Here is a 72,089-nt window from a genome sequence, read left to right as displayed (position 1 = left end):
GGATGGTTGCAGAAGAAGGCGGCATCCCTGTAGATGAGGTGTGGTGGAATTGCACTAGGGCCCAGTCACTGGATGACAGAATGCTATCTGAGCCAGCTGTCTAGGCTGTTGAGGCTAATTTCTGGTTCCCAGGTGACTCCAGTGTGACTCATGAGTTTCTGTTTGATTAGTAGTCCCTGGTGTCTGTGATGGCTGGGCCTTGACTTCTGCCTGCATTTATGCAGAATAATCAGAAAAGGACACCACTTTGTCTTCAAAGAAGGTGATGATCGTTATGATCATAGTATTTCTTTCAGTAATGCTTCCTAAATTCTGGGCACCATTTTATGAACTTAATATTCAAAGCTGGTTCAATCCATAACCATTTTGTGAAGTTGATATTACAATCGCCCTCATTTTACCAGTAAACAAAGAAGAGGCACTAAGAGGTTAGGTGACTTGCACAAGGTCACACAGCTGTTAAGTGGCTAAGCCAGGATTTCAAAGCAGACAGTTTGTCTTTAAGGTCCTAAGCCACTGTTGTATGTTTTCACTCCTGAGAATATAAACCAGGATACTGAAGGGACACTACCTGAAATATGAGGAGCTACTGGGGTGACTGAGGATGTGTAACATGAGAGAAGAGATTTGCGGGAGAGTGGTATGGCTATGCTCTTTTTTATTTTTAAAGAGATTGGATTCACTGTGACTCTAAGGGCTGCACTCCTAACAGGGACCCCCATGAAAGGACGGGTAGAGTTGATGGTGGTGAACTTTGTGGCATAATGGGAAGGGCTTAGAATAGGGTTCGGTTAGTGATTCAGTCCCTTTCTAGTTTTCTGATTTTGGACAAAGTAAGTAATTGGTCCTCTATTTCTTTTTCTCATTTTTTCTTTTATTTTTGTATCATTAATATAAAATCACATGGGCAACATTGTGGTTACTAGATTCCCCCCATTATCAAGTCCCTACCACATATCCCTTTACAGTCACTGTCCATCAGTGTAGTAAGATGCTAGAGAGTCACTACTTGTCTTCTGTGCCTTCCCCATGCCCCTCCCCGACATTATGTGTGCTAATCATAATGCCCCTTATTCCCTTCTCCCTCCTTTGGTCTTCTATTTCTTGATTGTAAAATGGAAATTTTATACTTTCCTGATGACCACATGGGACTTTTGCAAATTAAAAAAATATTTTTAACCTTTTTATTAAGGTATGACACCCATACAATAAAGTGTACGTATCTTAAGGTTATAGTTTGCTGAATTTTTACATGTGCATCCATCCACCTAGCTACCATGATTACTTGTCATCCAAGAAGATGGTGGTGATTATGAACATAATGATCCCAACAATAGCTAACCCTCAGTAGTGCTCACTAAGTGCTGGGAACCATTTTATAAACTTCATGTTCATAGCCACCTTATGGCTCTTTCCATCGCCCTGGGGACCCCTTCCTGCGCCTGCCCAATCAATCCCTCTGACCTCCATCACCATTTTTATGAAGATCTCAGGTGGGGAAAAAAGTGTATCTCACTTTGTAACCTCAAAGTGCTCTATGACATGATATGACAACATTTTTTTTGGCTATTCTATTATTTAGAAGTTCCTTCAGTGGAGGTCAATTGAGAAAGATCTAGAGAAAATAGGAAAGTCGTGAGAGTCTTGGGAAGAAATAGCAGGAATGAAAGATCTAAAGGGGGAAGTGTGAGGGAGGTAGTTCACTGCCAGAAATTCGACAGGTGTGACGTAAGTTTGTTCAGGGACAGGGATCACTTGGCATTCTTAAGTGCAGGCAAGGTAAGCATTTTAGGCTTGATTGGATCATAAAATCTATTTTGGCACGTTTAACTGGTAGGTTTGTCCCACATTTATTATCTGTGATCATGGATACATTTGGATTTATTTATGTCATCTTATTTTGTACTTCCTATTTACTCTGCTTTTCTTTTGTTCCTTTTTTCTCTCCTTTACTGTTTCTTTTGGATTGAACCATTTTTCTTTATTCTGTCTCTTCTGGTTTGGGACATAGATAGCTCTATGTTTTTAGGGGTTATTAAAATGCCAATAAGTCTTAGTTAATCTTCCCAAATGACTCAAGGATCTTGGTATGCATCCACTTCCCATATACCTTTTTGATTTGATGTTACTATAGGTGGATATGGTTGTCCAGTCTTTTTATTCTTCTTCCTCTCTCTCCCCAGTTGTAGTAGTAGCAATAGTTGTTATTCTTATAGATTTATATAGTCAATATATGATTACAATTACCAATGTTTACCATTTTCTTTGGTTCATTGTATCTTCTTACAACTCAGGTTTTCTTTCTGGATTCAGTTTGTTTGCTTTTTAACCCTGAGATGAGTCTTTTACAAGAGGAGGTCCCAGCTAGTGAGCCTGGAATGAGTTATACATGCTGAGATGTTGATCCCTTCAGCCCACGAGGTGACAGAGTTGGGTCTGGGGCAGCCGGGACCCTAAAGGCAGTCACCCCTCTCCTCCAGTACAAGACCAGCTTCCTCTGCTTGCCTCAGTGTTCCATAAAAATATGTTCCACATGTGACATAATGTGAAAAGAGTTGCTATAACACTATTTAAAAGCTTTTTCAGTGGAGACCTATTAGTAGTAAACACTCTCACTTTTAATCTGGAGAGGGCTTTATTTCAGCCTCAGCCAATGATAGTTTAGCTGGTATAAAACTTCAGCTCCTCAGTTTTCCTCCCCACCCCATCCCTCAGCAGCTGGCCTTCTATTATTGCAGTTGAGATCTCTGTGCTCAGTCTAGTTGTTATAACTACTGTGTGTTGTACTAAAGAGAAGTAGTATTTCTCACTTAGATAGGTAAGGTAAAAGAAGGTAAAAGAGAGATTTAAGACTATTGGACACTTTCATATTTCTTACTTGTTAAGTTCCCTTTGAGAAATCCAGAGGGAAAATGATCCTCCTCATTCCAGGTGATCTTGGTTGAACTGTATCCCAGTGGACTCCAGCGGTCTTTCTCTGATGAAGAAGACCTTAATACTTTTGCAGAGGGCGATGATGTGTACGCCTTCCAAGCCCCTCCACCATCTGGCCAGGAGACGCTCTCAGGTACTGTGGTGCTTTTCAGAATTTCATTTTGTTATAATGAGTTACAGGCTTGAGAGGGTTCTCATTGGTTGCTCATAAGACATTTAGTTTTAATACTTGGACCCATCAGGCTTATTTTCTCAGATATTTGGTGTACAGATGGTTGATTACTAGAAATTATTCAACTAATGCAGCCGAGGTTCTCAAAACCTTAATGAGTATCAGAGTTACCTGGAAAGCTTGTGAAAGCAGATTTCTGGGCCCAGGGTTTCTGATTAGTAGGTCTGGGGTGGGGCCTGAGGATTTGTATGTCTAACAAGTTCCCAGGTGATGCTGGTCCTGGCATCACACTTTGAGAATCTCTATTCAGAACAGGTGCTTGGGTAACCTTTGTCTTCAAGACTCTGGTGTTCAAGGTCTACGCTTGAAGTAAAATTTTTACAAATTGGAGCACTAGGTGGCCAAAGAAGTTCAATGATTTTCTGTTAACAGTCCCAGTTCCCAGTGCTTGCTTTTCCTAAACTTAGGGATGGCCAAGATGGCCAGTTCCTGACAGTCTTTCACTGCAGGTCAGTGTACATTGTGGCCCAATTAAGCCAGGCAAGAACGCCTGTATCTATAGAGGGCTCTGGCCAGTGTTACCGGATAGCCCAGATGAGTCCTGTGTCCCGCCCGGCCTGGACCGTCAGTCAGCCTAGGTGGCCGGCTGTGGGAACCAGGTGTCTGCAGTTGCCGTGAGTCAACAGGGAGACTCTGGGCTTGGGACATGACGTTGACTGGCCCTGATTGTAACTCAGCGAGACAAGCCCTCATTTCAAATTCAATCACAGGTGATACATCTGTGCCTTAAAAGCCAAATTTTCAGAAGTGATTGGAAATTGAGGATAGTCTAATTCTTCTTCCTCAAGGGTAAAGATTCTTACCTTCCCTGTGTGCTACTGATGCTGATTTTCTGAGACCATGGTTACTCTGCAGTTCCCTGATCAAGGCATAAAAGCAACCAAACTCATTTTGGAGTACTTTTTAGACTGGGTTTCAAACATGTTAAAATCCCTGCCCACATTTTGAAATTACTGGCTGGACACAATGGTGAAAACCACCACGTGTGTGATATTCATATGCCATGCCAGATGGCACAAGTGCCACAAACCTTACTATCTCTTCCCCTAACCCATTGCTAAGTGTCTCCCAACAGTGGTTAATAGAGAAGTGCTCAAAGAGAAGAGGGTCTGGAGAAGCTGGGGTTCTGACCCAGCAAAGCAGCTCCTTTAGGAATACAAACTCAATTCTCTGTCTTCAGCATGTCCAGCTGGCCTGGCAGTGTCCCCGCGCTTTGCAGTCCGTGGTGGTCAGCGGTCATGCCTGCCCGTCCATTGTGAGAACACGGTGCTGATTCTCTTCTGTAACTTGGTGGGGTCAGGGCAACAGGCCAGCAGGTATGTTGAACTTCATCTTCTTTTAACATAATGTCTGGGATTTATACACATGTACTTGGAATTCTGTCTAGAATAATTCTAATTTGATAAAATGAAACATCCATTACCAAGGCTAATCAACCAGGAGTAGGCAGTTTCTGATCAGGAGGATTGGAAATAGCCGACTCAAGCAGATGGCAAACATTGCCCTTAACAATGAAGCATCAGAGGTTTTTCTGTTAATTTCAGGAACAATTATTAATTGCTTTCTCTGCTGTTTGGTGCTGTGTCATAAGTCCCAGGCAGTGTTGCAATAAGACGAGCAAAAGGAAACTGGCTGTCACAAAAGAGGGGATGTAATTACCGCTATTGGCACATGGTACTGCCATCTGCTCTAAGGGCCAGGGAGAACTGGAAAGTGATTAGAACTAATCAAAGAGTTGGAGAAGTCGTTGCACAGCAAATACACAAAAGCAGGTAGTTTCCTTGTAGAATCCAATTAAAATGTTTAAAAGATAAAACACCGATAAAAATTTTTGGGTTGATAGAATGTTTATAAAATGAGTCTAGGGTAATAAACTCATAAGAATAGCGAGAAAATACTGGGGAAAGCAGGGAGGAAGGATGGCTGTATTAAAACAGAATAAAGCTTTAAATTTTGAAATTCTGTTACAGAGGCAGAAGAATAGCCACTAAAATCAATGAACAGACTAGACCAAAGTATATTTAAGTATTTATTATATGATAAAGACAGTATATTTCACATTACTAGAAAGTGAGCAAACTGTTCAGTATGTCAAGCTGGGCTAATGCTTTGTTTCTTTTTCTTTTATTTAATCTATCTTTTTACTCCTTCCATAAATTCACATGTATAAGTCCCAGATTGGATTAGAGAGGTGATTATGCAAAAGGCCCATAAAATAACTTGAAGATAATGTAGAGGAATATTTTGTCTTTGGGTCAGGGGGTCAGTTTGAACACCTAAGGCAGGAAGCTGTAAAGGAAAGAGATAAGGTTTTAAATACATTTAAAATTTTAAACTAAAAGCAAATTTGAAAGGCAAAGTGCAAATGAGGAAAAATAGTTACATCAGGTGACAAGTGAAGGATGTTTATGCATCGTATAAAAAAATCTGGCTCTCAAATTAGTGAGAGAAATCTCTAGTGAAATGAGGCACAGAAGTTAGCATTAGGTCATAGAAAAAATTCAAGCCTAGGTTAAACTATTCAGCTTCATTAGCAGTAGAAGAAATTCAGTCTCAAGATGCTATTGTTAACCTTTTAGATTGGCAAAGAACTTTAAAAATTGACAATACTCATTCTGGGCAAGGGTCAGGGAATAGGGCACATGCCTCACTGGTAAATTGGTGGGAATTTTCTTGCAGCAGGTTGGGAAGAAATAGCTTTGGTCTTTCATTTCCACTTCTGGAACTTTATCCCAAAGAAACAGTTACTCACATGCCCCCAGAGGTGTAGGTGTGTATACAAGAATGTATGTAGTTCCTGCGACGTGCAGGCATTGTTTAAATAAAGAATTGGAAGCAACCTGAATGCTCAACAATAGAGGGTAAGGTAAATAAACTGATCTGTCCATTACAACATTGGACAGCATGTAATGCAGTTGCCCGCCTAGACACGCCACCTCAGTTTTATGCCTCAGCAGTTTCCTCAAAAGTTTCACATTCTTGTCACGCTGAATCTTGCCACAACCTTGTGTTGTGTGGCCATGGAACAACGGGTCCAGTGGTACCCATGTCCAAGCTGGAACTGACAGCCACAGCCACATCTGGGTTCTCAGCAGTTCAATCTCCTTGCTCTGTGTTGCCTGGGTTGGGAAATGGGAGGCATTCCCAGTTATGAGAATATTCCTGACACATAAAACCATTAGTGTGTCAGCTGCATGGGGTTCCCTCTGGGTTTATCTCTGCCTGCAATATTCTCTGACCCTTCTCTCAACGATGGGGAGAACACCAGGGAAGAATGTTTCTCGGACGGCCAATCATTTGGAGCCATCTCTTTACAGTGCAGTGTCTCCATTTGCAGTGAGATTCTCTGATGGGCAGTTTTGTGCTGTGCTTTGTGCCGAACTCACCTGATGGAGAGAAGCCCATGAAGAGGCTCGTGGTCTCATGACTGTTGGAGATTGTTGCTCTTCCCTTTGGTGAAATAACCTGATGTCCTTGGATATTTCAGGTTTGGGCCACCTTTCCTAATAAGGGAAGACAGAGCCATTTCCTGGGCTCAGCTCCAGCAGTGCATTCTCAGCAAGGTCCACTATCTCATGAAGAGTGAGGCCCCAGTACAGGTCAGTGTGCATGCGTATGTGTGTGTGTGTATGTGTGTGTGTTGAGGGGTAGGGACAGGGGAGGAATGTAGAAGTGTCTCAGGGGAGATGAGAACTTGCTGTCAATGAGGGTTTCTTTGTTGTATAAAACAACTTTGATTTATCTGCAAGGCAGAAACCATGTTATGGCCTGTCCTCTCTCCCTCTGCGGTGTTACAAAATACCTTTCACAGACAGAACTTTCTCCTTGTTAAATCTTCCCAAACACCATTGGAATAAAGAGTGGAATTTACATTATTCTTCTCAATTTTGTGTACTTAACGGTTCACCATAGTTCTTCCCAGAGGATAGCTTATTGCAATAAATTGAAATTTATATATTTGGATCAAAAATTTCAAGGGACTTCAGATGTAACTTCCATGGAAAATTAGAATCGATGTTTATGTCTAAACATGAAAATCTAGATACTAAAGATAATTTTGTCCTGTTTTAAAAACTGAGATTAAAGACTCAAAAGAAAATACCTTTTTAGCCTTGCTCATTTATTTATTCTCAGATTGGTAGTTTCCAAATGAAAACTACATATTCTAAAACCATTCCTTCGGCCCATAGAGTTTCAGAACTATTCTAGTGGCTGCCTGGCCAAGAAGATATTGAAATTTGGGGGATGGTGCGGTAGCCTTGACATTTATTTCCCCCCAACTATTCTTGGTGAGAACTTCTCATTTGGGGGATGTACCCAGCTTACTTCAGAGGCAATTCTTGATAATTCATGTTTCTTCCTGCTCAGGGAAAATCATACATTTGATTCAGGATTTATACCAAGTATCACTTTGTTAAAGACCTTCTCTACCTTCGTTTCCCACCTTTATCTCTAAAAGATTTTGCTCTGTGTACTGCCCAGGAGATCTACTACAGCTCCCGAATTAGAAACCCTAAGTTCTCTCTACGTAGGTCAGAATATTTTATAATAGTTTAAGCTTTTCTCCAAACCTGTGGTCCTGATTCTTGAAAGTGAATAAAACCACGTTCATGTGAACATTGTACTCAACTGTCCTTGCTCTCCACTGGGTCACATGTGTACTTGGGCCTCTGCACCTCTGTAGTCATTTTGATTTTAGAAATTGTTTAAAGCAGTCGCTGGGGCCAGCAGAATTCTAATACAGACATCCTGCAACTCAGCTGTGGATGCTTTTCCACAGATTCATTGGTAAATGTCTAGGCCAACTTGATTTTCTGTAGGAGTAGTGGTTCTAAATGGCTGTGAGGTGCCCAGGCTGGCCCATCCATTTAACCCATCATGCTCTTAGTACTGCATTAAATATTGGCTCAATATGGTAAAAATTTGAAAAGAATCCATTCACAGTTCGCAACACTGAGCTGAAGGGATTAACAAATAGTGAATGTATATTGAATGAATATTCACTGAATTTCCCTAGCCAAGAATAGAGGAAACTCTCTCACAGAAATAACCAATTTTCTGGTCAGAATGAATTCATGTAAATTGTGAAAAAAGAGATTTATCATTGCCAAGACATTTGTTATGGTCAGTTTGTAAATTTTCTTTGTGTACAGGCAGAGTAAGCTGCCTCTGTGGGAGAGGGGACTTGATTATGTTGCCATCACACAGCAAGCAATTAGGGGTGCCAGGAGAGAGTTTCAGCTCCGTGTTGAAGTAACAGTTTCCTTAGGAAGCACACCCTTCTGTGACCACCCCTGAATCAAAGAGCCTGAAGTCAGCTTGCTTCTAGCCATTGATTTTGTCGCTGTTGAAGCTGCAGGTCAACCAGAGGGTGGTTATGGTCCAGTTTGGCACGTACACTCTCTGTGCTTCACATTTGACTCTTTGCAACCGGGTTCCAGTTCACCGCACTGGCCTCGCGTCCCATTGCTCCCTGCATGCGTGAGCTGTGACACCCACAGGAGCTCACTCACAGCCCACTGAGTGTGTTGGAGTCATGCTTTTTTCCATGTACAATCACACTTTCCTGGAATTATGGTGCTCCCACCCCTCCCCTGTCTGCATTTCATCAGTGAATGGTGAATTCCAACCTGTATTTCATCAGTGTCTTTTAAGTAGAGATGTCTGCCATTTATCTTTGTCAGAGTTTGGAAGAAATTCTTATTTTTCTCCCTGTTATAGCTATGGTCATCAGTGGCAATTTTAAGAACTGTGTTTCATTCACTTGAAGATGCCATGGATTTTTTTTTTAACTGTGGTAAAATATACACATTTATTTTGCCCATTCACAAGGGCACATTATCTGTATTCAACAGTGTTGCATTAACCATCACCATTTTCTGTACCCGAATCTTCATCATCCCTACAAAATCTCTATTCCCATTAAACAATAGCCCCCCTAGCCCCCAGCCCTTAGCTCCTGTTAACCTCCATCTGGCTTTTCTGTCCCCGTGGATTTGCCTACTCTAGGCATCTCACATAAGTGGATGATTCATGCAATATTTGTCCTCTGTGTCTTGTTTCTTTTTTTTTCACTAAGCCAAATATTTTCAAGATCCATACATATTGGAGCATGTGTCAGAATTTGCTTCCTTTTCAAGGTTGAATAACATTCCCTGTGTGTATAGCCCACATTTTGTTTATCCATTCATCTTTTAATGGACACTTGGGTTGTGTCTACCTTTTGACTATTGTGAATAATGCTATTTAAAACACTTCAATTTCAGAAATGTTAGAGTATTAAAAAAAGCGTACATCTTAGAATGAAAGCATAGGTAGAATTTCTTATATGGCCTATTTTATAGTGCATAAACACTTATTAAGCATTTGGTATGTAAAATATGCACTAACTTGCTTTTAGATAATTGCCTTCTTTTGGCAACTTGGTGATGATGATAAATCGTCTTAAAATAAGTTGTTATCTATTAATAATTAACATAGTTGATTGATTTTTCCATTGACTGTGCCAGCACCTGCTCCAGTTACACATGTGTGACTGAAAAACAGCATGATCATCATTTTGGAAAATTTAATGTGTTCAGCAGTGTTAGGTCACTATGTTGGAAGGTACAGTGTGTCTCTTCTTAAAAAATGAAGCCTTTATAGCTCTAGGTTTTGAATACTAATTATTAAGAGAATATTCAAAATCAACTCTAGACAAAAAGAATTACAATTTTGAGTAATTTATTTGCCTGTAGGAGTCTAATTTAAACAGGCCTGATGACCCACCTCCTCCCTCTCTGTCTTGGCAGAACCCAGCATCTCTGTTCACCATCTGGGTTGTGGGGCTTTCTCTGGCCTGTAGCTATGTATCCCCACAGGACAGCCAGCCCCTCTGTCACTGGGCAGTGGACAGGTAAGGGCATGTTCCAGATTTGGTAAGAGAATGAGGGCGATCTCATTCGACTAGATAAGTGTCCATATGTGTCAGTCAAATTGCTTGCAATCTCAGCTACTCTTGGTCTCCTGACTCCCTGGCAGCAGCCACTATGCCAGGTTTGTACTCTTCCTGTGCTTTCAATCCTTATGTCTAGAGCAGACGGTGACACGGCCACCTCAGAGGTGAAGCAGTATCGCTGTTCCCAGAAATAAGTTAACTCGCTCACACTTGCACAGCTAGTTATGGCCAAGCCCAAATGTGAACCCAGATTGGTCTGACTGAAAAACCCATTCAGTTAAGTCATGCTGCTGAATTCAGCCTGTATGTCCCCTGTAGGGTAGGGGAGCCTTCTACCCCCTCCACCATTGGCTCCAAACTCTAGCTGGTGGGCTCTGGCCAGGGTATAAAGCCAGTGTGGCCATGTGTCTGTGGGTCTGGCTTCCAGATTCTCCAGGTGCCCACCTGCAAGGCCTTCCACTGCACCTGGTCTTGCGAAGCAATCCACAGGACCAGCTCAGCGTCTAAGAGGCAGTTTCCCTGTTCGGCTCTTCTGCTCATTTTCCCACAGCACAAAGTTTTCAATAAACATTTCTGATTTCTTGGCTTGGTTAACCAAAGTTGACTGAATCGATGATGTAGGTGTGATATCGTGGTTTATGATAAGGAATACATATTTGGTATTCTGCCACAGAGCTCATAAACCCCTTGGAATTTCCATAGTGATAACAGCAATTGAAGCTGTCCTGTTATTCATAAGAAGCCTGTTTCAAAAGCACCTGAGTTTATGTTAATGAGGTGACTTTGGGGAAGTACCTAAGGATGGGGGCTGGTTGCCAGGGGGACCAACTATGTGGCTCCTAGTTTGGAACTTTCAGACCTTGGAGGAAGGGAGAGGGACTGGAGAGTGGGCCTGATCACCTGTGGCCAGTGATTTAATCAATCATGCCTAGGGAATGAAGCCTCCATAAGAAGCCTTTTCACGTGGAGGTGCTGGGAGGGTGGTGGGCATGGTGGGCTGCACCGTCTCCCACGCATGCCCTGGGGCTGTTCCTGATTTATGTCTTTTCCGTCTGGCTGTTTCTGACTTATGCCCTTTGATAATAAATCTGAGAGACCCAGTTGTACCTGAGTTATGCCCTTTTATGATAAACTGGCGATCTAGTAAGTAAAATGTTCATCTGAGTTCTGTGAGCCCTTGTAGCCAATTAATCAAACTCAAGGAGGGTTATTGGAACCTTTGATCTACATCTGGTTGGTCGGAAGCCCAGAAGACAACCTGAACCTAAGGACTGGCTTCAAAGTGGGGAGGCAGGGGCAGGCCCGTGGGATCTGATGCTGTCTTCCCGGAGATAGTGCCCGCTTGAGTTAATAGCTTGATGGTGGGGAAAAAGTACACACTGGAATGGTGTCAGAATCATGGTAGAGATGGGCCCCTCCTGTGACAAGGAGACCAGGAACCAGAGTAGGAAGCAGGGCAGAAGGTTCTACACCCTGTGCCCCACCCGTACCCTCCCTGATGAGCAGCTGCTTTACAGAATTAGGGAGGCAGAAAGTGTTGGCCAGGACCTGCTTGGGTCTGACAGGAAAAGGGGGACAAGGTGGTGGGGAGGCTCCGAGAAGGGCCAGCTTAGAGCATGAAGGGGCCCCTCATGGCCCTCTGTCTTGGAAGAGAAAACCATGCTACTCAGAGTGTGTGCCCCAGAGCATATAAACAAAGCAAACCTGAAGGAACGAGCAGCAGCAGACTCACACCGAGAAGGGACCAGCGGTTACCAAAGGGGAGGGGTGGGGAGGGTGAAGGGGATTCAGGGGCACTGTGATTCACAACACAACAAAAGTAGGTCACGGGGAAGGCAGTGCAGCACAGAGAGGAGAAGTAATAACTCTACTGCGTCTTACTACACTGACGGACAGTGACCGCAATGGGGCGGGTGAGGACTTGATAATATGCATGAATGTTGAAACCATTGTGTTTATGTGAAACCATCATAAGATTGTATATCAATCATAGTTTAATGAAAAATAAATAAATAAGTAAAAATAAAAGAAAAAAACAAATTGAGTTTCATAGGCTGGTGCCAGCCTATAAGCTTATTGTCACCAGTCTATAACAAGAACTTGAGAGAGAGCATTTAGATATATATGTTAAAGCAATATGAGAGAGCAATTAAAAATATGGTGAATACACACAATGTAGGGGGGGCACAGGGAAGGCAGCATAGCAGAGAGAAGACAAGTAGTGACTGTAGCAACTTACTACACTGATGGACAGTGACTGTAATGGGGTATATGGGGTGTACTTGATAATAGGGGTGAATGTAGTAACCACAATGTTGCTCATGTGAAACCTTGAGAAGATTGTGTAGCAGTGATACATTAATAAAAAGATACAGTGAATATATAACAATTTTATATAACACATAGTTTTTTTGAAAATCGAACATGTATTTTGTCATCCCCCCATGAGTTATATTTTTATTGTACTTGATGAAATTATCTATAATGGTTTAGAAAGAAACCAGCCAACGGGCCTTACATCATAGCTAGTTTGAGAAGCACAGGAACAGAGTCTGGTTGCACAGCAGGCTGATCATGCTGAAGATAGACCTGCCTGTGGCCACAGTCCCCGTCACACCTTCTGTCCACCCCATGTCCCCTGGCAGTTAATGGCCCCTGCCTCCACCCCCACCTCACGAGGACAGCGCTCCCCAGAATCTGATACCGTTGATCCCTTGCCTCCTTCACAGAGCCCACATTCAGCCCCAGGGCCTCCCTAGCCTAGCACCACCTTGCTCTAGAAATGTCTTTTTTTAAAAAAATTGTGGAAAAATATGCACAGCATAAAATTTACTATCTTAACCATTTTTAAGTATACAGTTAGGTGTCATTAAGTCCACTCACATTGTTGTACAACCATCACCTCCATCCATCTCCAGAATGTTGTCATCTTCCCAAATTAACACTCTGTCCCCATTAAACATTAACTCCCCTTTCCCCCTCCCTCAGCCCCTGACAACACTGCCCTACTTTCTCTCTCTGAACATGACACTCTCGGCATCTCATATGAGTGGAATGGGATGGTATTTGCAGTTTGTATCTTTCTTATTTCATTTAGCAGAGGATCTTCAAGGTTCAACCATGCTGTAGCATGTGTCAGAATCTCCTTCCTTTTTGCGGCTGAACAGTACTCCACTGTATGGCTCTACCCCACTGTGTTTACCTCCTAGAAGTTTCTTTGCTCCCTTTCTGTTCTCCCGCTCAGGGGCCCTCGAATGTGGTCGGGCCTCGGCGCTCCGCCGCGGCATGCTTCCCTGGTGTTCCATCCCTGGATGACCTCGCTTCTGTCTACCGCCTTTAGGTCCAGGTCTCTCAGATTTAGATCCAGTCCAGATTTTTCTCTGAGATGCAGACCTTCCCATCCTACCTAAATGTCTCACAGACATGCAAGCTAAATGTTTGTCCAGGCAAATCTTCTTGCTTAAGACTTTCCTCTTCTGCCTCCTGTGTTTAGAAGCTGACAACCATGATATCTACTCAGGATCCCAAGCTAGTGACCTGGGAATCACCCTTCATTCCTGCTTCCTGCTTTCTCCTTATATTCAGTCCATCATCAAGTCCTCCTGTTCCAAATCCTGGTGGTTCCTCAGTCCTGTTCCTTCCTCTCCACATTTACCACCATTGCACATGTCCAGGCCCTTATCACCTCAGCAGGATGCCCCGAAAGCCTCCGCTCTGCTGTAACTGCCTCTAGGCCCGTGGCTCTCTCATCCATCTGCTTCCATACCTGTCTGTTTAAAACCCTTGGGTGGCCCACAGGGTAAAGTCCACACCTTATGGAGTGGTGGTCACAGCCCTGCCCTCTCACCGTGTGGCCGGCCCCCTGAGCCTCTGCTTGTCAGTCCAGCACACACCTTACACTTTGCTCCTGCTGAACCTCCGCCTGTACAGCCCTTTCCTTTCCCTACTCGCCCTTCACCTGGCCAACTCCCACTCTTCCTGTGCAGAAAGTCTGGTCTCTGAAGCAGCTGAGTGCAGTTCCTCCAAGTCCCCATAAACACCCGGGGCACATTGCAGTGGCCTGTCTGCATGTCTCTCCCATTATGAGACTCTGAGCTCCCTTGGGGTAGAGATTATGTCCATATGTTGCTTAGGATCACATCCTGCCATAAATATCAAATAATGGCCTCTTTCCTGTTTGAGCCAGGGCTGTGATCAGGAGAGAAGATCACGCTGTCTCTTGCATGATTGTGCCCATGTAAGGAGTGAGCTTTAGTTATACACACACTTCTCCCCTCTTTGTGCCCTAAGGGGTTTTGTGTAACAGAGCCTGAAGATACTGATTCTCCTTTTCCACTCCCATGTTTAGACTGCAGTTGAAAAGTAGAACGAGGAATGAGGCAGAAAGAGATCAACATGTTAGGTTTATTGGTAAGGGCGATAAGAGGATGTGGCTTAGATATGAATCCAATATGTTCCTTGGAATGAAGTACCCCAGCTCCCCAGGTGTGGGCCTTCTGCATTGTGGGGATGGCAAATTTGGGTGTCCTAAAGAAAGAGATGTAGGGATTCAGACAGGCTCCCCAGTATGTCTCCTCTCGGAATTGAATATGTGTCAGTCTGCCAGCGTTCCACCTGCAGGGACACCGGTGAGGAAGAATGCCAGCCTGCTCCCATTTGGGTGGGAGGAAGGAGTAACAGGGAGGGACTGAGCCGATCACCTCCCCACAGTCCCACCAGCCTGATAAGGCGCTTCTCCTCCTCTGAGGGAGTGAAGATGGCAAGGAGGGGAGACAGACAGATGCCCGTAGCTTAGTTACCCCCAGTCTACAGAAGGGTGAGGACGGACCGGCACTGTTTGCCCTGAATCAGCAGGGCTCGCCAAGCGGGGAGGGCTTCTCCCAGACCCACCTGGTTCCCTGCCCCCTCGTGGCACTTGCTCATCAGGATGACATCACGACCCCACCCCAGACCTGTCACTGCTCACCCACAGGATTTGGTATGTGCTCAAAACCTGTTTTTGAATCATCTAGAAGACAGGGATTCGTGACAGGCCCAGTTTTTTCCCACGATACATTCTGAACACTGTTAAGTGTTGCCTTTCCCATCACTTGTCTGTCTGACTTCAGGACAAGACCTCACATTCTCCACTCTCTTCCTAACTTGTTTCCTCTGTATGAAGGTCAACCAACCTTTTTGGAAATGGGCTGAGCCCAAGCCGCTGCAAAGAGCCGCAGGTTGACTCACACTGAGAATATCTGGGTATTTGAGGATGAAGCCTTCAGCAGAGAGCGACTCTCCAGATACCTCCCTTGCTTTACACCAGGCTTTGGGCACATCTGGAGCATCAGGCCTGGGGCTGAGGCAGCCGCTGCACCCTGAGAGATGTGGGGAGGCGGCTCGCTGCTTTCTGATGGCTCCTTGTTCTCTCCCCAGGGCTTTGCATCTCAGGAGGCCAGGAGGCCCCCGACACATCCAACTGGCCATGGAGTGGGATAGCTGTGCCAAGGAGCGGTGAGGTCAACAGAATTTGTCTCTGCTGGGGAAAGACGGGGCCAGCTGTGCAAATAAATCTTCCTGGACCAAGTTTCCCCCCACGTGACCATGAGGCAGTATGCACCCCTCCTGGATGCCATGTGGCCCATGCCTATATGAAACCCTAATGATAACTGTCTGTTATATAAACAGTGATAGTAATAGTAAGAATGGTAGTGGTGGGTGTCGCCAACACTGGGAGCAGTGACAGTAGTAAATGGTATGTGATGCTTACCCACCCAGCCCGTGCCAGTCACTGCTCTGAGCACTTTATACATAGTTCAATTTATCTCATCTTCATCACACCCTATGTGGTAGGTACTACTGTAATCCACATTTTCAGATGTCAGATGTGGAAACCGAGGCCAAAGAGGTTAAACAATGTCACGTGCTGTCACACAGCCGATGCATGGCAGAGCTGGGATTTGAACCCAGGTCTTCTGGCTCAAGTCCACACTCTTTTTTTGGGGGGGGGGGCGGTGAAAGGGTTTATTACCTGGCTTGTTCTCTGGCGGTAGGTCGAGCACTAGTATCTCTGCCTCAGCCCAGAGCACTGGGCCTAGCTCTCTATATAGTGCAATAATAGCTTATTGCCTACAGGTGTGGAAGTGGCGACCCAGCAATAGGCCAGTTACATCATCAGGTGGTTTAAGTTCAGTGAGGATCCTGGCCATGGGAACCCCAACTTACCCACAAGGAGAAAAATTTTACTTTCATTTTATTCTGTTGTTCTCCTTGATTTCTCTTTTTTTAACCAAATGTTTGCACTGTGCATATAAATAAAGACTGGTTTAAATAAAAATGTTAGCCAGTGTTTGTATAGATGTCTACTTTTTTTTTGAGAGGGCATCTCCCATATTTATTGATCAAATGGTTGTTAACAATAAAATTCTGTATAGGGGACTCAATGCACAGTCATTAATCAACCCCAAGCCTATATCTCAACAGTCTCCAATCTTCTGACACATAACAAACAAGTTCTTACATGGTGAACAAGGTCTTACATAGTGAATAAGTTCTTACATGGTGAACAGTGCAAGGGCAGTCATCACAGAAACTTTCGGTTTTGATCACGCATCATGAACTATAAACAATCAAGTCAGATATGATTATTTGTTTGATTTTTATACTTGATTTATATGTGAGTCCCACATTTCTCCCTTATTATTATTATTTTAAATAAAATGCTGAAGTGGTAGATAGATGCAAGATAAAGGTAAAAAACATAATTTGGTGCTGTAAGAGAGCAAATGTAGATGATCAGGTGTGTGCCTATGGACTAAGTATTAATTCAAGCTAGACAAGGGCAACAAAACATCCACGGATGCAGAATATTTCTCTCAAAACAGGGGGGTGAGGTTCTAAGCCTCCACTCTGTTGGTCCCCAATTTCTCTCCTGATGGCCCCCGTGCGACTGTGCCTGTCTTAGGTTGTTCCTCCCTTGAGGAATCTTACCCGTCTCTGGCTATCCAGTCATCTTCCGGGGCCATACAGGGAAATGTAAAGTTGGTAAGTAAGAGAGAAGCAATATTGTTCGAAAAGGTTAGCTTTTTACTTCTTTGCAGATTTATGCCCTGTGGCTTCTATGCCCAGCATTTGTCTTGAGGTATCTTCACCACTTGGAAGAATTGTGATACTCGGTAATTTTTTATAAGAGGCACTAATTCTACTTAAGGGTTGTCATTAGGAAGGAAGAAGAAAAGCTATAGAAGTAGCAGATGGAAGAAAACATGTGAAGTTTGATTATTTCTTTGACATATCTTTTTGTAGAGTCACATAAGCATGTATAGGTTTTAAACTACTAATTAAATTGCATACACACATTAACATAATAGGAATACAGCTACATAACCAAAGCAGACCTACAATTACCAGCCATCTCCAGTGAAATCAAAAAAACCAGTTAGGCACCCTAGGCATTTGTGAAAACTTATCAATGATATGATGGATATTGTCTAACTGAATTTGAATAGTTTGAGAAAAATCAGACAAAACAACACATTCATGGGAACTGTCCACATCCCATATGTTCTTTTAAGAGTAGATAGTCTATAGTTGCAAGATTTTGGAGCACTGCAACTTGCACTTCTCCTTATTCTTGGTTGAGTTCCAACAGTATAGATCCAGTCAAATTTGTTGTTTTACTGTATGCACAGGCCAGCTTTGATATCTCCTTCATTCCAATGGCAAGTCCAGGAACCGGTGGGATGACTGCAGCTACAACTGCAACAGCCCCAGGATCTTTGTTGAAGTTTTTTGATGATCTTCTGGAATGACCCTTCCAGAGAATGTTGATGTTGGAAGTTCTTCTTCATATCGTATCTTAATTCGTTTTCTGTGTAGCCAAATTAGGCTTTGATCCTCTGTATAAACACAAACTCTTTGCCCACACTTTGATATGCCCTTTATACCATTGTGAAGAACTTATTGGTGATCACCACACAGGAAATGCTTTTTTTTTAAGATAAAGGAATATTATCCTAAAAATGTACTTCCATCACTAATCATCTAACACACTTTAAATGATCAAAATTAAGGATATTAAAAGCATTCATTAATCATTGATTTACAGTTAGTTTCATCCTATTAGGGAGTAATCCCCCTTTTCTTTCTTTTTTCTGTTATCATTAATCTACAATTACATGAAGAATATTATGCTTACTAGGCTCTCCCCTATACCAGGTCCCCCCCACAAACCCCTTTACAGTCACTGTCCATCAGCATAGCAAAATGTTGTAGAATCACTACTTGTCTGTGTTGCACAGCCCTCCCCTTTCTCCCACCCCCCATATTATGCATGCTAATCATAATACCCCCTTTCTTCTCCCCACCCTTATCCCTCCCTACCCACCCATCCTCCCCAGTCCCTTTCCCTTTGGTACCTGTTAATCCATTCTTGGGTTCTGTGATTCTGTTGCTGTTTTGTTCCTTCAGTTTTTCCTTTGTTCTTATGCTCCACAGATGAGTGAAATCATTTGGTATTTCTCTTTCTCTGCTTGGCTTGTTTCACTGAGCATAATACCCTCCAGCTCCATCCATGTTGCTGCAAATGGTAGGATTTGTTTTCTTCTTATGGCTGAGTAATATTCCATTGTGTATATTTACCACAAAAGATGTTCCACTTTTTGATTTCATCAAGAAAATGCAAATCAAAACCACAATGAGATATCACCTCACACCAGTCAGAATGGCTACTATCAAAAAAAAAAAAAAGAAAAAGCAAATGTTGGTGAGGATGTGGAGAAAAGGGAACTCTCCTGCACTGTTTGGAATGTAAATTGATGCAGCCTCTATGGAAAGCAGTATGGAGGTTCCTCAGAAAATAAATAGAAATACTATATGACCCAGTAATTCCACTTCTAGGAAATTACCCAAAGAAAACAAATCAGTGATTCACAAAGATATATGCACCCCTATGTTAATTGCTGCACTATTTACAATAGCTAAGATATGGAAGCAGTTAAAGTGTCCAGCAATACAGGAATGGATAAACAACCAGTGGTACATACATGCAATGGAGTATTATTCAATCATAAAAAAAGAAATCCTGCCCTATGCAACAATATGGATCGACCTACAGGGTATTATGCTAAATGAAATAAGTCAGGTGGAGAAAGACATAATTTCACTTATATGTGGAATCTAAAAACAAAACAAAAATCAATAGATTCACTGACACTGAGTAGTGACAGGTGATTACCATTGGGAAGGGGCTGGTGTGGAAAGGTGAAGGGGATAAAGAGGCATGAAATCTCAATCATAAATTAGTCACAAGGATGAAAGTACAGCATAGAGAGTATAGTCAATAGTTGTATAATACCTTTCTAGGTTGACAATAACTGCAGTAGTTGGGGTAAGTATTTAATAATGTAAGATAACTGTTGATCCTATGTTGTATACTTGAAACCAATATAATATTGTATATAAACTATACTTCAATTAAAAAATCAAAAAATAAATGTTTCTCTTGAAAAAAAAATACTTAAATAAATAACAGCCACAATTTTACAATTTGATGAAAACTATAAACCCATTGGCACAAGAAACTCCATGCAGTAAAAGCCAAATGAACACTGTAATCTGAAATCTGTGGATAAAGCAGCCAGGGTCACAGGAGTACATACAAAGAAACAAAGAAAAAGTGACAACACACTTTTTGTAGGGAGCTATGCAAGCAAGAAGACAGTGGGAAAATGTCATTGAAATCCTACAAGTACCAAAAATAAAAACTATGCACCTAGAATTCTTCGAACAGCAAAAAAAAATCTCTCAGAAAACAAAGTAGAGGTTTTCAGACAACTGAGAGAATTTGCATCCAGCAGGCCTAAAGTACAAGATATGTTAATTTCTTCAGAAAGCAGCGAAATGATACCATATAGAAATTTTAATCTACACAAAGAAAGGGCAATGTCCATAAGTGGTAAATGTCAGAAATAGACATTTTTCTCATTTAAAAAAATTGATTCTTTAAAACAAAAATATAATTACTGTGAATTTTATAGCATATGTAGAACCAAAATCTATACCAGCAATAGCATGAAAAATGAGAGGGGTGAAATGAAAGCACGTTGTGTACAATTCTTATGCTGTATGTGATAATATTATGCTATATGGTATATTATTTGAAGCTAGACCGTGATAAATTAAAGATACATATCGTCAATCCTAGATTAAAGCTCAGCAAACTATTGACCTGCAGGCCAAATCCAGCCTACGCCCTGTTTTAATAAAACATAACCATGAATTTACTCATTGTCTCTGGCTGCTTTCATGCTATGATTGCAGAGTTGAGTAGTTGCAACAGGGATCATCACATGGCCTCCAAAGGCCATAATGTTTATTGTTTGGCACTTTACAGAAAAAATAGTTTGCCAATCCCTGCTCTAGAGCAATGACTAAAACAAGTAAGTAAATGCTGCTATATTGGTAATTACATTAAATACAAATGGTCTATGTGCCCAAAGTACCAATTAGAATTGTCAGATTATATACTTTTTTAAAAAGCAGGACCTAGCAATGTGCTTGTGTCAGAGGTCCTGTCCCCAGATCACTCCCACATTTGAAGAGCTACTAGAACTTGTGGAGCTCAGAAGATGGCTGTTGGTGTGGCTCAGCAGGTGCAGTCAGGAGAAACCCATCTGCAGATGTCCTTATGCTATCTTCCCTTCATTAACGTGTCACACAGAGTGTGATCCTAAATCCAGAGAAGGTATTTTTAGGAATGAAGGGGAAATTAAGACACTTTCAGATGAAGAAAAATCATAAAAGAATTGGTCACCACCAGACCAACCCTAAAAGAATGCTAAAGGAACTTCTTTAAAAAAATAGAAAGTAAATGATAAAAGAAAGAATTTTGGAAAATCAGGAAGGAAGAAAGAACACAATAAGTGAATATATAAGCAAATACAGGCTTTCCTTCTCCTCTTGTGTTTTCTAGATTATGTTTAACAGCTGAAGCGAAATTTATAACTAATGTGGTTCTAAATGTATATAGAGGAAATATTTAAGTCAATTATAAATGGGGGAGTGTAAAGGGATGTAAAGAGAGGTTATGTTTCTGTACATCACTTGATGACATAGTAGAAGATGATGACATAGTAGACTGTGATGTTATATACATGTAACGTGATACCTAGAGCCACTCTATAAAACCAATAAAAAGAGATACACTCAAAAATACTCTAGATAAATACAACAAATTTAAGTATATCAAGTAATCCACAGCAAGGCAGGAAAAAGAACACAGAAGTGAAAAACAGAGAAAACAAAAAATGAAATGGCAAATATAAGCCTGTAGATACAATAATTGTATTAAGTCTACATGATCCAATATGCCAATTAAAATAGAGAGGTTGGCAAAATAGTTAAAAAAGAATGAGCCAATTCTTATGCTGTCCCAAATAAACTCACTTCAAATATAATATAGGCAGGAAGAAAGTAAAAGAATAAAAAAGATATGTCATGCAAATATTAATCAAAAGAAAAAAAGCAGAAGTGACTTTATTCATATCAGATACAGTAGACTTAAGAGCAAAGAAAATTACCAGAGACAGTGAAGGATATTACATTATGATAAAAGGGTCAGTTCACCAAGAAGATGTGAACTTACACAATAACAACATACATACACAATAAACAATAGAGCTACAAAAATATGTGAGTAGACACTCTACAGAACTGAAAAGAGATATAGACAAATCTCCATTTATAGCTGGAGAATTCCACACCCACCTCTCAACAGCTGATAGAATAACTAGACAAAAAAATAAGCAAGAATATAGAGGTTAATTATACCATCAGCCGACAGGACTTAATCTACCCAAAACCAGAAGAATACACATTCTTTTTAAGTGCCCTGAGACATGTACCAAAATGGATCATATGCTGGACCATAAAACACACATCACCAAATTTAACAAATTTGAAATCATACAGACTTTATTCTGCAACCACAATGGACTCAGCATAGAAGTCAGTAACTGAAAGTAAACAGAAAAATCTCCAATAAGAAATACAAATACCTATATTTTTAACAAAAAAAACACACTTCTATGTTATCCATGGGTCAAAAGGAAGTCTATAGGAAATTAATAAAATACACTGAACTGAATGAAAATGAAAATAAAACATATCAAAACTTGTGGGACATTGCTATAGCAGTGCTAAGTGAGAAATTCATGGTATTAAATGCACGTGTTAGAAGAGCAAAAGTGCCACACTTATAATCTCAGCTCCCACCTAAAGAACCTAGAAAAGAAGAGCAAAATACACCCAAAGCAGGGAGAGGAAAGAATGAACATGAGAGCAGAAATTAAACCAGAAGACAAATTGAAAACAGAAAACAAATTGAATCAATGAAACAAAGAGCTAGCTCTTTGAAAATAGCAGTAAAATTAACAAATCCCTAGCAAGACTGACAAAGAATTGAAAAGGACTCAGATTACGAATATCAGAAATGAAGCAGGAGATATCAGTTCAGATGCTGCAGGCATCCAAAGGGTGTCTTGAAACAGTTCTATACACATAAATTCAGCAACTTAGATGACATGGACCAATCGCTTTAAAAACACAAACTACCACAGTACCACATGTGAAAAGGAGCATTTGTATAGGCCTATAACTATTAAGAAAATTGGATGTGTAGTTTAGGCATTCCAAAAAAAAAAAAAAATCCCCATGCCCAGAAAGTCTTGCTGGAGAATCTATTAAAAATTTAAAGAAAAATTAACACCAATTCTACACAATCTCTTCCAGAAACAGAGTGGAAATAAACACCTTCCAATTCACGATGTGAAGCTAGGATTACCCTGATACCAAAACCAGCCAAAGATAGTACAAAAATACAAGTAAAACTACGGACAATATCACTCACAAATTGCCAAAATTTTTTGTGCAAAAATCTAACAAATTATTAGCAAAGGGTATTTTGCAATATATAAAAAGAAGTATTCACCATGGCCAAATGACCAAGATACAAAGCTAGTTCACTATTCAAATATCTGTGATCCACTCATTATAATCCACTATATTAACAGACTAAAGAAGAAAAATCACATGATCATATCAACTGATACAGAAAAAACATTTCAAAAATTCAACACCCATTCATGACAAAGCTCTCAGAAAAACAGGAATTGAAGACATTCTCAACTCAGTAACAAGCATCCTCAATTACACTATCATATGTTATATTAATTATGCAACACATAATTATATATATATTATATATAATTATATTATATATATTATACTATAGCTAACATTACACTTAATGGCAAAAGGTTAAATGTTCTTCCCCTAAGATCAAGAATAAGGCAAGAACGTCTGCTCTCACCAGTCTTTTTCAACATAGTGCTAGAAGTTGTAGCTAGTACAATAGGGGGGAAAAAGGAAATAAAATATATCCAGATGGGAAAGGAAGAAATAAAATTGTCCCTATTTGCAGATAACATGGTTCTCTACATAGAAAATCAAAGGAAGTCTACAAAAGCACTCCTAGAACTAATAAGTAAATTAGGAAGGCATCAGGATACAAGATAAACACAAAAATTAATCATATTTCTACATACAAGCAATAAAAATATGGACACAAAAATAAAAAATATAGTGTCATTTATAACTGCTCAAAAAATGAATTAACTAAGTGCAAATCTAACAAAACATGTACAGGACTTGTATCTGAAAATTACAAAACACTGAAAAAAAATTAAAGAATATATAAATAAGTGGAGGACCCTACTGTGTCAATGGATTATAAGACTCAACATAGTGTGTCAATTCTATGCAAATTGATACATTTTAATGCAGTTCCCATCAAAATCTCAGCAAGAATCTTTTGTAGATACGACAGATTATTATTCTAAAATGTATGTGACAAAGCAAAAGAACTGGAAGAGTGAAAATAATTTTGAAAAAGAAGACTAAAGCAGGAGGAAGTTTACCTAATTTTATAATTTATCATATAGTTACAGTAATCAAGACTGCGTGGCATTGGTGGACAGATAGACACACAAAACAAAGAAGCTGTAGATAAACCTTCCCAAATATCCTGATTTCTGAAAAAGATGCAAAAGCAAGTCATTGGAGGAAAGAGAGCCTTTTAAACAAATAGTGCTAGAGTAATTTGACACAGTAGGCAAAAATATTAACTTCAAGCTAAATTTCAGATCTTATAAAAACTGAACTCAAAATAGACAAAGAATTTAAGTGTAAAACTTATAACTAGAAATCTTCTAGAAAAAAAAAGCAGAAGAAAATATTCAAGCTCTAGGGATAGGAAAATAGGCAAACTTAGATTTGATATCAAAAACACAAGCCATAAAATGAAAAACTGATAAATTGGACTTCATCAAAATTTAAAATCTTTGCTCTACAGAAGACCCTTTTAAGAGAATGAAAAGGCAAGCTATAGACTGGGTAAAAGTATTTGCAAACCACGTATCTGGAAGAAAGACTAATATATAGAATATACAACTAACTCTTAATAGTCAATGATTTGAAAAAAATAGAAAATAGGCAAAAGATATGAAGACATTTCACTGAAGAGAATATACAGTTGAAAAATAAGTACATGAACGATAGTCGTCATAATTGGACATCAGGAAATGAAAAATAAAATCACAAGATACCACTGCACACCAATCATAATAACTAAAAAAATAATGACACTTCAAATGCTGGCGAGGATATGAATGAAATGGGTCACTCACACATTGCAAGTGAGAATGTAAAAAGTACTGTCACTCTGGAAAACAGTTGGGCAGTTTCTTTAAAAACTAAACATGCGGAGTGGGGGAGCCAAGATGGCGGCGTGAGTAGAGCAGTGGAAATCTCCTCCCAAAAACACATAGAGCTATGAAAATATAACAAAGAAAAATCTTCCTAAAATAGAGACCACAGGACACAGGACAACATCCAGACCACATCCACACCTGCAAGAACCCAGCGCCTTGTGAAGGGGGTAAGATACAAGCCCCAGCCCGGCGGGACCCGAGCGCCCCTCCCCCCGGCTCCCGGCGGGTGGAGAGAAACCGAAGCGGTTTTTTTTTTTTTTTTTTTTTCGCGAGCGCTTTTTGGAAGCCTTAGAGGGACGGGCCCCCATTGCTGGGGAGGCAGGGTGGCGGGACCGGTGAGGAGGTGCCTGGGAATGGCGCCGGAGGACAAAGAATATCCCGCGTTTCTCCCTGCGAGACCTGGGGGCGGGTGCCTGAGACCGGTGCCTGAGGATGGAGGAGGTCGCGCGTTTTTCCCCTTTTTTTTCCCTCTTTTCTGCGAGTGCTTTTTGGAAGCCTAAAAGGGACAGGAACCCCGGTGCTAGGGAGGCAGGGCGGCGGGACTGGTGAGCGGGTGCCTGGGACCGGCACCTGAGGACAAAGAATATCCCGCATTTTTCCCTGTGGGACCGGTGGGTGGGTGCCTGAGACCAGCACCTGAGGACGGAAGAAATCGCGCGTTTTTCCCCTTTTTTTTCCTCTCTTTTTGCTGAGTGCTTTTTGGAAGCCTTGAAGGGACAGGGACCCCGGTGCTAGGGAGGCAGGGCGGCGGGACTGGTGAGCGGGTGCGTGGGACCAGTGCCTGAGGACAAAGAATATTGAGCGTTCCTTCCCTGCGGGACCGGTGGGTGGGTGCTTTTTGGAAGCCTTGAAAGGACAGGGACCCTGGTGCTAGGGAGACAGGGCAGCAGGACCAGTGAGCGGGTGCCTGGGACCGGCACCTGAGGACAAAAAAAAAAAAAAAAAAATCGCTTGTTTTTTCCTTTTTTTTCCTTTTTTTTTTCTCTTTCTTTCTGTTCCCTCTCTCATTGTTGCTGTTGTTGTTTTGGTTTGGAGAGTGCTTTTTGGAAATCTTAAAGGGGCAGGACAGGTCACTTAGACCAGAAGCAGGGAATCTGGGGATCTCTGGGCACTCTAACCCCCTGGGCAGCAGGGAGCACAGAGGCCCCTTACGGAGATAAATAGTCTCCTGGCTGCTCCCCCTCCAACGAGGCTCCACCATTTTGGAGGAACAGCCCCAGCCAGGCCAAGCCCACAGCAACAGCGGAGATAAACCCCAAAGCAACTGGGCAGGAAGCAGAAGCCCTGTCTGCGCACAGCTGCCCAGCACAAGCCACTAGAGGTCGCTATTCTCCCAGGAAAAGGCTACAAACCAACAAGAAGGGAAGCTCTTCCAGTGGTCACTTGTACCAGCTCTGCAAACTATCTCTATCACCATGAAAAGGCAAAACTACAGGCAGACAAAGATCACAGAGACAACACCTGAGAAGGAGACAGACCTAACTAGTCCTCCTGAAAAAGAATTCAAAATAAAAATCATGAACATGCTGACAGAGATGCAGAAAAAAATGCAAGAGCAATGGGATGAGATGCAGAGAAAAATGCAAGAGCAGTGGGATGAAGTCCGGAAGGAGATCACAGATGTCAGGAAAGAGATCACAGAAGTGAAACAATCCCTGGAAGGATTTATAAGCAGAATGGATAAGATGCAAGAGGCCATTGAAGGAATAGAAGCCAGAGAACAGGAACGTATAGAAGCTGACATAGAGAGAGATAAAAGGATCTCCAGGAATGAAACAACACTAAGAGAAATATGTGAACAATACAAAAGGAAAAACATTCGTATTATAGGGATACCAGAAGAGGAAGAAAGAGGAAAAGGGATAGAAAGTGTCTTTGAAGAAATAATTGCTGAAAACTTCCCCAAACTGGGGGAGGAAATAATCGAACAGACGATGGAATTATACAGAACCCCCAACAGAAAGGATCCAAGGAGGACAACACCAAGACACATAATAATTAAAATGGCAAGGATCAAGGACAAGGAAAGAGTTTTAAAGGCAGCTAGAGAGAAAAAGGTCACCTATAAAGGAAAACCAATCAGGCTAACATCAGACTTCTCAACAGAAACCCTACAGGCCAGAAGAGAATGGCATGATATACTTAATGCAATGAAACAGAAGGGCCTTGAACCAAGGATACTGTATCCAGCACGACTATCATTTAAATATGATGGTGGGATCAAACAATTCCCAGACAAGCAAAAGCTGAGGGAATTTGCTTCCCACAAACCACCTCTACAGGGCATCCTACAGGGACTGCTCTAGATGGGAGCACCCCTAAAAAGAGCACAGAACAAAACACACAACATATGAAGAATGGAGGAGGAGGAATAAGAAGGGAGAGAAGAAAAGACTCTCCAGACAGTGTATATAACAGCTCAATAAGTGAGCTAAGTTAGGCAGTAAGATACTAAAGAAGCTAACCTTGAACCTTTGGTAACCACGAATCTAAAGCCTGCAATGGCAATAAGTACATATCTTTCAATAGTCACCCTAAATGTAAATGGACTTAATGCACCAATCAAAAGACATAGAGTAATAGAATGGATAAAAAAGCAAGACCCATCTATATGCTGCTTACAAGAAACTCACCTTAAACCCAAAGATAAGCATAGACTAAAAGTCAAGGGATGGAAAAACATATTTCAGGCAAACAACAGTGAGAAGAAAGCAGGGGTTGCAGTACTAATATCAGACAAAATAGACTTCAAAACAAAGAAAGTAACAAGAGATAAAGAAGGCCACTACATAATGATAAAGGGCTTAGTCCAACAAGAGGATATAACCATTCTAAATATATATGCACCCAATACAGGAGCACCAGCATATGTGAAGCAAATACTAACAGAACTAAAGAGGGAAATAGACTGCAATGCATTCATTGTAGGAGACTTCAACACACCACTCACCCCAAAGGATAGATCCACCGGGCAGAAAATAAGTAAAGACACACAGGCACTGAACAACACACTAGAACAGATGGACCTAATAGACATCTATAGAACTTTACATCCAAAAGCAACAGGATATACATTCTTCTCAAGTGCACATGGAACATTCTCCAGAATAGACCACATACTAGCTCACAAAAAGAGCCTCAGTAAATTCCACAATATTGAAAGTCTACCAACCAATTTTTCAGACCACAAAGGTATGAAAGTAGAAACAAATTCTACAAAGAAAACAAAAAGGCTCACAAACACATGGAGGCTTAACAACATGCTACTAAATAATCAATGGATCAATGAACAAATCAAAATAGAGATCAAGGAATATATAGAAACAAATGACAACAACAACACTAAGCCCCAACTTCTGTGGGATGCAGCGAAAGCAGTCTTAAGAGGAAAGTATATAGCAATCCAGGCACACTTGAAGAAGGAAGAACAATCCCAAATGAATAGTCTAACATCACAATTATTAAAACTGGAAAAAGAAGAACAAATGAGGCCTAAAGTCAGCAGAAGGAGGGACATAATAAAGATCAGAGAAGAAATAAACAAAATTGAGAAGAATAAAACAATAGCAAAAATCAACGAAACCAAGAGCTGGTTCTTTGAGAAAATAAACAAAATAGATAAGCCTCTAGCCCAACTTATTAAGAGAAAAAGAGAGTCAACACAAATCAACATAATCAGAAATGAGAATGGAAAAATCACGACAGACTCCACAGAAATACAAAGAATTATTAAAGACTACTATGAAAACCTATATGCCAACAAGCTGGAAAACCTAGAAGAAATGGACAACTTCCTAGAAAAATACAACCTCCCAAGACTGACCAAGGAAGAAACACAAAAGTTAAACAAACCAATTACAAGCAAAGAAATTGAAACAGTAATCAAAAAACTACCCAAGAACAAAACCCCGGGGCCGGACGGATTTACCTCGGAATTTTATCAGACACACAGAGAAGACATAATACCCATTCTCCTTAAAGTGTTCCACAAAATAGAAGAAGAGGGAATACTCCCAAACTCATTCTATGAAGCCAACATCACCCTAATACCAAAACCAGGAAAAGACCCCACCAAAAAAGAAAATTACAGACCAATATCCCTGATGAATGTAGATGCAAAAATACTCAATAAAATATTAGCAAACAGAATTCAACAGTATATCAAAAGGATCATACACCATGACCAAGTGGGGTTCATCCCAGGGATGCAAGGATGGTACAACATTCGAAAATCCATCAACATCATCCACCACATCAACAAAAAGAAAGACAAAAACCACATGATCATCTCCATAGATGCTGAAAAAGCATTTGACAAAATTCAACATCCATTCATGATAAAAACTCTCAGCAAAATGGGAATAGAGGGCAAGTACCTCAACATAATAAAGGCCATATATGATAAACCCACAGCCAGCATTATACTGAACAGCGAGAAGCTGAAAGCATTTCCACTGAGATCGGGAACCAGACAGGGATGCCCACTCTCCCCACTGTTATTTAACATAGTACTGGAGGTCCTAGCCATGGCAATCAGACAAAACAAAGAAATACAAGGAATCCAGATTGGTAAAGAAGAAGTTAAACTGTCACTATTTGCAGATGATATGATACTGTACATAAAAAACCCTAAAGACTCCACTCCAAAACTACTAGAACTGATATCGGAATACAGCAAAGTTGCAGGATACAAAATCAACACACAGAAATCTGTAGCTTTCCTATACACTAACAACGAATCAATAGAAAGAGAAATCAGGAAAACAATTCCATTCACCATTGCATCAAAAAGAATAAAATACCTAGGAATAAACCTAACCAAAGAAGTGAAAGACTTATACTCTGAAAACTACAAGTCACTCTTAAGAGAAATTAAAGGGGACACTAATAAATGGAAACTCATCCCATGCTCATGGCTAGGAAGAATTAATATCGTCAAAATGGCCATCCTGCCGAAAGCAATATACAAATTTGATGCAATCCCTCTCAAATTACCAGCAACATTCTTCAATGAATTCGAACAAATAATTCAAAAATTCATATGGAAACACCAAAGACCCCGAATAGCCAAAGCAATCCTGAAAAAGAAGAATAAAGTAGGGGGGATCTCACTCCCCAACTTCAAGCTCTACTACAAAGCCATAGTAATCAAGACAATTTGGTACTGGCACAAGAACAGAGCCACAGACCAGTGGAACAGATTAGAGACCCCAGAAATTAACCCAAACATATATGGTCAATTAATATTTGATAAAGGAGCCATGGACATACAATGGCAAAATGACAGTCTCTTCAACAGATGGTGCTGGCAAAACTGGACAGCTACATGTAGGAGAATGAAACTGGACCATTGTCTAACCCCATATACAAAGGTAAACTCAAAATGGATCAAAGACCTGAATGTAAGTCATGAAACCATTAAACTCTTGGAAAAAAACATAGGCAAAAACCTCTTAGACATAAACATGAGTGATCTCTTCTTGAACATATCTCCCCGGGCAAGGAAAACAACAGCAAAAATGAGCAAGTGGGACTACATTAAGCTGAAAAGCTTCTGTACAGCGAAAGACACCATCAATAGAACAAAAAGGAACCCTACAGTATGGGAGAATATATTTGAAAATGACAGATCTGATAAAGGCTTGACGTCCAGAATATATAAAGAGCTCACACACCTCAACAAACAAAAAACAAATAACCCAATTAAAAAATGGGCAGAGGAACTGAACAGACAGTTCTCCAAAAAAGAAATACAGATGGCCAAGAGACACATGAAAAGATGCTCCACATCGCTAATTATCAGAGAAATGGAAATTAAAACTACAATGAGGTATCACCTCACACCAGTAAGGATAGCTGCCATCCAAAAGACAAACAACAACAAATGTTGGCGAGGCTGTGGAGAAAGGGGAACCCTCCTACACTGCTGGTGGGAATGTAAATTAGTTCAACCATTGTGGAAAGCAGTATGGAGGTGCATCAAAATGCTCAAAACAGACCTACCATTTGACCCAGGAATTCCACTCCTAGGAATTTACCCTAAGAACGCAGCAATCAAGTTTGAGAAAGACAGATGCACTCCTATGTTTATCGCAGCACTATTTACAATAGCCAAGAATTGGAAGCAACCTAAATGTCCATCTGTAGATGAATGGATAAAGAAGATGTGGTACATATACACAATGGAATACTACTCAGCCATAAGAAGTGGAAAAATCCAACCATTTGCAGCAACATGGATGGAGCTGGAGAGTATTATGCTCAGTGAAATAAGCCAAGCGGAGAAAGAGAAATACCAAATGATTTCACTCATCTGAGGAGTATAGGAACAAAGGAAAAACTGAAGGAACAAAACAGCAGCAGAATTACAGAACCCAAAAATGGACTAACAGGTACCAAAGGGAAAGGAACTGGGGAGGATGGGTGGGCAGGGAGGGATAACGGGGGGGAAGAAGAAGGGGGGTATTAAGATTAGCATGCATGGGGGGGAGGGAGAAAGGGGAGGGTGGGCTGCACAACACAGAGAGGACAAGTAGTGACTCTACCACATTTTGCTAAGCTGATGGACAGTAACCGTAATGTGGTTGTTAGGGGGGACCTGATATAGGGGAGAGCATAGTAAACATAGTATTCTTCAGGTAAGTGTAGATTAAAAATTTAAAAAAAAAAAGAAAGAAAGAAAGAAAAGGGGGATTACTCCTTAACAGGATAAAACTATTGGTAAATCAAAGATCAACGCATGCTTTAAATATCCTTAATGTTGATCACTTAAAGGGTGTCAGATGATCAGCTATGGAGGTACTCTTTTCTGATAATATTCCTTTCTCTTAATTAAAAAAAAAAAAAAAAAGCAGTTACTGTGTGCTGACCTCCAATGAGTTCTGCACAGTGGTATAGAGGGCATGTCAAAGTGTGGGCAAAGGGTCTGTTTGTTTCTACGCAGAAGATCAAGGCCTAGCTTGGATACCCAGAAAATGAACTAAGATACGATATGAGGAGGAGCTTCCGGCATCAGCACTCTCTGGAGGACTCGTGCCGGGGGATGATCATCAAAAAGCCTCCACAGGGATCCGGACGATGCTGCGGTTGTGGCTGCATCCAGCCCACCGTCTCCTGGACTTGCCATAAGAAGGAGGAGGGAGATGTCTAGGCTTGCATGTGCATACAGTGAGACAACGAATTTGACTGGATCTGTACTGTTGGAACTCAACCAGGAGTTGGGAGGGGTGCAAGTTGTAGCACCCCAAAATCTCATGACTATAGACTATCTATGGTTAAAAGAACATATGGGATGTGAACAGATCCCAGAAATGGGCTGCTTTAATTTGTCTGATGGTTCAAGTACAGTTGGAAAATATCCATCATATCATAGATAAATTTTCACAAATGCCTAGGGTGCCTAAATGGTTTTCTTGGCTTCACTGGAGATGGCTGGTAATTATAGATTTACTTTGTTTATGTCACCGTATTCCTATTATGTTAATATGTGTGTGCAAATTAGTTAGTAGTTTAAAACCTATACATACTTAAGGTACTATAGAAGAAGATATGTCAAAGAAATAATCAATCCTCCCAAGTTTCCTTCATATGCTACATCTATAGCTTTTCTTCTTCCTTCCTAATTACAACCCTTAAATAGAATTCGTGCCTCATATCGAATTTACCGAGTATCATAATTCCTCCAGGTGGTAAAGATACCTCGAGACAAGTGCTGGGCATAGAAGCCACAGGGCATAAATCTGCAAAGAAGTAAAAAGCTAACCTTTGCAAACAATATGGCTTCTCTCTCACTTACCAACTTTACATTTCCCTGTATGGCCCCGGAAGATGACTGGTTAGCCAGAGACGGGTAAGATTCCTCAAGGGAGGAACAACCTAAGACAGGCACAGTCGCAGGGGGGCCATCAGGTGAGAATTTGGGGATCAACAGAGGTGAGGCTCAGAACCTCACCCCCCCTGCTTTGAGAGAAATCTTCTGCATCCGTGGATGTCTTGCTGCCCTTGTCTAGCCTGGATTAATACTTAGTCCATAGGCACACACCTGATCATCTGATCATCTACATTTGCCTTCTTACAGCACTAAACTATGTTTTCTACCTTTATCTTGCATCTACCTACCACTTCAGCATTTTATTAAAAATAAAAATAATAATAATAATAGGAGAAATGTGGGATCAACATATAAATCAAGTACAAAAATCAAATGAATATTCATATTTGACCTGATGGTTTATAGGTCATATTGCATGATCAAAACCGAAAGTTTCTGTGATGAATGCCCTTGTACTGTTCACCATGTAAGAATTTATTCACTCTGTAAGAATTCGTTCACCATGTAAGAACTTGTTCGTTATGCTTCAGAAGATTGGAGACTGACGAGAATTAGGCTTGAGATGGATTAATGATTGTACATTGAGCATTGACCCCCCTATACTGAATTTTATTGTTGTTAACAACCATTTGATCAATAAATATGAGAGATGCCCTCTCAAAAAAAAAACAAAAAAAAACTAAACATGCAACTGCATATAACCTATCAGTCACACTTCTGGGTCTTTATCCCAGTGAAATGAAAACTTATTTTCACATAAAAATCTGTGCACAAATGTTTACAGCAGTTTTATTCATAATAGCCAAACCCCCTAGAAACAACCCAGATGGCCTTCAACCAGTGCCTGGTTAAACTGTGGTACATCTATATTCTATTATTAATTTCCTACTGCTGCTATAGTAAGTTACTACAAACCTGATGGCTTAAAATGATTTATCTGACAGTTTTGGAGGTCAGAAGTCTGAAGTGGGTCTCACGTGGCTAAAATCAAGATCTGGGCAGAATTGTATTTATTCTGCAGGCCCTGGGGAAGTGTCCATTGGCTTGCCTTTCCCAGCTTCTAGAGGCTGCTATATTTCTTGACTCATGGCCCTTTTTTCCATCTTTAAGAGTAGCGGTGCAGCAATCTCTGGTTGACTCTGATCCTCCTGCCTGCCTCTCTCCTCTAAGGATCTTTGTGATTATATTAGGCCAACCTGATAACCTAGGATAATCATCTTATTTTAAACTCCTAACTTAATCACAGGTACAAAATCCCTTTGGTCTTGCAAGGTCACAAATTCTAGGGATTAAGATATAGATATCTCTGGAGGGGTTCTTATTCTGCCTACCACACATATCATGGACCACTATTCAGCAACAAAGAGGAATGAACTATTCAGTACATGCAAAATCCTGGATGAATGTCCAGAGAAGTATGCAGAATGCAAAGCTAATCCTAGAAGGTTAAATGCTTTATAAATTATTCCATGCATATAACATTCCTCAAATGACAAGCTTACAGTCAGTGGTTACTAGAGGTTAGGGAAAGAGTGGGGACAGAAGGGAAGTGAGTGTGGCTATAAAACGGGCAACATAAGGGGTCTTGTAGTGATAGAAATGTTCTGTATCTTGACTGTGTCAATTTCGGTATACTGTCTGTGATATTGTACTACAGTTTTGTAAACTGTTACCATTGGGTGAAACTGGGTAAAGGGTAAACAAGACCTCTTATTTCTAAAAGTGCATGTGCATCTATAGTTATCTCAAAATAAAGTTTAATTTAAATAGAAAGCAGAGGGAATGCTTTTCAACAAATTTTATGAGGCCAGAATTAACTTGATACCAAAGCCAAAGACATTATGGGAAAGAGGTAAACATTCCTTGTAAACGCAGATGCAGAAATCCTTACCAAGATGTTAGTAAATCAAATCATGAAATGTAAGATAATACATCACAGTCACATAGGGCTCATCCCAGGAATGCAAAGTTAGTTTGAACATTCAAAAATAAATGAAGTTTACTATATTAATGTGTTAAATAAGAAAATCGTATGATTTGTGTAAATGTGAAAAAAATCGTGATAAATTTAACACTAATTCTTGATTTTAAAATATGAGAAAAATAAGAATAAAAGGGATTTTCCTGAACCTAATAAAGGGCATCTAAGAAAAATTTAACATCATATTTAATGGTGAAAGACAATGTTTTCCCTCTAAGTTTAGAAACTAGGCAAGGATTTCCACCCTTAGCACTTTTATTCATCATTGTTAATAAGATTCTAGATAATGCAGTAAGTCAAGAAAAAGATACATAGATGGGGCCTCGTAAAAGAAAAGGTGTGTGGATCAATTTTTTTCCTTTACAATAAATTGTATCTTTATATTTAATATTATTTTATTAAATAATCAGCTATTTTTAGGGAAATTTTATTATTGCATAAGTGACAAATTGCATATAATAATTAATTATCACACAACTGCAGGTATGAGGAAGACCGTATTGTCTCAGAAGCTTGATTTCGGCTCAAATACACAAGTATTATTTTACAGCCTCTCTTCAGAAGCCTCCTCTGAAGTGAAGGTTCCAAATAAACAGAACAGTTTTTCTATTTTAACCCAATAACAACATTCATATCAGCAGACCCTTAAGGAAGTCTACCAGAAGCAGCTTCTGTTCAACTAATTTTGGTGTGGTTAAAATGATAAACCCTGGCGGCAGATACAGGATACTTGTACCTCCTACTGAACCTTGAAATGGTTGTCCCTAGAACGTTCATATAGAAGTCATTAGCCCATTTCCTATAAATCAGGGGTCAGAGGGTTAGTTTATAGCTGTTATTTAGGACCTGAAGTATGTTCATCTTTTAAAGGACATGTGCAACTCTCTTTAACAGTTCCAAGAGTGAAGAGAAAATGTTGGACCTAGAATTACATGGTGCAAACTCCCATCCCACAGGCAAGGAGACTCCTGGCCCCAGAAACACCTCTCACCTTCTGGCAGTCAGCACTTAATGGGTGGCCAAGCTGTCTTAGTTTATCTGGGCTGCTATAACAAAATAACAGAGACTGGGTGTCTTATTAACAGTAGAAATGTATTTCTCACAGCTCTGGAGGCTAGGAAGCACAGGACCAAGGCACTGGCAGCAGTTATAGTGTGGTGAGAGCCCACTTCCTGGATCATAGATGGTCATCTTCTTACTGTACCTTCACAAGGCAGACCAAGGGAGTTCTCCCGAGTCTCTTTGTAAGGCCACTAATCCCATTCACAAGAGTTCCACCTCATGATCTAAGAACCTCCCAGAAGCCCTACCTGTTAATACTATCACACTTAGGGGGTTAGGATTTCAACATATGAATTGGACGATGGGGAGAAGAATGCAAACACTTAGTTCATAACAAGTCTTGCTGGGTACCCTAAGCCCTGTGCAAAAACCGCTGCAATAGAAATGGGTTCATCAACAAATTGCCAGAGATGCTTGGCATAACCAGTTACAAAGTTTAAAGATGCTTCTTGATGAACACCTTTCTTTCTTGTAGCAATTTCATCTATCAATTCAAAGAGGGCCCCTTAAAGTTGACTATGTATCTAAGCTTGATTTTTCAAGGAAACCCTTGATTTGGGGGATACAGATCTCATAGGCATCGATTTCTTGTGCTTCTTCTAAGCTGTAAGTAAAAGCCTGCAGGGCTGCTGCAAAGTCTGGCGGAGAGTTGTGGAACTTCAGCTCTAGGGTAGGGATGAACCAGCGTGGAACCCACAGGTGGTCTGAGGTCCCCAGTGGACCTTAACTACTCTCAGTAGATACATGGAGACTCTGATCACTAGGGCAGGGGGAGTTTTAAAGGACTAGCCTTTATGAAACAAACCTTTCAAATCAAGTACTAAACATGAAAGTCACCGTGTCACCACTCCTAGAGTCATCTCCTGTCTGCCTGCATGCCGTGAGCCAGAGGTCCCCAAGACCAACTGTTTCTGGGGACTTGCTGCCCCCTTATTCTTTCCCTCTTGCTCTTTGTCTTCAGGGGGAGCTGACTATGACCAGTGACATGGAGAACTTACAGAACGCCCTGTACCTAGACACAGTGCCAGAGCCCTGGGCCAGGCGAGCCTACCCTTCCACAGCATGCCTGGCAGCCTGGGTTTTGGACCTCCTCAACCGAATCAAGGAATTGGAGGCTTGGATAGGAGACTTTGTGATGTCCTCCACTGTGTGGCTGATAGGCTTCTTCAACCCCCAGTCCTTCCTGACCACCATCATGCAGTCCATGGCCTGCAAGAATGAGCGGCCACTAGACCAGATGGCCCTGCAATGTGATGTGACAAAGAAGAATAGAGAGGAAGTCAGGAGCCCTCCTCGGGAAGGGGCTTACATCCATGGCCTCTTCATGGAAGGTGCTCGCTGGGATACACAGGTAAATCCTGAGATGAGCCAAAGGGCATCCTGTGTGGGATGATCCGTATTGTCTCTATTAAGTGTGATTACTCAGAGGGGTACCCCTGAATCTTTTAACCTAAATCAACTTTTCTTGAGGTTGTCAAGCCATTTTTATGCAGCCAGGGATGCTACAAAGAACACAAACTCTGCAAAGTAGAGTGGTTAAAAGCATGGGTTCTGAAATGAGGCTGGCTGGATCTGAATGCCAGCACCACGATTGATTAACTCTGTGACCTTGGGATGTAGTTCTGTCCCTCCAAATCTCAATGTTCAACTGTCAAATGGGAATATAGAGCTGCTGTGAAAATTATATGAGGTAATATATAGCGGCTGGCACATAGGGAGCCCTCAAAAAGTGCTGGAGTCATCTATCCCTCTGCTGTCACCTGGGATGTCAGTTCACCAACCTGGTCCATTTTCCTCATTCATGAGCTCTAGGAGAGCAGGAGTATCTTCTAACTTTTATATTGTTCCCTGTCTGCAAAGGGAAGCCAGTAGATACCATTTTAATGACATTATGAAAGGATTCCTCACTGAGGCCTAATACAAAATTGAGTCACAATAGGATTAGAGATACTTTGTTATGAATAGGAAGCTGGCAAGCAAGCAATGATGGCTGGGATAAATGACATGAACAAGGATGGATAATTCTAGAACAAGTTTACATTTATTATGTGCATGATCTGAAAGGACTACTTAGTCAAATAACCCACTTGGCAAGTGACATTCAACTATTCCTGGCCATCAATACAAAGCTAATGGGGAAAAACTGTTAGAAAATCTAGAAGCTCCTAGGCCATATAAATATATATATATATGGGGCTGTACTAGACTAAAAAATATCCTCCCAAAATTCATGTCCACTCAGGACCTTAGAATGTGACCATGCTTGGAAATAGGGTCTTATACTATACTATAGTTATACTGTAGTATAGCAGGCCTTAAATCCAATAAGGTCATATTGGAGACAGAGAAGAGAATGCCCTGTAAAGAGAGAGGGAGAGACTCAAGTGATGCATCATATGCCAAGGAACGCCAAGGGGTGCCAGCAACCACCAGTGGTGAAAATAGGGGCCTGAGACAGTTTCTGCCTCAGAGCCACCAGAAGGAACAAGCCCTACCTACACCCTGATTCAAGACTTCTAGCCTTCATACTGTGAAAGAACTCATTTCTGTTGTTTTTAAGCCACCAACTTTGTAGTGATTCATTACCAGGAAACCAATCAAGAGCCAACAGAAAAGACAATAAAGTGGCAGCCTGAACCCTGAGAAGGAAATCAGCCCTGCTCTCTCCACATCAACATTTCTACAAGAATCTGTCAGTGGTGACTACACAGATTGTATTACGTGCAGGGTGGCCTAGGGAGAGCCAGAGCTAGGATACCAAAAACACCAAAATGAGAGAAGTACAAAAAAGATAAATGGGGAAGGAGCTCAGAAGGAAGAGCGGTGGCACTGCAGGGGTGGGAAGTGCTGCTGATTCTAATCTGGTTTTTTCATCCACTTGTTTCTGAATAATAATAAAAACTTCCCAGAAAGCAATACCTGCCTACCCAGAACTCATGATCAGAGTTTCTATCCCAGAAAGATTTAAGCAAAATGGAGGAGTAAGGATGTCCCAAAATCCACTCCTCCAAAAAACAGTAAGAACACTGGCCAAAAAATTGTCAGTATCAATTTTTTTCAGAACTCTGGAAATCAACCAAAGGACAAGAAGTGTTTATTGAAGAAAAATGGCTGAAATTTCAGCAAGAGAAAGTTCTGTGGCCTTTAACCGGCCCTATTCCCATCCCTTCCCCTGCCCAACTCTGGTAGCCTTGAAAACCAACAGGTCACAGTCACAGTGGAATCAGCAGCCTAGAAGCCCCTGGAGGGAGCAAAATAAAACCTTCAAAGCCCCATTCCCAGGAAACTGTCCTTATCTTCCCTCTCTGTGTGTGGGGGGGGCTCTGCAAGTCTGCACTGGAGCTCACTTCTGTTACCCATCATGCTTCATATCACTCTCTTACAGAATTAAAGAGGCACATCTTTGCCTTTAAATAAATTTCATGGAAAATGAATCAAACTCTACTTATAGTATAAGGGGCTCAGAGTCACCTGGACACAACTGGGAATCTGGGAATCACTCTGGATCAACCATTGCCAAAGGATGTTGATGTTTCATAAAACGTTAGTGCCACAGGAAATAAATACATTGCAAATAAAAGGGACCTGTAGTCAAGTAAGTCTGGGAAACACAAGGTTAAATAAAGTTCAATTTTTTTCTTTACCTCTAGGACTTCTCCTTGTCTTCTATGTGCTAGTGTACACTATAAAGCTTTGAGTCCATTTCCCAAGCTTATATGACCAAGGAACCCTTTTGTTACTCAGAACATTTCTCAGCACTAGTAGGAAAAACTTAGACAGCTCTCTTGAGACATCTGTCTTGCCAGTGGGTTTCAACCTGTGAACAAGTTCACTATGGATTCAATGTGACCAAATAAATGACAGTAGAACATTCTTGGGGTGAAAGGGTTATACCCAACTTTATTCCCATGGTGGCAGGTCAATCACAAAACTCTCATCCACTCAGAGCGAGTTTGCAGGCAGCAAGCCAGTCTCTGCCTCTGGGCCTCTGGGCCCACACAGCCATCTCAATCTCTGTCCTCGGCACTGCCACCACTCCAGCCTCTGCTCCCCTGCAGCCTTGGGCAGAGCTCTTTATATAGACTCAATAATGACATTATAGCCAACCAGGGCCTGGTGAGAATGCTGGCCCTAGGAACCTTCACTTTATCCACAACATCTCAGAAACCATAAAGAAGCCCATTTGGAAAGCTACAGAATTAGGTCTCTATTACACGAGTTAACATAGAACATAGCTGTGTCTGCTCAAAAAGTCAAAATGTTTGAGGGTAGATGAGGTAAAAAATGAAACTGATCAGGACACAACCAAAAACTGAAAATCTAGAGTATTTGCAGGCAGGAGCTATATCTTAACCATCTTTAAATCCACAGCACTTAGGACAACATCTGGCAAATAGTTACATTCAATATGCTCATGAAATAAATGAATGAAAAAATAAGAGGGGGATGGGAAGATTCAAGATGGTGCAATAAGAGGTGAGACAGAGAACTGCTCCCAAAACCACATATAATATGAAAATATAGATAATACAATTAATCCTAAAGGAGCAACAGGAAAGAAGGCTGCACCAGACTGCATACACCTGGAGAACAGACCAGACCTCAGGGAACAGGGCAAGGTACCAAAGCTGTGATCTGCTGGGACCCAAGCCCTTCCCCCACCCAAGTTCACCTGTGGAAGGAAGAGAAATGGAGCAGGGAGGGGGTGGAAGCCTAGGACTGCTGAACACCCAGCCCTGGAGATCTGCTTTCAGAGCACAAACCTACATTGCATGGTGCTCTGGAGATCAGTGGGGTTGGAAAGCTAAGAGAGGCAGAATATGTGAAGAGACTGAGATTCCAGCCGCTTGTGGAAAACAGGGATCCATATCCGGCTGCAGTGGGACAAAAGAAAGGTGGGCAGTCTGAGAGACTTCCTTACAGTGAGAGGGTTGCTAAAGGGGCAAGGATTGCACAGAGCTCACTGCTCAGGACAAAGGAAAGGTAGACAAAATTGTCTGGGTACACTCTGCTCAGCAGGTTGGGAACTTTCAGGAGCTTCAGGCACTCCATTCTGCTGGCTGGCTACACAGCTCTGAGGCCCCCCACTGTGAATGCAGCCTGCTGAGCCTTCCTCCTGGCCTGCTGGCACCAGCTTGCAAACCGGCAGGCCCTGCCCTGGTGTTAGACCAGCCAGAGGCCCCACCTACTGCAGCTACAGACACAAAGTGCAGAGGCTTACACCTGTGTGGTCGGCCCACTGGTTCTGACAATGGAGACAGGCACTGCAGCCAGGAAGCAGGAAACAGCTCTTTCCTTCCCCCCACCCCCCAGGTACCAGAGCAGCTCCCCTGCAACCCCCGACATCACTCCAGGGGCTGAGAAGCTCCAGAGACTAGAGTGTCTGGGCACTAGAGGGTGCCACATACAAATATGAAACATCAAAGGAACCTGGTTCAGAGAAGAATCTCACCAACACCAGGAAAGGGCCAAATGAAACTTAACTTACCCATCTTCCTGAAAGAGAGTTCAAAATAAAAATCATAAACATGTTCATGGAGGTACAGAAAAATATTCAAGAACTCAGGGATGAATTTAGGACAGAGATTCAATCATTAAGAAATTCCATATCTGAAATAAAACATACAATGGAGGGATTTAAAAGCAGATTAGATGTAGTAGAAGAGATGGTAAATGGAATAGAAATTAGAGAAGAGGAATACAGGGAAGCTGAGGCACAGAGAAGTAAAAGAATCTCTAAGAATGAAAGCATATTGAGAGAAATGTGTGACCAATCCAAATGGAACAATATTCACATTATGGGGGTACCAGAAGAAGAAGAGAGAGAAAAAGGATAGAAAGTGTTTTTGAGGAGGTAATTCCTGAAAACTTCCCCAATCTGGGAAAGGAGATAGTCTCTCAGGCCATGGAGGTGCACAGATCTCCCAACACAAGAGACCCGAGGAAGACAACACCAAGACATATAATAATTAAAAGGGCAAAGATCAAGGATAAGGACAGAATATTAAAAGCAGCCAGAGAGAAAAAAGATCACATACAAAGAAAAACCCATCAGACTTCTCAACAGAAACCTTATGGGCCAGAAGGGAGTGGCATGATGCATTTAGTGCAATGAAGCAGAAGGTCCTCAAACCAAGAATACTCTACCCAGCAAGGTTATCATTTAAATTTGAAGGAGGGATTAAACAATTTTCCGATAAGCAAAAGTTGAGAGAATTTACCTCTCACAAACCACCTCTACAGTGCATTTTGGAGGGACTGCTATAGATGGAAGTGTTTCTAAGGTTTAATAGCTGTCACCAGAAATAATAAAACCACAGTAAAGAAAATAGAACAATTACTTATTAAGCAGATGCAAAATCAAATCAACTACTCCCAAAGTCAATCAAGGGATAAACCAAGAATACAGAATATGATACGTAATATATAAAGAATGGAGGAGGAAGAAGGAAAAAAAAGAACCTTTAGGTTGTGTTTGTAATAGTCTAATAAGTGAGATAAATTTGACTGTTAGTAAGGGAATTACCCTTGAACCTTTGGCAACCATGAATCTAAAGCCTGCAATGGCAATAAGTACATAACTATTAATGATCACCCTAAATGTAAATCGTTTTAATGCACCAATGAGAAGACATAGAGTCACTGAGTGAATAAAAAAAACAAGTCCCATCTATAAGCTGCCTACAAGAGGCTCACTTCAAACAAAGAGACATACACAGACTGAAAGTAAAGGGATGGAAAAAGATATTTCATGCAACAAATAGGGAGAAAAAAGCAGGAGTTTCAGTACTTGTATCAGACAAAGTAGGCTTCAAGCAAAGAACATAACAAGAGACAGAGAAGGATATTACATAATGATAAATGGTTCAGTCCAAAAAGAGGCTATAACTATTATAAATATCTATGCACCCAACACAGGATAACCTACAAATGTGAAACAAATACCAACAGATTTAAAGGATGAAATAGAATGCAATGTATTCATTTTGGAGACTTCAACACACCACTCACTCAAAAGGACAGATCAACCAGACAGAAAATAAGGACACAGAGGCACTGATCAATGTATTAGAATAGATGGCTCTAACAGATATCTACAGAACACTCCATCCAATGGCAACAGGATACACATTCTTCTCAAGTGCACATGGAACATTTTCAAGAATAGATCATATAGTAGGCCCCAATAAGAGCCTCAGTAAGTTAAAAAAGATCGAAATTGTACCAATGAGCTTCTAAGATCACAAAGGTATGAAACTAGAAATAAATTACACAAAGAAAATGAAAAATCCCACAAACACATGGTGGCTTAGTAACATGCTCATAAACAATCAATGGATCAATGACCAAATAAAAACAGAGATCAAGCAGTATATGGAGACAATGACAACAATAATTCAACACCACAAAATCTGTGGTACCCAGCAAAGGCCATGCTAAGAGAGAAGTATATTGCAATAGAGGCCTACATTAGGAAAGAAGAACAATCCCATATGAATAGTCTAAACTCACATTTAACAAAACTAGAAAAAGAACAAATGAGTCCCAAAGTTAGTAGAAGGAGCCCACTCCTTCTCAATAAATAAAATTGAGAAGAATGAAACAATAGAAAGAATCAATGAAAGCAGGAGCTGGTTCTTTGAGAAAATAAACAAAATAGATAAATGCCTAGCCAGACTTATAAAGAAAACAAGAGAGTCTACACACATAAACAGAGTCAGAAATGAGAAAGGAAAATTCACTATGGACACCACAGAAATACAGAGAATTATGGGAGAATACTATGAAAAATTATATGCTAACAGACTGGATAACCAAAAGAAATGGGTAACTTTCTAGAAAAATACAACCTACCAAGGCTGACCCAGGAAGAAACAGAAAATCTGAATAGACCAATTACCAGCAAGGAAATTGAATTGGTAATCAAAATACTACATAAGAACAAAATGTCTGGACCAGATAGTTTCACTGATGAATTTTATCAAACATTTAGTGAAGATCTAATACCCATCCTCCTTAAAGTTTTCCAAAAAGTAGAAGAGGAGGGAATAGTCCCAAACTCATTCTATGAAGCCAGCATCACTCCAATACCAAAAACAAGCAAAGACAGCACAAAAAAAGAAAATTACAGACCAATATCCCTGAAGAACATAGATGCAAAAATATTCAACAAAATATTGGCAAACTGAACACATAAATACATCAAAAAGATCATCCATCATGATCAAGTAGGATTTATTCCAGGGATGCAAGAAGGGTACAACATTCGAAAATCCTTCAACATCATCCACCACATCAACAAAAAGGACAAAAACCACATGATAGTCTTCACAGATGCTGAAAAAGCATTTGACAAAATTTACAACATCCACTCATGATAAAAACTCTCAACAAAATGGGTATAGAGGGCAAGTACCTCAAGATAATAAAGGCCGTATATGAAAAACCCATAGCCAATATTATACTTAACAGCGAGAAGCTGAAAGCTTTTCCTTTAATATTGGGAACAAGACAAGGATGGCCACTCTCACCACTTTTATTCAGCATAGTTCTGGAGTTCCTAGCCAGGACAATCAGACAACTCAAAGAAATAAAAGGCATCCAGATTGGTAAAGAAGTTGTTAAACTGACTGTCCCTGTTTGAAGATGACATGCTATTGTACATAAAAACCTTAAAGAACCCACTCCAAAACTACTAGATCTAATATCTGAATTCAGCAAAGTTGCAGGATACAAAATTAATACACAGAAATCTGTTCACTCCTAAACACTAACAATGAACTAGCAGAAAAGGAAATCAGGAAAACAATTCCATTCACAATTGCATCAAAAAGAATAAAACACCTAGGAATAAACCTAACCAAGGAACTGAAAGACCTCTAATCTGAAAACTACAAGACACTCATGAGAGAAATTAGATACCAATAAATGGAAACACATCCCATGCTCACGGATAGGAAGAATTAATATTGTCAAAATGGCCATCCTGCCTAAAGCAATCTACAGATTGAATGCAATCCCTATCAAAATACCAACAACATTCTTCACCAAACTAGAGCAAATAGTTCTAAAATTCATATGGAACCACACAAGATCCTGAATAGCCAAAGCAATCCTGAGAAGGAAGAATAAAGCAGGAAGCATTATGCTCCCTGACTTCAAGCTCTACTACAAAGCCACAGTAAACAAGACAATTTGGTACTGGCACAAGAACAGACCCATAGATGAAAAGAACCGACTAGAGAGCCCAGATATAAACCCAAGCATATATGGTCAATTAATATACAATAAAGGAGCCATGGACATACAATGGGGGAAATGACAGCCTCTTCAACAACTTGTGTTGGCAAAACTGGACAGCTACATGCAAGAGAATGAAACTGGTTTATGGTCTATCCCCATATACAAAAGTAAACTCAAAATGGATCAAAGACCTGAATGTAAGTCACATGAAACCATAAAACTTTTAGGAGAAAATATAGGCAAAAATCTCTTGAATATAAACATGAGCAACTTTTTCATGAACAGGAAGGGAAACAAAATAAAAAATGAACAAATGGCACTACGTCATGCTAAAAAGCTTCTATACAGCAAAGGACACCATCAGCAGAACAAAAAGGCATCCTACATTTGTAAATGACATATCCAACAAGGAGTTAACATCCAAAATATATAAAGAACTCATACACCTCAACAACCAAAAAGAAAATAATCCTATTAAAAAATGGGTGGAGGATATGAACAGACACTTCTCTAAAGAAATTCAGATGACCAACAGGCATATGAAAAGATGCTCCACATGGCTAATAATCAGGGAAATGCAAATTAAAACCACAATGAGATATCACTTCAAACCAGGTAGGATGGCAACATAGAAAATACTAGGATCAACAAATGCTGGCGAGGATGCGAAGAAAGGGAAACCCTCCTACACTGTTGGTGGGAATATAAACTAGTTCAACCATTGTGGAAGGCAGTATGGAGGTTCCTCAAAAACTAAAAATAGAAATACCATTTGGCCCTGGAATTCCACTCCTATGAATTGACCCAAAGAATGCAGGACCCCAGTTTGAAGAAGACATATGCACCCCTATGTTTATGGTAGCACTATTCACAACAGCCAAGAAGTGGAAGCAACCTAAGTGTCCATCAGTAGATGAATGGATAAAGAAGATGTGGTACATATACACAATGGAATATTATTCAGCCATAAGAAAACAAATCCTACCATTTGCAACAACATGGATGGTGCTAGAGGGTATTATGCTCAGTGAAATAAGCCAGGCAGAGAAAGACAGGTATCCAATGATTTCATTCATCTGTGGAGCATAAGAACAAAGCAAAAACTGAAGGAACAAAACAGCAGCAGACTCACAGATCCCAAGAATGGACTAACAGTTGGCAAAGGGAAAGGGACTGGGGAGGGTGGGTGGCACAGGGAAGGTAGTATAGCACAGAGAACCCCCATGCCTGTGATGTTCATCAAGGCCATTCCTGCAGATAAGCAGGATTGCCGCAGTGTCTACCCTTGTCAGTGGGGACCCACCTACATATGGACTTTCAACCTGAAGATGAAGGAGAACCCATCTAAGTGGATTCTAGCTGGAGTACCTTGCTTCTCCAGATTTAGCTTCCTGCAGAAACAGTAAACAAGGCTGAGCTAGAGGCTACCCAGGGGGGCAAGTGGGTGAGGGGTACCACAGACACACAGAGAGGTAAAATAAATCTTAAGTACTCAAAATTCTGTAGAATTGTTTTAATCAACTAGGCAAGAAATGTCTAAAGTGAGGCTGAGTTGAAGGTGTGTGGGCCCCAAAACTGGGGAGCATTTCATAACACTTTCCTAATAAAGTGATTTATTCTTCAACTGTCTGGAGGCTTTCAGAGTGCAGTTGTGATCCTGGATACCAGAGAAATGCACCAAATTGCCTGAGCCCTGGCACTATTACACAGCCCTGTGCTCAGCGCTCTAACCCCCAGATCCTCTATGAACCTAAAGCATTGGCATCACTCACTGAAAAACCCCATGTGTGCTTTTAAACAAGCTTCCCAGGTGATTTGGGTGCACATTATGGTTTGAGAAACTTTACTCTGGATCAGGGGTCACCAAACTCTGTAATGGGCCAGACAGAAAACATTTGATTTCTCAGGGCATTTGTTTCTGTTGCAACTTCTCAACTCTGCCCCTGAGGCCCAAAAGCAGTCAGTGACAATACATAAATGGGTGTGGCTATGGTCCATAAACTTTATTTACTGAGCCATATTTTGCTGGTTACTGCTCTAGAGGATAACGGAAATGTGTATGTATGTGATATTTATCCTTCATTACCTCACACTTCCATTCAATAAATTCATATCTAACACTATTTGCCGAGAAAATACCTGTGAATGAGGTAGGTTGTTCCCTTGGATCATTATCATCCTTCAGAACCATTCACGGGGAGCCCAAGGAGAAACCCTTAACCCTTCATCTAAAGCTTTTTAACTTGTAAGTTTTCTAGCTTTTTCTCTGTAGAACAAATGTGCACTGGAAGCTCAAAGAATTCCACAGTTTCACTGAGTTTTAAAGAGCTCTCCAGGGAAGCTTGTTTGGTAAAAAGTCTGGGAGGGCCCATTATTCCTTCTACAATTATTACCACATATCCTTGAACTTTTTCTGGAATGAGTTATTCAAAAGAGTAGTCCTTAAACTTGAACAGGCATCAGAATAAGCTGGAGGGCTTGTTAAAACAAAAATATTGCTGGGCCCCATTGTCAGAATTGGTGATTCAATAAATCTAACAAATTACCAATGCTTTTGGTCCAGGGACCACTTTGAGAACTGTTCTTCAAGACAGAACATCCCACCTACCTACAAATCTCTGCTATGCAGAATACAGAATCTAATGCCAATTCCTCCGTGATTTTCCTGCTTTCTGTCCTGTGAGGGACCTTATTCCTCATCTCCATGACGTAAGAGTTAAAAAATTCCTCTGGAATCCAGGAATTCAAACTGGATTCACATATAAGGTGCACTTATAAGGTTTCTCTCCAGTGTGAACCCTCTGATGTCTATTAAAGGTGGACCGTTGAATCAAACTGGAGTTTTGTCTCTCACCAACCAGTACTTCCCACTGTTTGCCAACAACTTGCAGTTTCATGCCTACAGTTTAATGTCTGCAGGCAGATAGCTCTGCCCTCCTCATGAGCATCCTGCTTCCTGAGCCTCACCGAGAACAGTAATGTAAGAGCAGGCAAGACGAGGACTGAGGAGGAAGGAAGGTGACGTTTCACCACACAAGAGCAGGACACTTTGGAGCGTGTATCTTTTGAAGCAAAACCAAGTAGGATAGATATGTGTCAAACCTCTAGATAGTACTATAAATTAGATCCGTACTAGTGAGTTCTTCCTAAAACCTTCAGACAAAATGAGAAAATAAAGATAATTTTAAAAGCACAGTATGTTTTTTGGCAAAAATGATAGCCTAAGTGGGATGGCAGGATAGAGAGGCAGCCTGAGGCAAGTGGGAAGTGAGCTCAGGAAAAGGACACCCAGGACAGACTTACCTGAGACAATGCCCAGCGCTGGCCAGGCTCTCACACCGGGGGACCATGTGAGCACTTTCCTATCATTGTTGAGCTGACTGATAAACTTGATATGTTTGTATGGGATGATATAGGAGCTCAGTTGCCATCTGGGGTCTTTGCTGAGAAAATGCACTATATGAGTTACAGTCAACACACAGTGGACACTTCAGACACAAATGAGCTAGGGAGTAATGCTAAGTTTATTTAAAACAAGGGACACCTGAAGTTAGTTTGGCACCTGGATGACAAAAAGAACACATGAGCTCACTGGTACTCCATGCCCTGCTTCCCACAACAGAAGTCCTTCTCCAGAGGCCTATCCGAAGTTCTTCCCATGAGTAGCAACTGGGGCTAATTGTTCCCACTTTAACTGTTCCCAGATGGCACCTCTACAATGAGGTCTCCAACTGACACATTTTTCCCCAAGAGGTGCAAAAGAAGGAACTTTCAGAAAGATGATGAGTATCGTTCTCCTGATACAGAAGCAAGAAATTAAACCAGTATGAAATCCAATCCAGAGGCTAGAATGTCCTCCAAGTCCAAAACCACACCTGCAGAGGTACTCCCCTCTCCAATCCCCCAGAAAGAGAACAGGGATAGACTTTAACAAATGCAGCCTCCCTGGAGGATGCTAAGGGTTTTAAATGGACTGGAAGATGGAAAAGGGCTGTGAGAGCTTGGCTATTGAAAGGACTTCTTTCCTAAGTGAGATCTTTGATGCTTATCAAGGCTCGAGCTCCAGCTGAAGCTTTTCCCACAGCAGGTGCACTTATAAGGTTTCTCTCCAGTGTGAACCCTCTGATGTCTATTAAAGTTGGACCGTTGAATAAAACTTTTCTCACAGATGGGACATTTATAGGGCTTCTCTCCTGTGTGGATTTTCTCATGGTGGTGCAATCCTGAGAAATCACCGAAGCCTTTCCCACAGTAATCACATTTACAAGGTTTCTCCCCCATGTGAATCCTTTGATGCTTCACAAAGTCTAAACTCCTAAGGAAGGCTTTTCTGCAGGTGGGGCACTGAAAGTACATCTCTCCAGTGTGACTTATTTGGTGAAAAACAAGCTGAGAATTCCTGTAAAAGGTTTTTCCACACTCCCTGCAGGTGGGGAGTTTCTGGGCCATGGGGGCTCTCAGCTGCCCTCTAGGGGAGGTCTCTCTCTTCTCCTCAAGCCACAGCACAGACAGTTCTCCCAGATGAGGATGAGGCAAATGCTGATTCAGCTGTTTCCCAGAAGTCCTTTCCTGAGGACACAGCTGACCCCTGTGCCCTCACCCTGAAGGTTTTCCTGAACCTCGGGGAGCTTCTCTCCTTCTCCAAAGCATCTCAGCTCATCCTCACTGAAGAAGCCACTCAAAGAGACCTGAGAAGGTGTCCCTCCTGAGGCCTGACAGGAGGCATCTGGAGGTTCCTGGTCCCTGTAATTTCCCAAGTTTAGGTTTCTTTGTGATATTCCTGTGTTTCTCCTGAAAGAAGATAGAGAGTTTGAAATAGTTCAATAAATGGATTGCCCTATCTTCTACCTGATATGTCAAGGAAAGAGCCATCATAAAACATTATTTCTTTTTATGAAGAGGACACTGGTGAGTGAAGAAGAAAAATATGATCCAGCCTGAGTGCCTGGCACTCCCTACCTGTGTGCTGGTCCAGATTAAGCGATCCAGCTCTGGGCTGTGAAGCATGCCTGACAGCAGAGCAGGGCTCACAGAGCATTTTGTTGCCCCACCCTCCTCCCTAACAGCCATAAATAATCAGCATGCATTTCTTCAGGCCCTTAAGAAAGTGGCACACATTTCTTTTCCTAGGAAAAAAAGTGTATCAAAGCATTACTTTTAAAAATGTCTGGTTTTTGTCTAATTATATATAAAGGATAAATATGATCTCTAAAAACAATCTGGAGAAAAGCATAAATAAAACCCAATCAACCTCAATCATACTACCCAAAGGTAACATCCATTGAATATACATTTCCCCCCAGTCTTTATTTAACCTATATGCATGCAAGTCTAACATAATTTACATCATATTGTATATAAGTTTGGTATCTGGCTTTTCAGCATTTAAATTGCAAATGGTGGTATTTATTATTTTCACATGGATTCTGCCATTCACAAGTAACCTAAAAATTCATGAAATGCACTGATTTTACTAAGGTGTTAGTGGAAAAGTGAGTTCCTTGATCTATACTTGAATCTAACATTCACTTCAGCTTCATTAAGTCACATAACAGGTAAAATTGTGTTATCATGACTTAGGTTTCCAGCTATTACTACTTATGGTGCAAATAGTAAAGATTTTTATTTTGGTGGTACTTTTTATTTTCAACTATTATGAATTACTCTATGAATATCTAAAGATCCTATTTACCATCCTTTCTTGTATTCATGTATTTCAAGTTATTTGCTACAGATCCAGGAATCTGCCAGAGAATTAGACCTGAACTTGTTAGTTCACAAAACTTCAGAATATTCCTCTTAAATGGCAAAGGTAGTTTCTCATGTCTTTAAAGAAGTCTTAAAAATGTCATGGTCCATCATGGAGATGTCATAATAAACATAATAATATTTATATATCAGTATCCCACTATTTTAGTAATTTTTCCTTTTCAAAACAACAGACTCTTAATAGTCACATACTGATGAAGCAGTCTTCTTTCAAAGCTCCATTACTATTCTTGCAGCTTTTTGAGATTTACGCCCCTGCTGGCCTGATTTAAGTATGAGCTCTTCTCTGGTAGATCAAACAAAACAACACATACGGTCTCTCCATGACTTCTGCCCCCATGGTCTCATCCCAATCTGGAGACTGCCTAACTGCTGTAGCTTTCAGATTGGCCCAGTCCTTTCCCACCTTACTGCTCACTTCCATAGCAACTCAGGGCTTGTCCCTGCACAGCTGGACTCCTGCACCAACTTCCCACAGGGATTCTCTCCTCCATATATTTCCTCCCAGTCTCCTGCACTTGGCTCCTCAGCCTCTCTTCTTCCCACATACCCTCTCTCTCAAGAACCTATGATGGCATTTCTTTATCTTATCAAGGCAGGCTGGCTTTGTAAACTCTCCAGTCTGTTTCAAGGTAAGGTCTAATGGGGCCCAGTCAGCAGGCGGGATAAAGGGGGTGGGGAGGGAGAATGAGTAGGAATACATGAGCTATAGGTCACAAATAAAAACCTACAACAAAGAAGATCTCTCTACCTTTCACTCAATTTTGCTGTGAATCGGAAACTGCTCTAAAAAATAGTGTATAAAACAAAAATCCTACTGCACAATCTTTAGAGCAGTATTTTCAAGCTTTAGTGTCTGCTACCTACAGCAGGACATATATTTATGATGAAACATAATGCATACAACATAGTTGGGCCAAAAATTTACTGACATACTTCCTACCCTGACATCTAGTATTTTCTATTTGCAATCTGATATTTTCTATTCCATGTTATCATTTCACTTTTTAAAACGCTGATTACAATGTATAAGATGATTTTACAACACACCAGTTAGTTGTGAAATGAATTTTAAATATATTGCTCCAAAGGAATCCTTGTGAAATAGTATTATGGTAAATATATCGCTTAAAAATGAAATCATATATATCATTTGATATTTGCTCTCTCTGTAGTATATTAGCAAAGGAAGAGAACTAATTAGATCCCACTGGGGAGAAAGATGGCTTGTCATGTAATTCTCATCCTTGAGCCTTTTATTCCTCCATGGTCCTGGGTACTTTTGCATATGCAACAGGGTGTGTGTGTGTTTGATAGTTAGGTTTCACATAACTGCAGTGTTTTAAAAAGAGTGAAGAAGACAGTGGTTTTAAAAGGGTATAAGGGGTGATTGTTACATTACATCAGAACAAGTTCAGATTTCTTCTTCCCCAGTCTTAAGGGACAAGATTTATATGAAGAATCTGTCATTGTTGCTGTTTAATAACTGTCAGGTGCATGGAGATTAGCTAAAACATGCTTTTCTGTTTATTTTGTCTTACTTTGTTGACGGTGGGTTGATTACTATTCATTACAACCAAAATACGAAAAGACAAACATGAGTTCAGAAGGGCAACAATATCTGTGACACATCTGTTTCTGTAATGGGTTCTATTCGTATATTTAGGCTCGATCTGTTCTGATCTTTACTCTCTCTGACAAAGAAACTGTCACATCACAGCAGACAAGACTGACAGCAGCAGATCCAATGTGTGGTCCTTCTTCCATGATAAAGTATGTGTGTCAATAGACCTACAGACAGAGATGAGGAGACCCAAACTTGGTATTCACATGTGACTAACCAGATCATAGAGTGTTAACCAGGGTGATATAAATCAAGTCCTAATACCTCTCTGCCATCTCCGATTTAATGACAGGATGCCAGAGACAGTTTGGGCCCAGTGAGAGCTCACTCACCTATGTAGGTGGGCCTCAGAATCTTCTCACTGACATGAAAGTGCAATCCTGACAGTTTATTCCCATACTCTGTTAAATTAGTCAGATCAGGCTTAGAACTGGAAATGCCTGACACAGAGATAACATGTGGGCACAGATGAACAGGGAGGACTAGGCACCAAGCTGTGTCTTTCAAAGGCACACCCTGGGCATGAGATGGAAACTGAAGGCTCTGGATACCACTTAAGGAAACTCATCTACAAGGATGTGCGGGGCTTCTCAGACACCAGTACTCATGAAAGCCATCAAAAGAAGTCTAGGTGGGTGACCAGGAGGGCCTGCAGCCCACCAGGCACACTCGTCCAAGGCTTGGGACCCCAAGAAGGGTGGGTTCAGACAGTGTGGTTCAGTAGAAAAGAATGCAGACTGAAGACCCTGCCACACTGAGTGCCACTGTGACTCAACACTCAAAAGCCATGTAACAGAGAGCAAGGGACCTCACCTGACATGCACTTCATTGCCTGTGAAATGATGACACCATTGCCTACCAAATGGGGTACAGGAGTTAGCTTGTGTCATGCACTGATGGCAGCTCATGGGCACAGAACACTTTCAGGGCCAGGAAGCTGCAGGGATAACCTGACTATCTCCAGTTCCCAGCCCTTTCTCTGAGAACTCCCTTCATCCAGGGAATTTTAAGCAAAACAGCTATTTCCAAAAGTGCACAGAAAATGTCTAACCATCTTTTCCATCTCCTTCCACAAAGCTGGCATACTCCCTCACCTCCTGAGACCATTTTCCCATATGTCTCCAGCATGAGATCCCAGTATTGCTCTTTCTGAGTGGAATCCAGGTGCCTCCACTGCACCTAGAAAAGATACAACACGGTGACTCCAGTGGAGGGCCTTGAACTCTGCCTTCCCCACCGACAGGAAAGCTGGGAGGGAAGGGATGCACCTTGGATCCCAGCCAGCAGAGATCTGCAAGATCATGGGAGGGGTTCAAGGGAAGCGGCCAAGGGGAAAACTACATTGGTATTTCTTACCCTTTCTGGATTTCTTTAAATTGTATGTATTTAAGAATGGACGACACAGGTGGAGCCAAGATGGCAGCATGAGTAGGACAGTGGGAATCTCCTCCCAAGAACATATATGTTTTTGAAAATACAACAAATACAACTATCCCTAAAAGAGAGACCACAAGACACAGGACAACAGCCAAACTACATCCACACGTATGAGAACCCAGCACCTGGCGAAAGTGGTAAGATAAAAGCTGCAGCCTTTTGGGAACCAAGGCCCCTTACCCCAGGTCCCGGTGGGAGGAGAGTAGTCGGAGCGGGGAGGGAGAGGGAGCCCAGGACTGCTAAACACCCAGCGCCAGCCATCCGCACCAGAGCGCAGACACACAGTGCATGCTTTGGGTGCTGGAAACTAGGGAAGCAGGACAGTAAGACCTGTGAGAGGCTGGCACCCCTGGGACAAAGAAAAGCGAGTGCTTTTTGAAAGTCTTAAAGGGAAAGGGACCCCACGCCTGGACAGAAGTATTGCGGGTCACAGTCCAGCAGCTGGAAATTCCACAGAACTCTGGGCGCACTAACACCCTGGGCAACAGCTCTGGGACCCCTCATGGAGGTAAACAGCCAAACAGTCCCCTGTGCATTACCCCTCCAGGGCCCTGCCATAGCAGGGCAGCAGCCTGAAGCTGGCCATGCCCACCGCATGGGAGCTTCCTCCATACTGGCCGGGCAATATACAGAGACCCAATCTACACACAATTGCCCAACACAAGCCACTAGGGGTTGCAGTTGTCCTAGTAAAGAAAGGCCAGGAGCAGGTGGAAAGAGTCTTGACTCTACCAGCTGTCAGATGAGTCAATGACATACCACTACACCTATCAATGTGAAAAGGCAAAAAAATTTGATCCAGACAAGACTAACCCAGACAGCTTTGACATCTTCCACATCTTCCCCTGAGAAGGAACCTGGGGAGATAGATTTAACCAATCTTCCTGAAAAATAATTCAAAACAAAAGTCTTAAACATGCTGATGGACTTGCAGAGATATATGTAAGAACTAAGGAGGGAGAATACAGAAATAAAACAATCTCTGGAAGGACTTCAAAGCAGAATGGACGAGATGCAAGAGACCATTAATGGACTAGAAAACATAGAACAGGAATGCAGAGAAGCTGATACAGAGAGATAAAAGGATCTCAAGGAATGAAAGAATTTTAAGAGAACCGTGTGACCAATCAAATGGAACAATATACGCATTATAGGGGTACCAGAAGAAAAAGAGAGAGAAAAGGGGATACAAAGTATCTTTGAGGAAATAATTGCTGAAAACTTCCCCAAACTAGGGGAGGAAATGGCCTCTCAGACCACAGAGGTACACAGAACTCCAATGACAAGGGATCCAAGGAGGGAAACACCAAGGCAAATAATAATTAAAATGGCAAAGATCAAAGACAAGGACAAGTATTAAAGGCAGCCAGAGAGAAAAAAAAGGTCACCTACAAAGGAAAACCCATCAGGCTGTCATCAGACTTCTCAACAGAAACCTTACAGGCCAGAAGAGAATGGCATGATATAATTAATGCAATGAAACAGAAGGGCCTCGAACCAAGAATCCAGCACAATTATCATTTAAATATGAAGGAGGGATTAAACAAATCCCAGACAAGCAAAAGTTGAGGGAATTTGCCTCCCACAAACCACCTCTACAGGGCATCTTATACGGGCTGCTCTAGATTGGAGCACTCCTAAAAAGAGCACAGAACAAAACACCCAACATATGAAGAAGGGAGGAGGAGGAATAACAAGGGAGAGAAATAAAGAATCATCAGACCATGTTTATAACAGCACAATAAGTGAGATAAGTTAGACAGTAAGATAGTAAAGAAGCTAACCCTGAACCTTTGGTAACCACAAACTTAAAGCCAGCAATGGCAATAAGTACATACCATTCAATAATCACCCTAAATGTAAATGAACTGAATGCCTCAATCAAAAGACACAGAGTAATAGAATGGATAAAAAAGCAAGACCCATTAATATGCTACTAACAAGAGACTCACCTCAAACCCAAAGAAATGCACAGACTTAAAGTCAAGGGTTGGAAAAAGATATTCAGTGCAAACTACAGAGAGAAAAAAGAAGGTGTTGCAATACTAGTATCAGACAAAACAGACTTCAAAATAAAGAAAGTAACAAAAGATAGAGAAGGGCATTACATAATGATAAAGGGCTCAGTCCAACAAGAGGATATAACCATTATAAATATATATGCACCCAATACAGGAGTACCAACATATGTGAAACAAATACAATACTAACAGAATTAAAGGAGGAAATAGAATTCAATGCATTCATTTTGGGAGACGTCAACTCACCACTTACTCCACAGGACAGATCCACCAGACAGAACATAAGTAAGGACACAGAGGCACTGAACAACACACTAGAACAGATGGACCTAATAGACATCTGCAGAACTCTACATCCAAAAGCAACAGGATACACATTCTTCTCAAGTGCACATGGAACATTCTCCAGAACAGACCACATACTAGGCCACAAAATGAGCCTCAGTAAATTCCAAAAGATTGAAATCCTACCAACCAACTTTTCAGACCACAAAGGCATAAAACTAGAAATAAATTGTGCAAAGAAAGCAAAAAGGCTCACAAACACATGGAGGCTTAACAACATGCTCCTAAATAATCAATAGATCAATGACCAAATTAAAATGGAGATCCAGAAATATATGAAAACAAACAACAACAACACAAAGCCCCAACTACTGTGGGATGCAGTGAAAGCAGTCTTAACAGGAAAGTATATAGAAAACCAGGCGTATTTAAAGAAGAACAATCCCAAATAAACGGTCTAATGTCACAATTATCAAAATTGGAAAAAGAAGAACAAATGAGGCCTAAGGTCAGCAGAAGGAGGCACATAATAAAGATCAGAGAAAAAGTAAATAAAATTGAGAAGAATAAAATAATAGCAAAAATCAATGAAAGCATGAGCGGGTTCTTTGAGAAAATAAGCAAAATACATAAGCCTCTAGCCATATTTATTAAGAGGAAAAGAGAGTCAACATACATCAACAGAATCAGAAACGAGAGAGGAAAAATCACAACGGACACCACAGAAATACAAAGGATTATTAGAGAGTACTATGAAAAGCTATATGGTAACAAGCTGGGAAACCTAGGAGAAATGGACAGCTTCCTAGAAAAATACAACCTCCCAAAACTGACCCAGAAAGAAACAGAAAATCTAAACAGACCAATTACCAGCAATGAAATTGAAGCGGTAATCAAAAAACTACCAAAGAACAAAACCCCCGGGCCAGATGGAATCACCTCAGAATTTTATCAGACCTACAGGGAAGACATAATACTCGTTCTCCTTAAAGTTTTCCAAAAAGTAGAAGAGGAGGGAATACTCTCAAACTCATTCTATGAAGCCAACATCACCCTAATACCAAAACCAGGCAAAGACCCCACCAAAAAAGAAAACTACAGACCAATATCCCTGATGAACGTAGATCCAAAAATACTCAACAAAATATTAGCAAACCGAATTCAAAAATATATCAAAAAGATCATACACCATGATCAAGTGGGATTCATCCCAGGGATACAAGGATGGAACAACATTCGAAAATCCATCAACATCATCCATCACATCAACAAAAAGAAAGGCAAAAGCCATGTGATCATCTCCGTAGATGTTGAAAAAGCATTCGACAAAATTCAACATCCATTCATGATAAAAACTCTCAACAAAATGGGTATAGAGGGCGAGTACCTCAACATAATAAAGGCCATATATGATAAACCCACAGCCAACATTATACTGAACAGCGAGAAGCTGAAAGCTTTTCCTCTGCCATCGGGAACAAGACAGGACTGCCCACTCTCCCCACTGTTATTTAACATAGTACTGGAGGTCCTAGCCACAGCAATTAGACAAAACAAAGAAATACAAGGAATCCAGATTGGTAAAGAAGTTAAACTGTCACTATCTGCAGATGACATGATATTGTACATAAAAAAACCCTAAAGACTCCACTCCGAAATTACTAGAGCTAATATCAGAATTCAGCAAAGTTGCAGGATACAAAATTAACACACAGAAATCTGTGGCTTTCCTATACACTAACAATAAAACTAATAGAATGAGAAATCAGAAAGACAATTCCATTCACAATAGCATTAAAAAAATACCTAGGAATAAACCTAACCAAGGAAGTGAAAGACCTATACCCTGAAAACTATAAGACTGTCTTAAGAGAAATTAAAGAGGTCACTAACAAATGGAAACTCATCCCACACTCATGGCTCGGAAGAATTAATATCGTCAAAATGGCCATCCTGCCCAAAGGAATATACAGATTTGACGCAATCCCTATCAAACTACCAACAGCATTCTTCAATGAACTGGAACAAATAGTTCAAAAATTCAAAAGGAACCATCAAAGACACCGAATAGCCAACACAATCCTGAGAAGGAAGAATAAAGTGAGGAGAATCTTGCTCCCCAACTTTAATCTCTACTACAAAGCCACAGTAATCAAGACAATTTAGTACTGGCACAAGAACAGAGCCACAGACCAGTGGAAAATATTAGAGACTCCAGACATTAACACAAAAATATATGGCCAATTAATATTTGATAAAGGAGCCATGGACATACAATGGTGAAATGACAGTCTCTTCAACAGATGGTGCTGGCAAACTGGACAGCTACATGTAAGGTAATGAAACTGGACCATTGTCTAACCCCATATACAAATCTAAATTCGAAGTGGATCAAAGGCTTGAATGTAAGTCATGAAACCATAAAACTCTAAGAAAAAAACATAGACAAAAATCTCTTAGACATAAACATGAGTGACCTCTTCTTGAACATATCTCCCTGGGCAAGGGAAACAAACACAAAAATGAACAAATGGGACTAAATCAAGCTCACAAGCTTCTGTACAGCAAAGGACACCATCAATAAAGAAAAAGGTATCCTACAATATGGGAGAATATATTCGTAAATGGCAGATCTGATAAAGGGTTGACATCCAAAATATATAAAGAGCTGACACACCTCAACAAACAAAAAGCAAGTAATCCAATTAAAAAATGGGCAGAGGAGCTGAATGGACAGTTCTCTAAAGAAGAAATTCAGATGGCCAACAGACACATGAAAAGATGCTCCACATTGCTAGTCATCAGAGAAATGCAAATTAAAACCACAATGAGATATGGTTGTGGCTCACACCAGTAAGGATGGCTACCATCCAAAAGACAAACAACAACAAATGTTGGCAAGGTTGTGGAGAAAGGGGAACCCTCCTACACTGCTGGTGGGAATGTAAATTAGTTCAACCATTGTGGAAAGCAGTATAGAGGTTCCTCAAAATGTTCAAAATAGAAATATCATTTGACCTAGGAATTCCACTTCTAGAAATTTACCTCAAGAATGCAGCACTACAGTTTGAAAAAGACAGATGCACCCCTATGTTTAGTGCCACACTATTTACAATAGCCAAGATAAGGAAGCAACCTAAATGTCCATCAGTAGATGAATGGATAAAGAAGATGTGGTACATATACACAATGGAATATTACTCAGCCATAAGAAAAAAACAAATCCTACCATTCGCAACAACATGGAAGGAGCTAGAGGGTATTATGCTCAGTGAAATAAGCCAGGCGGAGAAAGACAAGTACCAAGTGATTTCACTCATATGGGGGGTATAAGAACAAAAGAAAACTGAAGGAACAAAATAGTAGCAGAAGCACAGAACCCGAGAGGACTAATAGTTACCAAAGGGAAAGGGACTGGGGAGGATGGGTGGGAAGGGAGGGATAAGGGTGGGAAAAAAAGACAGGGGCATTATGATTAGCATGTATAGTGTGGGGGTGGGCACGGGAAGGACTGTGCAGCACAGAGAAGACAAGTAGTGATTCTACAGCATCTTACTATGTTGATGGACAGTGACTATGAACAGGGATGTAGGGGGGGAATTGGTGAACGGGGGGAGCCTAGTAAACATAATGTCCTTTGTGTAATTGAAGATTAAAGATACCAAAATAAAATTTGAAAAAAACATGCTTCTTTGTAAGAGATTACCCAACAACCAAACTTCGGTGGCAGTGGTCATGTAACAAACTGGTTTAACTGTCAGACATCACATAACAAGAAGATTCTCTGTCAGAGGTGATCTAACAACAAGAATTCTGCAGATTACAGATCACGTAACAGTCTGTCTTCCTTATAAGAGGTAACCAAACAACCATGCTTCTCTGTCAGAGATAACCTGATAATCAGGCTTCTCTCACAGTTGTCACCTAAAAATCAGGCTTCTCTCTCAGAGGTCACCTACAAGGCTTATCTTCATTACAAATCACATCACAAACAGGTGTCTCCTTATTAGTGGTCACCTGACAACTAGGTTTCTCTGCCAGAGAAAATCTAATAATCCAGCTCCTCCTTATTAGAGATCACCAAAAAATCAGGCTTCTCTATATGAGGTCACCTAACAACGAGTCTCCAGTTTCAGAGATTAAATAACAATCAAGCTTCTCCATTAGAAGTCACCTAACAACCAGGCTTCTCTATCAGAGGACACCTAACAAACAGGCATCTCTGTAAGAGCTCATCAAACAAGCAGGCTTCTCCTTATAAGATCACCAAACGACCAGTCTTCTCTTTATGAGGTCACATAACAATCACTCTTCAAGGTAAGAGCTCACGTAATCAACAGCCTTCTCCTTATTAGAGATCACTTAACAACAAGTCTTCTCTTTATGAGGTCACCTACAAACCAGGCTTCACTATCAGAAGGCCGGTATGTAGACTTCATTTTCAGAAGTCACATAACAACCAGGCTTCAACTTATTAAATCACCCAACAGTGTTCTCTTTATGAGTTCACCTACCAACCAGTCTTCTCTAACAGAAAGAAACTAATAATCAAACTTCATTTTATGAGCTGTCTTAACAACCAGTCTTCTCTTTATGACGTCGCATAACAATCAGGCCTCTCTGAAAGAGCTATGTAACAAACAGGATTCTCTGTCAGACATGACATAACAAGACTTCTCTGTCAGAGATTGTCTGACAACAAGGCTTCCACTGATGGCAGAACACATAACAATCAGTACTGAATTTAACTGGTGACCTAATAAACGTTCTACTCTCTCACAGATCACCAGATAACCAGGCTTCTGTAAGACCATGCCTAAGAGACTTCTCTTTATGAGATCACCCCACAACCAGTCTTGTATTTATGAGGTCACATAACAACAAGGCCTCTCTATAAACACGCTTCACTGTAAGTCTCACTAGAGATCAGCAAAGAACCAGGCTTCTCTTCATGAGGTCACCTGAAAACCACTCTTCACTGTCACAGAGTACAAAGCCACCAAGCTTCATCATCAGAAGTCACCTAACAACCAGGCTTCTCTTTCAAAAATCACCTAACAACCAGGCTTCTCTGTCAGAGCTCTTGTAACAAACAGGCTTCTTCTTACGAGGTCACCCAACAACCAGGCTTCTCTTTATGAGGTCACATTACATCCAAGCGTCTCTGTAAGAGCTCCCATAATATCGCGCTTCTCCTTTTTAGAGACCACTTAACAACCGGTTTTCTCATTAGGAGGTCACCTAACAACAAGTATTGTCTGTTAGAAGACGTTTAGGTAGAATTCTCTTTCACAGGTCACTTAACAACAAGGCATCTCCTTATTAGGTTACCCAACAAACTGTGTTCTCTTTATGAGTTCACCTACCAACCATGCCTCTATGACAGAGACAACATAATAATCAAGGTTATATTTTACAGCTGCCTTAACAACCAGCCTTCTCTCTCAGAGGTTGACTGACAACCAGGCTTCTCCCACAGATTTCAACTTGAAAACATACTTCTCTGTCAGAAATCACTTAACAGCCAAGCTTCTGTGTAAGTGCTCATATTACAAACTGGTTTCTCTCTCAGACATCACCAAACATCAGGACTCTCTGTCAGACGCCATCTAACAACAAGGCTGCCACTTACTACAGATCACGTTACAATCAGTCTTCCCTTTAAGAGGTGACCAAACAACCATGCTTCTCTGTCAGAGAGAACCTGATAACCAGGCTTCTCTCACAGCTCGCCTAACAAACAGGCATCTCTTTATTAGATCACCCAAAAACCAGTCTTCTCTTTTTGAGGTCACGTAACATTCAGGATTCTCTGAACGAGCTCCGTATCAAACAGGTCTCTCAATCACACATCACTTAACAAAACTTCTCTGTCAGAGGCCATCTAATGATAAGTCTTCCACTGATGACAGATCACCTACCAATCAGTCTTCCCTTTAAGCGGTGACATAAAAACCATGCTTCTCTCAGAGATAACCAGATAACCAGGCTTCTGTAATAGCACATAACAAACAGGTTTCTGCATATTGGATCACCCAACAGACAGGCTTCTCGTTCAGAGGTCACGTAAAAATCAGGTTTCTCTGTAAGAGCTCTGTCAGACATCACCTAACAAGACTTCTCTCTGAGAAGTCATCCAACGACAAGCCGTCCAATGATCACAGGACACCTAACAGTCAGTCTCTCCTAATTCAAGTGACCGAACAACCATGCTCCTCTGTCAGAGATAACCAGATGTCCCCTAACAATCAGTCTTCTCTGTCAGAGGTAACCTGCCAGGCTTTGCCTCGTTAAGGATCACATAACTACCAGGGTTCTCCATATTAGAGATCACCTGACAACCAGGCTTCTCTTTGTGAGGTCAGCAACCAACCAGTCTTCACTGTCACAGAGAATGTAACAACTTACCTTCTCTGTCAGAAGTCAACTAAACACCAGTCTTGTCTTTTGAGGTCACCAAACAACCAGTCTTCTCTTTATGACGTCGCATAACAATCAGGCCTCTATTTAAGAGCTATGTAACAAACAGGATTCTCTGTCAGACATGACATAACAAGACTTCTCTGTCAGAGATCGTCTGACAACAAGCCTTCCACTGATGGCACAACACCTAACAATCAGTGCTGAATTTAACAGGTGACCTAACAAACGTTCTTCTCGGTCACAGATCACCTCATAACCAGGCTTCTGTAAGAGCATGCCTAACAGACATCTCCTTATGAGATCACTCCACAACCAGTCTTCTATTTATGAGGTCACATAACAACAAGGCCTCTCTATAAACACGCTTCACTGTAAGTCTCCCTAGAGATCAGCAAAGAACCAGGCTTCTCTTCATGAGGTCACCTGCCAACCACTCATCACTGTCACAGAGTACATAACCACCAAGCTTCATCATCAGAAGTCACCTAACAACCATGCTTCTCTTTCAAAAATCACCTAACAACCAGGCTTCTCTGTCAGAGCTCTTGTAACAAACAGGCTTCTTCTTACGAGGTCACCCAACAACCAGGCTTCTCTTTATGAGGACACATTACATCCAAGCGTCTCTGTAAGAGCTCCCATAATAACGCGCTTCTCCTTTTTAGAGACCTCTTAACAACCGGTTTTCTCATTAGGAGGTCACCTAACAACAAGTATTCTCTGTCAGAAGACGTTTAGGTAGAACTCTCTTTCACAGGTCACTTAACAACCAGGCATCTCCTTATTAGGTTACCCGACAAACTGTGTTCTCTTTATGAGTTCACCTACCAACCAGGCCTCTATGACAGAGACAACATAATAATCTAGGTTATATTTTACAGCTGCCTTAACAACCAGACTTCTCTCTCAGAGGTTAACTGACAACCAGGCTTTTCCCACAGATTTCACCTTAAAAACATACTTCTCTGTGAGAAATCACTTAACAGCCAAGCTTCTGTGTAAGTGCTCATATTACAAACTGGTTTCTCTCTCAGACATCACCAAACATCAGGACTCTCTGTCAGACGCCATCTAACAACAAGGCTGCCACTTACTACAGATCACGTTACAATCAGTCTTCCCTTTAAGAGGTGACCAAACAACCATGGTTCTCTGTCAGAGAGAACCTGATAACCAGGCTTCCTCACAGCTCGCCTAACAAACAGGCATCTCTTTATTAGATCACCCAAAAACCAGTCTTCTCTTTTTGAGGTCACGTAACATTCAGGATTCTCTGTACGTGCTCCATAACAAACAGGTCTCTCAATCACACATCACTTAACAAAACTTCTCTGTCAGAGGCCATCTAATGATAAGTCTTCCACTGATGACAGATCACCTACCAATCAGTCTTCCCTTTAAGCGGTGACATAAAAACCATGCTTCTCTCAGAGATAACCAGATAACCAGGCTTCTGTAATAGCACATAACAAACAGGTTTCTGCATATTGGATCACCCAACAGACAGGCTTCTCGTTCAGAGGTCACGTAAAAATCAGGTTTCTCTGTAAGAGCTCTCTCAGACATCACCTAACAAGACTTCTCTCTGAGAAGTCATCCAACGACAAGCCGTCCACTGATCACAGGACACCTAACAGTCAGTCTCTCCTAATTCAAGTGACCGAACAACCATGCTCCTCTGTCAGAGATAACCAGATGTCCCCTAACAATCAGTCTTCTCTGTCAGAGGTAACCTGCCAGGCTTTGCCTCATTAAGGATCACATAACTACCAGGGTTCTCCATATTAGAGATCACCTGACAACCAGGCTTCCCTTTGTGAGGTCAGCAACCAACCAGTCTTCACTGTCACAGAGAATGTAACAACTTACCTTCTCTGTCAGAAGTCAACTAACCACCAGGCTTGTCTTTTGAGGTCACCAAACAACCAGTCTTCTCTTTATGACGTCGCATAACAATCAGGCCTCTCTGTAAGAGCTATGTAACAAACAAGATTCTCTGTCAGACATGACATAACAACACTTCTCTGTCAGAGATCGTCTGACAACAAGCCTTCCACTGATGGCACAACACGTAACAATCAGTGCTGAATTTAAGAGGTGACCTAACAAACGTTCTACTCTCTCACAGATCACCAGATAACCAGGCTTATGTAAGAGTATGCCTAACAGACTTCTCCTTATGAGATCACCCCACAACCAGTCTTCTATTTATGAGGTCACATAACAACAAGGCCTCTCTAAAAACACGCTTCACTGTAAGTCTCACTAGAGATCAGCAAAGAACCAGGCTTCTCTTCATGAGGTCACCTGCCAACCACTCTTCACTGTCACAGAGTACATAACCACCAAGCTTCATCATCAGAAGTCACCTAACAACCAGGCTTCTCTTTCAAAAATCACCTAACAACAAGGCTTCTCTGTCAGAGCTCTTGTAACAAACATGCTTCTTCTTAAGAGGTCACCGAACAACCAGGCTTCTCTTTATGAGGTCACCTTACATCCAAGCGTGTCTGTAAGAGCTCCCATAATAACGCGCTTCTCCTTTTTAGAGATCACTTAACAACCGGTTTTCTCATTAGGAGGTCCCCTAACAACAAGTATTCTCTGTCAGAAGACGTTTAGGTAGAATTCTCTTTCACAGGTCACTTAACAACCAGGCATCTCCTTCTTAGGTTACCCAACAAACTGTTCTCTTTATGAGTTCACCTACCAACCGGGCCTCTATGACAGAGACAAGATAATAATCTAGGTTATATTCTACAGCTGCCTTAACAACCAGCCTTCTCTCTCAGAGGTTAACTGACAACCAGGCTTCTCCCACAGATTTCACCTTAAAAACATACTTCTCTGTCAGAAATCACTTAACAGCCAAGCTTCTGTGTAAGTGCTCATATTACAAACTGGTTTCTCTCTCAGACATCACCAAACATCAGGACTCTCTGTCAGACGCCATCTAACAACAAGGCGGCCACTTACTACAGATCACGTTACAATCAGTCTTCCCTTTAAGAGGTGACCAAACAACCATGCTTCTCTGTCAGAGAGAACCTGATAACCAGGCTTCTCTCACAGCTCACCTAACAAACAGGCATCTCTTTATTAGATCACCCAAAAACCAGTCTTCTCTTTTTGAGGTCACGTAACATTCAGGATTCTCTGTACGAGCTCGGTAACAAACAGGTCTCTCAATCACACATCACTTAACAAAACTTCTCTGTCAGAGGCCATCTAATGATAAGTCTTCCACTGATGACAGATCACCTACCAATCAGTCTTCCCTTTAAGCGGTGACATAAAAACCATGCTTCTCTCAGAGATAACCAGATAACCAGGCTTCTGTAATAGCACATAACAAACAGGTTTCTGCATATTGGATCACCCAACAGACAGGCTTCTCGTTCAGAGGTCACGTAAAAATCAGGTTTCTCTGTAAGAGATCTGTCAGACATCACCTAACAAGAATTCTCTCTGAGAAATCATCCAACGACAAGCCGTCCACTGATCACAGGACACCTAACAGTCAGTCTCTCCTAATTCATGTGACCGAACAACCATGCTCCTCTGTCAGAGATAACCAGATGTCCCCTAACAATCAGTCTTCTCTGTCAGAGGTATCCTGCCAGGCTTTGCCTCGTTAAGGATCACATAACTACCAGGGTTCTCCATATTAGAGATCACCTGACAACCAGGCTTCTCTTTGTGAGGTCAGCAACCAACCAGTCTTCACTGTCACAGAGAATGTAACAACTTACCTACTCTGTCAGAAGTCAACTAACCACCAGGCTTGTCTTTTGAGGTCACCAAACAACCAGTCTTCTCTTTATGACGTCACATAACAATCAGGCCTCTCTGTAAGAGCTATGTAACAAACAGGATTCTCTGTCAGACATGACATAACAAGACTTCTCTGTCAGAGATCGTCTGACAACAAGCCTTCCACTGATGGCACAACACCTAACAATCAGTGCTGAATTTAAGAGGTGACCTAACAAACGTTCTTCTCGGTCACAGATCACCTGATAACCAGGCTTCTGTAAGAGCATGCCTAACCGACTTCTCCTTATGAGATCACCCCACAACCAGTCTTCTATTTATGAGGTCACATAACAACAAGGCCTCTCTATAAACACGCTTCACTGTAAGTCTCACTAGAGATCAGCAAAGAACCAGGCTTCTCTTCATGAGGTCACCTGCCAACCACTCTTCACTGTCACAGAGTACATAACCACCAAGCTTCATCATCAGAAGTCACCTAACAACCAGGCTTCTCTTTCAAAAATCACCTAAAAACCAGGCTTCTCTGTCAGAGCTCTTGTAACAAACAGGCTTCTTCTTACAAGGTCACCCAACAACCAGGCTTCTCTTTATGAGGTCATATTACATCCAAGCGTCTCTGTAAGAGCTCCCATGATAACGCGCTTCTCCTTTTTAGAGATCACTTAACAACCGGTTTTCTCATTAGGAGGTCACCTAACAACAAGTATTGTCTGTTAGAAGACGTTTAGGTAGAATTCTCTTTCACAGGTCACTTAACAACCAGGCATCTCCTTATTAGGTTACCCAACAAACTGTGTTCTCTTTATGAGTTCACCTACCAACCATGCCTCTATGACAGAGACAACATAATAATCAAGGTTATATTTTACAGCTGCCTTAACAACCAGCCTTCTCTCTCAGAGGTTGACTGACAACCAGGCTTCTCCCACAGATTTCACCTTTAAAACATACTTCTCTGTCAGAAATCACTTAACAGCCAAGCTTCTGTGTAAGTGCTCATATTACAAACTGGTTTCTCTCTCAGACATCACCAAACATCAGGACTCTCTGTCAGACGCCATCTAACAACAAGGCTGCCACTTACTACAGATCACGTTACAATCAGTCTTCCCTTTAAGAGGTGACCAAACAACCATGCTTCTCTGTCAGAGAGAACCTGATAACCAGGCTTCTCTCACAGCTCGCCTAACAAACAGGCATCTCTTTATTAGATCACCCAAAAACCAGTCTTCTCTTTTTGAGGTCACGTAACATTCAGGATTCTCTGAACGAGCTCCGTAACAAACATGTCTCTCAATCACACATCACTTAACAAAACTTCTCTGTCAGAGGCCATCTAATGATAAGTCTTCCACTGATGACAGGTCACCTACCAATCAGTCTTCCCTTTAAGCGGTTACATAAAAACCATGCTTCTCTCAGAGATAACCAGATAACCAGGCTTCTGTAATAGCACATAACAAACAGGTTTCTGCATATTGGATCACCCAACAGACAGGCTTCTCGTTCAGAGGTCACGTAAAAATCAGGTTTCTCTGTAAGAGCTCTGTCAGACATCACCTAACAAGACTTCTCTCTGAGAAGTCATCCAACGACAAGCCGTCCACGGATCACAGGACACCTAACAGTCAGTCTCTCCTAATTCAAGTGACTGAACAACCATGCTCCTCTGTCAGAGATAACCAGGTGGATCCCTAACAATCAGTCTTCTCTGTCAGAGGTAACCTGCCAGGCTTTGCCTCGTTAAGGATCACATAACTACCAGGGTTTTCCATATTAGAGATCACCTGACAACCAGGCTTCACTTTGTGAGGTCAGCAACCAACCAGTCTTCACTGTCACAGAGAATGTAACAACTTACCTCTCTGTCAGAAGTCAACTAACCACCAGGCTTGTCTTTTGAGGTCACCAAACAACCAGTCTTCTCTTTATGACGTCGCATAACAATCAGGCCTCTCTGTAAGAGCTATGTAACAAACAGGATTCTCTGTCAGACATGACATAACAAGACTTCTCTGTCAGAGATCGTCTGACAACAAGCCTTCCACTGATGGCACAACACCTAACAATCAGTGCTGAATTTAAGAGGTGACCTAACAAACGTTCTTCTCGGTCACAGATCACCTGATAACCAGGCTTCTGTAAGAGCATGCCTAACAGATTTCTCCTTATGAGATCACCCCACAAGCAGTCTTCTATTTATGAGGTCACGTAAAAACAAGGCCTCTCTATAAACATGCTTCACTGTAAGTCTCACTAGAGATCAGCAAAGAACCAGGCTTCTCTTCATGAGGTCACCTGCCAACCACTCTTCACTGTCACAGAGTACATAACCACCAAGCTTCATCATCAGAAGTCACCTAACAACCAGGCTTCTCTTTCAAAAATCACCTAACAACCAGGGTTCTCTGTCAGAGCTCTTGTAACAAACAGGCTTCTTCTTACGAGGTCACCCAACAACCAGGCTTCTATTTATGAGGTCACATTACATCCAAGCGTCTCTGTAAGAGCTCCCATAATAACGCACTTCTCCTTTTTAGAGATCACTTAACAACCGGTTTTCTCATTAGGAGGTCACCTAACAACAAGTATTCTCTGTCAGAAGACGTTTAGGTAGAATTCTCTTTCACAGGTCACTTAACAACCAGGCATCTCCTTCTTAGGTTACCCAACAAACTGTGTTCTGTTTATGAGTTCACCTACCAACCGGGCCTCTATGACAGAGACAACATAATAATCTAGCTTCTATTTTACAGCTGCCTTAACAACCAGCCTTCTCTCTCAGAGGTTGACTGACAACCAGGCTTCTCCCACAGATTTCACCTTAAAAACATACTTCTCTGTCAGAAATCACTTAACAGCCAAGCTTCTGTGTAAGTGCTCATATTACAAACTGGTTTCTCTCTCAGACATCACCAAACATCAGGACTCTCTGTCAGACGCCATCTAACAACAAGGCTGCCACTTACTACAGATCACGTTACAATCAGTCTTCCCTTTAAGAGGTGACCAAACAACCATGCTTCTCTGTCAGAGAGAACCTGATAACCAGGCTTCTCTCACAGCTCGCCTAACAAACAGGCATCTCTTTATTAGATCACCCAAAAACCAGTCTTCTCTTTTTGAGGTCACGTAACATTCAGGATTCTCTGAACGAGCTCCGTAACAAACATGTCTCTCAATCACACATCACTTTACAAAACTTCTCTGTCAGAGGCCATCTAATGATAAGTCTCCACTGATGACAGATCACCTACCAATCAGTCTTCCCTTTAAGCGGTGACATAAAAACCATGCTTCTTTCAGAGATAACCAGATAACCAGGCTTCTGTAATAGCACATAACAAACAGGTTTCTGCATATTGGATCACCCAACAGACAGGCTTCTCGTTCAGAGGTCACGTAAAAATCAGGTTTCTCTGTAAGAGGTCTGTCAGACATCACCTAACAAGACTTCTCTCTGAGAAGTCATCCAACGACAAGTCGTCCACTGATCACAGGACACCTAACAGTCAGTCTCTCCTAATTCAAGTGACCGAACAACCATGCTCCTCTGTCAGAGATAACCAGATGTCCCCTAACAATCAGTCTTCTCTGTCAGAGGTATCCTGCCAGGCTTTGACTCGTTAAGGATCACATAACTACCAGGGTTCTCCATATTAGAGATCACCTGACAACCAGGCTTCTCTTTGTGAGGTCAGCACCCAACCAGTCTTCACTGTCACAGAGAATGTAACAACTTACCTTCTCTGTCAGAAGTCAACTAACCACCAGGCTTGTCTTTTGAGGTCAGCAAACAACCAGTCTTCACTTTATGATGTCACATAACAATCAGGCCTCTCTGTAAGAGCTATGTAACAAACAGGATTCTCTGTCAGAAATGACATAACAAGACTTCTCTGTCAGAGATCGTCTGACAACAAGCCTTCCACTGATGGCACAACACCTAACAATCAGTGCTGAATTTAACAGGTGACCTAACAAACGTTCTTCTCGGTCACAGATCACCTGATAACCAGGCTTCTGTAAGAGCATGCCTAACAGACTTCTCCTTATGAGATCACCCCACAACCAGTCTTCTATTTATGGGGTCACATAACAACAAGGCCTCTCTATAAACACGCTTCACTGTAAGTCTCACTAGAGATCAGCAAAGAACCAGGCTTCTCTTCATGAGGTCACCTGCCAACCACTCTTCACTGTCACAGAGTACATAACCACCAAGCTTCATCATCAGAAGTCACCTAACAATCAGGCTTCTCTTTCAAAAATCACCTAACAACCAGGCTTCTCTGTCAGAGCTCTTGTAACAAACAGGCTTCTTCTTACGAGGTCACCCAACAACCAGGCTTCTCTTTATGGGGTCACATTACATCCAAGCGTCTCTGTAAGAGCTCCCATTATAACGCGCTTCTCCTTTTTATAGATCACTTAACAACCGGTTTTCTCATTAGGAGGTCACCTAACAACAAGTATTGTCTCTCAGAAGACGTTTAGGTAGAATTCTCTTTCACAGGTCACTTAACAACCAGGCATCTCCTTCTTAGGTTACCCAACAAACTGTGTTCTCTTTATGAGTTCACCTACCAGCCGGGCCTCTATGACAGAGACAACATAATAATCTAGCTTCTATTTTACAGCTGCCTTAACAACCAGCCTTCTCTCTCAGAGGTTGACTGACAACCAGGCTTCTCCCACAGATTTCACCTTAAAAACATACTTCTCTGTCAGAAATCACTTAACAGCCAAGCTTCTGTGTAAGTGCTCATATTACAAACTGGTTTCTCTCTCAGACATCACCAAACATCAGGACTCTCTGTCAGACGCCATCTAACAACAAGGCTGCCACTTACTACAGATCACGTTACAATCAGTCTTCCCTTTAAGAGGTGACCAAACAACCACGCTTCTCTGTCAGAGAGAACCTGATTACCAGGCTTCTCTCACAGCTCGCCTAACAAAAAGGCATCTCTTTATTAGATCACCCAAAAACCAGTCTTCTCTTTTTGAGGTCACGTAACATTCAGGATTCTCTGTACGAGCTCCGTAACAAACAGGTCTCTCAATCACACATCACTTAACAAAACTTCTCTGTCAGAGGCCATCTAATGACAAGTCTTCCACTGATAACAGGTCACCTACCAATCAGTCTTCCCTTTAAGCGGTGACATAAAAACCATGCTTCTCTCAGAGATAACCAGATAACCAGGCTTCTGTAATAGCACATAACAAACAGGTTTCTGCATATTGGATCTCCCAACAGACAGACTTCTCGTTCAGAGGTCACGTAAAAATCAGGTTTCTCTGTAATAGCTCTGTCAGACATCACCTAACAAGACTTCTCTGTGAGAAGTCATCCAATGACAAGCCGTCCACTGGTCACAGGACACCTAACAGTCAGTCTCTCCTAATTCAAGTGACCGAACAACCATGCTCCTCTGTCAGAGATAACCAGATGTCCCCTAACAATCAGTCTTCTCTGTCAGAGGTAACCTGCCAGGCTTTGCCTCGTTAAGGATCACATAACTACCAGGGTTCTCCATATTAGAGATCACCTGACAACCAGGCTTCTCTTTGTGAGGTCAGCAACCAACCAGTCTTCACTGTCACAGAGAATGTAACAACTTACCTTCTCTGTCAAAAGTCAACTAACCACCAGGCCTGTCTTTTGAGGTCACCAAACAACCAGTCTTATCTTTATGACGTCGCATAACAATCAGGCCTCT

At 41.3% G+C, this 72,089-nt stretch overlaps 1 pseudogene; it reads right to left on the bottom strand.

The window, feature by feature from the left end:
- Positions 1-48,528: 48,528 nt before the first annotated feature.
- On the bottom strand, positions 48,529-63,874 carry LOC140848602 (uncharacterized; annotated as a pseudogene).
- Positions 63,875-72,089: the final 8,215 nt, after the last annotated feature.

The sequence above is a fragment of the Manis javanica genome, chromosome 4 (assembly GCF_040802235.1).
Source record: "Manis javanica isolate MJ-LG chromosome 4, MJ_LKY, whole genome shotgun sequence".
Taxonomy (NCBI): Eukaryota; Metazoa; Chordata; class Mammalia; order Pholidota; family Manidae; genus Manis; species Manis javanica.
This window is presented reverse-complemented; position numbering and strand designations above follow the sequence as displayed.